The sequence below is a fragment of the Eptesicus fuscus genome, chromosome 13, assembly GCF_027574615.1.
Source record: "Eptesicus fuscus isolate TK198812 chromosome 13, DD_ASM_mEF_20220401, whole genome shotgun sequence".
NCBI lineage: Eukaryota > Metazoa > Chordata > Mammalia > Chiroptera > Vespertilionidae > Eptesicus > Eptesicus fuscus.
Genome location: NC_072485.1, coordinates 23258827 through 23329986, shown reverse-complemented (window position 1 = coordinate 23329986; position 71160 = coordinate 23258827). Strand labels below are relative to the sequence as shown.

General features: G+C 47.2%; 2 protein-coding genes and 1 pseudogene across 3 annotated transcripts; 2 read left to right on the top strand and 1 right to left on the bottom strand.

The window, feature by feature from the left end:
* Positions 1-19562: 19562 nt before the first annotated feature.
* IZUMO1R (IZUMO1 receptor, JUNO) lies at positions 19563-21666 on the top strand. The gene is made up of 4 exons (XM_008149175.3): positions 19563-19700; positions 20482-20686; positions 21092-21232; positions 21398-21666. Exons 1-4 carry the CDS (start codon positions 19563-19565, stop codon positions 21664-21666), a joined length of 753 nt encoding a protein of 250 aa, XP_008147397.2.
* Positions 21667-42106: 20440 nt separating this feature from the next.
* LOC129151212 (Golgi-associated plant pathogenesis-related protein 1-like) lies at positions 42107-42484 on the top strand (annotated as a pseudogene).
* A 13887-nt stretch (positions 42485-56371) lies between these two features.
* GPR83 (G protein-coupled receptor 83) lies at positions 56372-69784 on the bottom strand. Of its 2 annotated transcripts, XM_008149176.3 has the most exons (4): positions 69401-69784; positions 64511-64636; positions 62011-62144; positions 56372-56996 (listed from the first exon to the last, which is right to left on the bottom strand). In XM_008149176.3, exons 1-4 carry the CDS (start codon positions 69782-69784, stop codon positions 56372-56374), a joined length of 1269 nt encoding a protein of 422 aa, XP_008147398.1. The 2 variants fall into 2 exon arrangements, with proteins under 2 accessions (XP_008147398.1, XP_054581265.1); XM_054725290.1 differs by lacking the exon at positions 64511-64636.
* Positions 69785-71160: the final 1376 nt, after the last annotated feature.

Below are 71160 nucleotides of genomic sequence, written 5' to 3'. Positions count from 1 at the left end.
CTAGGAAGAAGTAAAGAAAAATAATCCTGACATGAAGATGGGTGGGCCCTTGTTTCTCTTCACCTTGTTCCTGATGCAGAGATTACAAAATGGAGAGGGACTTTCCTTAGAGGTTGGCAAGAGGAAGAAACCAATTCACTGAGTGTTAAAAGTTCCAGGCATTTAATAAGCGTTGATTTATATAATCCTTAAGTAATTCTTCAAGGCTAGCATAACTAAATGTGAGAAAAACTGAGGCTCATGGAGGCCTAACAATTTGCCCAGTATTTCAAGTGGTGAAAGTGGGATTCAGATTAGGTGTATCTGACCCCAAGCCAGCTCTCCGAATTGCTATACTCTATTGCATCCTTGTTAGAGTTGATGGTTTGGATCTGTAGGACTTCACATTGACCTCTCTTACATTTTGTTTTGTTGGATTCAATGCATCAAGGTTATGTTTGATGAGGCTTGTCAGTCACATGGGTAGCTCTACATCCTACCTTTGTGCCATCTGCAAATTTTATAAATAAAAATAAGTGCCATTAAATTGATGTGGTGGTGAAGCATTTGACTGTTGACATAGTGTCTTGATAAAGTTGTTGACAACTTCTCCTTCACCCCTTGTGCTTGGTTGCCTCTGCCTCCTGCATGATTGAAAGAAATAAAGAAAGGTATAGTGGCCTGGCTGGTATTGCTCAATGGTTAGAGCATCGGCCTGTTCATGGAAGGGTAGCCGGTTTGATTCCTAGTCAAGAGCATGTATCTCAGTTGTGGGTTGGATCCCTGGCCCTGGGGGGCATGCAGGAGGCAACTTATCAATATCTCTCTCTCTCTTCTCTCTCTCTCTCTCTCTCTCTCTCTCTCTCTCTCTCTCTCTCTCTCTCTCTCTCTCTCTCTCTCTCTGTGTGTGTGTGTGTGTGTTGTCTCTCTCTCTCCCTCCTTCTTCCCTTTTCCCCTCCATCCTCAGGTGAGGATTAAAACCAAAATTAAAGAGAAAATGTATAGCAATAGATTGTCACAATTACTATAACCCACATTCACTGTGTTCTATGCTCAGCTGAATTGTTACTACCTACTTGGTCCAACCAAATTGCAAGCATGGCCTCCTTCTACCTCCAGTGCTTTAGGAAAACTTAAAGGAAGCCCCTGTGCCAGGTCAACCCTGAGAGAGTTCTGAAAGTACACCTTGCATGCTGCCGCAGCCCATTGTACTTATGTCACTGTATTTAATACCGTGTCCAAAAAACAGGGCTTATCTTAGAGTCAGGACCGAACAGAAACACCCAGCAGGTAGTCTAACCTAGAGCCTCACAAGGAAATTTTCTCCATCATGAAAATTGAGTACAAGGGCTGCTTGCAAGAAAGTTCAGTCCTATTCCTTGTGTATGTTCCAGTCTTTCTGGAAAGCAGAGTCACATGGCACCATCTTTGTTTCTTGCAGGACCTGCTGATAACATCAGCTTTCCCTAGGACAGATGGGTGCCTGCTGTTTCTTCCTGGAAAAAGGAAGTGAAGGGGCCAAGCTATGGATCACAAAGTACTTTGGACAGAATCACCAAGTCCAGAAAGCACAGCCAAAGTGAAAATCCTCTTTTTGGTGTGTGTGGGAGGAAGTTGGGGGTGGTGTACAGTGACCAACAATCTTCTTAATTTGAGAGGGACCAGACCTATGGGTTTGGGTGAAGTACGTGTCAAAGGCTGTGGAAAGGGACATAGCTGTTTGGTCCATTCCATTACCGAGGATTCACTTATTTGTTTATTCACTGCTCATCCATGCATTCATTCACTCAGTTCTCCATCAATTCACTTATTCACTCATTCTACAATCATGATTGTGTATCTACCATATCTCTAGACAGAGAGCAGGGAAAGACCCACGGATGAAATATAATCCCTCTGCTTCATGGTAGGGCGAAAGCAACCCATGAAGGGTTTACCTCCAGGTGCCTCTTCTGCTTTTTCTCTTTTGCACACACCTTTCTTAAATCTACAAATAAAAATTGTACATATTTAAGATGTACAACATGATGTTTTGACATTCATACTTATGAAATGATTACCACAGTCAAAGTATCACCTCTCATAGTTACTTGTGCGCGCATGCGTTTGTGTTTGTGTGTGTGTGTGTGTGTGTGTGTGTGTGTGTGTGTGTGGTGAGAACATGAGATTTACTCTCTTAGCACATTTCAAGTATGAAATACATTATTAGTAATTAAGTAAATCTTCACTTGACACTGACAATAGGTTCTTAGAAACTGTGACTTTAAGCAAACTGACATATAATGAACCCAGTTTACCCTACGCTAATTAATATAAACAAGAGTTAAGTTCCTACAGCATATTTCTGGCCACAAAAACATCACCAAACTTCTACGTAAAGACACCAAACACTTCTCATATTAAACACTGAAATAAATGTGAGCTAGACATACATTTAAGAAAGATTTTTTAAAAACAAGTAGGATCATTATTTTTCAACCTGCTTCTTCCAGGGTCAAGGTGGCCGGAGCCTATCCCGGCAGCTCAGGGTGCAAGGTGGCCACCCCCCTGAAGAGAATACCCTTTCATCACAGGGCGCTCTCACACACTCACTCACACTGGGACAATTTAGACATGCCAATTCACCGAATATGCACATTTTAGGGATGTGGGAGGAAACAGGAGTCCCTGGAGAAAACCCACATAGACATGAAGAGAATGTGCAAACTCCACACAAACTGTCTTGGCTGGAAATTGATTTTTTTCCTCTCATCAATGTTATAACAAAGTGTTGAATGAAGCAATATTATTCAAGGACCTGATATATAGTCATTGGGTCTCCAGAATTGATTCATCCTATAACTAAAACTTTGTTTCCTTTGATCAATATGTCACCTTTTTCCCCACCCCAGCCTCTGATAACCACCATTCTACTCTCTCTGTTACTGTAAGTTTGACTCTTTTTTTTTAGATTCCTCACATAAGTGAGATCATACGATATTTGTCTTTCCATTAACGGTTTATTTCACTCAGCATAATGTCCTTCAGGTTTCACAGTGGCTTCTAAATACACAGTAAGAAATATCCATTAATTAAGGCAATACTATCTGCTGAAATGGGTAACCCCCCAAATCCTAATAGTGTAACATATCAGAAGCTGATTTCTCATTCTCATAGTGACCCAGTAGTAACTGGGGATGGGGATTCTAAAGGGTGATTTAGGGATTCATATTGATGAGGATTGCTATCTTCAAATAGAGTTTCCATGGCTCTCCTGGACTCAGTATTTGGACTCTAGGTGGTATATAGGAAGAGAGAGAGAGGAGAGGACTATGTGGTGGGTTTTTATGAACCAGCCCTAAAAGGGCTTTCATCACTTCCACCAACATGCCATTGCACGGTGGGCCCTGCAGTGGTAGGGAGCAAATGGCATGCATGTTATGTAGCAGCAAATTCTTCAGGCCAGAGAGAAAAACCCAACATCATTTCTATTCAGAAAGTCCTAGCTGAGCAGGGGAACAGACTCAAAGGTCTGTGCAGCTATGACAACTTACTCTCTTCAAGCAGCTTTGCCTGACTCAGTATGGGGAGTTCAGTTTATAAAGCTGATGAAAGAGTTTTGTTAAAAAGTGCCATGGTCTGGGTTTACCTATATGGCAGGAAAGCCTGTTCTCAACAGACATGAATTCAAATCGAGGCCTGGGTCAGAGTTAGGTCACAGGGCCAGGGATGCAGACAGAGCATCAGTGACTGAGTGTCTACCACCTCTCCACACTCCACCCACTGGGGGCAGTTCTCTTTTGCTGGTTGGCTCCTGGGACATTTTTATTCGGATCAGAATGGTGGATAATGAGAATAACCAGAATAGCTGAATGGGCCTAACATCTTTACCTCTGAACCGACAGAGAGTTATAGGAAAGAGACAATGTTACAGGATGGAAAGAAGAAAGATAAAACAAGCATAGAATGAGTTCACGAGTTTGTGAGACTTCAGAATGATGGAGGACTTTAGTTTGAGAGGAATTGCCACACAGGAAGATACCAAGTGATAGGCAAGAAGGAAGAGACAAAAGGAAAGTTTAATTTTTTTCTGAACATTTTGTTTCATGAAGACACTGAATAAAGTTTGAACTATTTTAATTAATTTTGGGACTAAAGACTTCTGTTATCTTAGGTGTGACTCCACGCCAAGGGGAGGCAGTTCAGCTACAAAAATGCTACATCATGAGAGGAAACCAAGATGGCGGCATAGGTTAAACACCTAACCTACAGCCGGGCACAACAATTTCAAAAATACAACTAAAAGTCAAACGGACATCATCCAGAACCACAGGAAAGCTGGCGGACTGAAATGCCCACAACTAGAAGGAAAGATAAAACCACAGGGAAAATCAGAGGAGCCGTAAAAGCCTGTGGTATGGAGACACGGGCGGAGACACGAGCATGCGCGCGTGCGGGGAGGACGGAGCCGGAGAGGAAGGGGCTGCTGACGGCCTGGCCGGCGTTCACTAGCAGGAAGAAGATAAAAGCTCCAGATTGCACTGAACACCAGCTCCGACTGCACTGAACCCCAGTTCCGGGCGAAACCCTGGGAAGCCAGGCGCACGCTGGGGGAATGAATCTGGGCTGTGGGGCGCAGGCACAGAGGAGCGGCGGAAGGCAGAGCTCCAGAGGCGTGCACGGGAAGGTGCGCAGAGAAGGGACTGATGCCTGTGCCGCGGAAGTGCCAGACTGCGCTGAGACCCAGTTCCAACTACACTGAAACCCAGTTCCAGGCGAGAATCTGGGAATCCAGATTCATTAGGGGAGAGACTAGACTGTTTGGCAGCGGGTGAAACTCCAGGGCGCGTTTCTCTCAGAGGTGTTTGCAAGGAGTACAGAGGGACACAGACACAGGAACCTCATAGGGCGGGGCTGACAGGAAGCCAAGGTTGTAGGCTCCACCCTGTAACCCCGCCCCATCCAAGCTGAGCACAGAAGCTTTTCCCTGCTGAGTGCCTCAGGCAGTAGCTGACCTACACTACATTGGAGACCCAGAAACAAGGGCATCTAGTGGTCGGTGTGAGATGACACCAGATTTCAACCACGCGCACAAGGGTCACATTTAGGAGGCAGACTCAGTGAGCGCCAAAGCATTGCTGCACCAAGACCCGGCCCATAAACATGTCTCCTGCACAGCAACTCTTCCTATATAGACAAAGAGGGTCCTCACGGCCAATTGGCCTGGAGGACAATTCCTCCCAGTGACACCAACAACAATCAAGACTTAACTATACAAAGGAGGACCAAGATGGAGGCATAGGGCGGAAGCCTGATCGTTGCCTACCACAACAATTTTGAGACTACGACGGGAGAGCAGAGCAGACACCATCCAGAATCACCGGAGGGCTGGCTGAGCAGATGCTCTACAACTAGAATAAAAGAGAGGGGTACGCGGGATGATGCTGATGCTGGTGACCCAAAGTCCACACTTTAAGAACTACGGCTCAGGCGACACAATGGCGGCCTGGAACGTGCACGGCGCAGTTCCCCCGGCAGTCTCCGGCTGAGGGGACGTCTCCACTCGCTGCCGAGCACGGACAGACGAGCCCCTGGGAGACATGGGGTGGGAGACTCCGCGCTTGCTGACCTCCGAGTCCTTCAAGAATCTCAACGCCCCGGAAGCAGCAAGGTGCACACGCTCGGCGACCGGCCACCGCTGCAGACCCAAGGGCCGACGCAGCGACACCGGACCAGCCCGCCGCTGCACACCGAGCACGCCGGAGCTTCGCCGAGCCCACCGCCCAACAAGTTCTGTGGCAGCCACCCTGGAGCTCTGAGAAAATGACCGAAGGAATTGCTGAGAGGGAACTGACCAACAGGAATTGGGATCAAGAAGACGAAACCCCGCTGAGACCCGAGTCCAGGCGAGGCTGCGAGCCTCTGGGCTCAGGTGTGGTCACACGCCCTTGGGTCTAGGTGAGGCCTCACGCCCCTGGGTCTGGGTGAGGCCACGCGCCCCTGGGTCCAGGTGAAGCCGGATTCCAGGTTCGGGTGAGGCCGTGTGCCCCTGGATCCGGGTAAGGCTGGGTCCCGGGTCCGGGTGAGGCCATGCGCCCCTGGGTCCGGGTGAGGCCATGTGTCTCTGGATCCGGGTGAGGCCTCGCACACCTAGGTCCGGGTGAGGCCACGCACCCCTGGGTCTGGGAGAGGCCACGCACCCCTGGGTCCGGGTGAGGCCATGTGTCCCTGGACCCAGGTGAGGCCTCGCGCACCTAGGTCCGGGTGAGGCCACGCGCCCCTGGGTCCGGGTGAGGCCACATGCCCCTGGGTCTAGGTGAAGCTAGATCCTGGGTCCGAGTGAGGCTGTGTGCCCCTAGATCCGGGTGAGGCTGGGTCCCGGGCCCGGGTGAGGCCATGTGTCCCTGGACCCGGGTGAGGCTGGGTCCCGGGTCCGGGTGAGGCCACGCGCCCCTGGATCTGGGAGAGGCCACGCACCCCCAGGTCCGGGTGAAGCCATGTGTCCCCGGGTCCGGGTGAGGCCTCGCACACCTAACTCCGGGTGAGGCCACGAGCCCCTGGGTCTGGGAGAGGCCACACGTCCCCGGGTCCAGGTGAGGCCATGTGTCCCTGGATCCGGGTGAGGCTGGGTCCCGGGTCCGGGTGAGGCCACGCGCCCCTGGGTCTGGGAGTGGCCACGCGTCCCCGGGTCCAGGTGAGGCCATGTGTCCCTGGGTCTGGGAGAGGCCACACGCCCCTGGGTCCGGGTGAGGCCATGTGTCCCTGGATCCGGGTGAGGCCTCGCGCACCTAGGTCCGGGTGAGGCCATGCGCCCCTGGGTCTGGGAGAGGCCATGTGTCCCTGGATCCGGGTGAGGCTGGGTCCCGGGTCCGGGTGAGGCCACGCGCCCCTGGGTCTGGGAGTGGCCACGCGCCCCCGGGTCCAGGTGAGGCCATGTGTCCCTGGATCCGGGTCAGGCTGGGTCCCAGGTCCGGGTGAGGCCACGCGCCCCTGGGTCTGGGAGAGGCCACGCGCCCCTGGGTCTGGGTGAGGCCATGTGTCTCTGGATCCGGGTGAGGTCTCGTGCACCTAGGTCCGGGTGAGGCCACGCACCCCTGGGTCTGGGAGAGGCCACGCACCCCTGGGTCCGGGTGAGGCCATGTGTCCCTGGACCCAGGTGAGGCCTCGCGCACCTAGGTCCGGGTGAGGCCACGCGCCCCTGGGTTTGGGAGAGGCCACGCGCCCCTGGGTCCGGGTGAGGCCATGTGTCCCTCGATCCGGGTGAGGCCTCGCGCACCTAGGTCCGGGTGAGGCCACGCGCCCCTGGGTCTGGGAGAGGCCACGCGCCCCCGGGTCCAGGTGAGGCCATGTGTCCCTGGATCCGGGTGAGGCTGGGTCCCGGGTCTGGGTGAGGCCTCGCGCACCTAGCTCCGGGTGAGGCCACGCGCCCCCGGGTCCGGGTGAGGCCATGTGTCCCTGGATCCGGGTGAGGCCTCGCGCACCTAGGTCAGGGTGAGGCCACGCGCCCCTGGGTCTGGGAGAGGCCACGCGCCCCTGGGTCTGGGTGAGGCCACGTGCCCCTGAGTCCAGGTGAAGCCGTGCCCCTGGGTCCGGCCGAGACCAAACCAGAGGGAATCGGACCTACGTTACCACCATTTGTCCACCATCCAGAGCTGAGGGGTCAGTGCTGACATGTACACATAAGGAACTGGTGGACATTGAAATTGGGTCTCTAAAGAACTGTTGGTCCAGAAAGAAACTCACTACAGACTGATTCATTTGCCTGTCAGCATAACTATTATTGCTCATCTCACATTCAGTTCTTATAAGTATATCTCTAGGGACACATGATCTCGCTCATCTAGGGGAAATGATGAACAACATAGACTGATGAACAAGAACAGAACCAGAAATAAGGAGGCATCGATCGGACTATCGGGCCTCAGAGGGGGGATAGGGGAAGTTGGGGGGAGGGGGGAGAGATCAACCAAAGGACTTGTGTGTATGCATATGAGCCTATCCAACGGATAAGTTCAACAGGGGGTTGGGGCATCCTTGGGGAGGGGTTTGGGATGGGAATTGGGGGATGAGGACAAATATGTGACACCTTAATCAATAAAGAAATTAAAAAAAAAAGAAGTACCCACCAAAAATAAATAAATAAATAAACACTCAAAACCACTACTCTCTCAGTGAGAATTGCAAAGGATTCACAGCTTATCCATGTCCCATTCGCTGACAGGTGAAACACTTTTATCAATGTTCTGTGTTATTTTCGTTACCTGTGAAAGGGCTCATTCAGTTGGTAAGTGGTAAGTCCCCGACTTAAAAAATAAATCTCTTCATATAATTCTAATGTAAAAAAAAAAAAAATGCTACATCATGAGAAGGATGGGAATTTAGTCTAGGATGGAGGACATGGTACTGTCGTCAATAAATAATCATTAAATGAAATCTTCCTATAGCAAGAAATATTTTTAGTACAGATGACACCCATTTCTTTCTCTTCATCTCAAGCTTCCTGATGCTGTAGCTCTACAGAAAAATAAAAGCTTTAGCCGACAGCAATCTTACCTCTCTGAGATCAATGCAAGTGACCCTCAAATTGGGCCACTTATGCTACCACTTAAGTCAATCTCTTGTTCTTCTCTCACCAGCGGTAGCTTGTACTCCAAGTCTTATGAGAGGAGGCAATCACAATACCATGGAGAGGCAATCACAATACTATGGAGAGAAAAAGAAAATCTGTATGCTAGGAATCCTTTTCATGCAAATGGCAGAAATCCAACTTGAATGAAAGAGTTAGAACATGGGTGTGCTGCAGGGTCTTGGTGATATCATTGTAATTAGCTAGTTATTCATAATAGAAAAGGAGCAAGAGGGAGGCCACAATTATAGGCATTGACATTTTGGCAGCTTCACCAGGAAGCTGCAATTTCACACTCCCCAGGGAATCCCTAGCCCATTCCTTGCAGACCATTAAGGGAAGGAAGATAGACCTATGCACAGTGAAGTTGGGGTGTCTAGGGAAGGTGCCTGTCAGTCATACTTGGGAATCAATATAATTGGCCAGAATGGGCATGGCCAATGAAAGCCCATGAAAATTTGGGGATACATAAGCCCCAAAACAAAGGAATTCTCTTTTTTGGTTCTTGGCTCATGGGGCTCTCTTGTTCTTGCTTTCATGCATTCCCCCATGATGCCTCCTTAGCCATGTGGCCTTGTGGACCCCACATGCAATGGGCTGATGGACTGCAACAGGGAGCACAAGCTAAGCCAGCCTGATGCTGAACTGGACTGTCCCAACATGGAATGGAAACTCTAGACACTGACTGATTCTAGCCCTATTGAAGCCACAGCTACACTTCTTCCTTGGTGGGACGAGGGGAAATGCGACCTTGGAAACTCAGGGGTGTAATTCCACAGAAATTTTTTAAAAATCACTTATTCTCTCATGCAAGTCTCAGAACATTCTTTTTCTCAGGATATCACAAGAATTCCACTCCCATGAGCAACAGGTAGTGATGAGGGCCTCTCCCTGCCAATAACATTGGGAATAACTAAAGCCAGGAAACAAAATGCTGTCAGGACCTTTTCTTCCCACCTGATAACAGTGCTTTGCTCTACTCTTCCCCATTGAAAATTAAATTTCTCTACCTGGCTGACAATGTGAACTTTTAAAAATTAGTTTATTTTATTAGTTTCATGCTATGGCAGAGATTAACCTGATAAATTTGATCTCATGTCCAAAAACTTAGAGAAGGATCTCATTTGCCTAGTTTAGGTCAGGTCCCATCCCTATAAAACAAAAAACTATGGCAATGAGCGGGTCCCAAAAGAACAAGGCAGCTTCTCCACATGTATGGAGAGAAGGTAGGAGCAGTCTCCTGAAGAAGGGGATGACCAAATCCAACCAGAAGCAGCCTGTATGTAAGTAGGCAGAGTGACAGGTGCTCATCACCAGGTGAGGACAGAAAGAGACAAGGAAAGGGAAACAGGGTCTAGTTGCTAGTCCCGTCCCTTGCTTCACCGACTGAGAAACCAAGGCCCATGGAGGTAGATTCGAAGAGAGAAAACTTCTGGATTTTCACCAGGGAAGCATGTGTAGTAATAAAATGATATCAAAATATTAAAGAATTTCATTCAAACACTCACCAATAATAACAGCATTCACTGGGAAGGAGAAGATAAGAGGACCATGAAGTGAGGAGAATGTAAACCTTCACTAATTCACATCCTTCATCAGGATGGTTCTCTAAACTTTCATGAGCCTAAGAATCAACTGGGGGAGCTTATTTTAAAAATGAACTTTTCTGGGCCTTGTGCCAGGCTGACTGAATCAGAATCTGAGGGGTAGAGTCAGGAGCCTTCATTTTAACAACTGTCTGAGGTTATTCTGATGCAGGGGTTCTTTATACAAACTCTAGAGAAACACTGCCCCAGAAAGAGCTCTCCTCTCCAGAGAGTTGGCTGGCTTCTTTAATTTAGTGACAGAATTTGAGAAACAGATAGCTTTATGACCAAGAGGCATTAAAATGTAATAAAGTTTCCAAGAATGGAAAAATAGATTGATGATAGATGATAGATAGATAATAAATAGGCAAAAGAAAACATCTTGTGTGAAGAGATAGTCATCAAGTTAAACTCTAGTCTTATAAACTGGAGTCATCAAATATTCATAACCATTGAGATTTTCCAGATAATCAAGTCTTATGTAAACATAAAACATTCAAGAGCTTTGCATAATATTATGTCTTATCCTATATAATAAAAGAGTAATATGCAAATTGACCATACCTCCACTATACCCACCAGCCAATCAGGAGCAAGTATGCAAATTAACCCAACCAAGATGGCTGCAGCCACGGAGCAAGCAGGAGGCTTGGGTTTCCCTGGCAATAGAGGAAGCCAAGCTTCCTGCACACCCTGGCCAGCCATGGACTCCACTCAAGGCTACAAAGTTTCAATTATAGAAGATAAATAAATCCCAGATACCAGGGCCTCCGCTTGGGTCGCCGGGGGGCGTGGCCAGCCTGCAAACCACCACTGGCCCCTGGCCCAGGCCACCCCATGCCCCAAGGGAACCCCCACCTTGATCTGGGACACCCTTCAGGGCAAACCAGCCGTCCCCCACCCCTGCACCAGGCATCTATCCTATCTAATAAAAGAGTAATATGCAAATTGACCATCACTCAAACACACAAGATGGCTGCCCCTATGTGGTCAAAGATCCTGCCCCCATGTGGACACAAGATGGCCACCACAAGATGGCCAGCAGGGGAGGCACCAGGTCTGCAAGGGAGGGCAGTTGTGGGCGATCATGCCAGCAGGGGAAGGCAGTTGGGAGGGACCATACCTGCAAGGGAGGGCAGTTGGGGGGGACCAGACCTGCAGGGGAGAGCAGTTAGGGGTGACCATGCCTGCAGGGGAGGACAGTTAGGGGCAAATAGGCTGGCAGGGGAGCAGTTAGGCATCAATCAGGCTGGCAGGGGAGTGGTTAGGGTGTGATCAGGCTGGCTGGCAGAAGTGGTTAGGGGCAATCAGGAAGGCAGGCAGGCGAGTAGTTGGGAGCCAACAGTCCTGGATTGGAGAGGGTGCAGGCTGGGCTGAGAGACACACACCCCCGACCCCCCCCCCCCCATGCACGAATTTCATGCACCGGGCCTCTAGTTGATTTATAATAGAGGTCACTGAAAAAAATCACAAAAATTCACTTTTCTAGAAATGGCAGCTACTTAATCATTGCATTACCAGAAGGTAATTTATCCATTGATTCTTAAAAAATTTATTTCCCCCTCTCTATCTTTTTTTTTAATTTTAATTTTATTTTATTGTTTAAGGTATTACAAATAGTAGTACATATGTCCCCCATTGCCCTCCCCACTGCCCCAGTGTCTTGTGTCTATTGGTTGTGCTTATATGCATGAATACAAGTCCTTCAGTTGATCTCTTACCCATCCCGCCCTCCAACACTCCCCTGCCTTCCCTGTGTAGTTTGACAGTCTGTTCGATGCTTCTTTGCCTCTATTTTTGTTCAACAGTTTATAATATTCTTTATATTCCACAAATGAGTGAGATTATCTCCAACATTTACAGGAAACTCATACAACTTAACACAAGGAAGATAAACAATCCAATCAAAAAATGGGCAAAGGACCTAAATAGACACTTTCAAAAGAGGACATTCAGAAAGCCAAGAGACATATGAAATCATGCTCAAAGTCACTAATTATCCGAGAGATGCAAATCAAAACGACAATGCGGTACCATCTCACACCTGTCAGAATGGCTATCATCAACAAATCAACAAACAACAAGTGCTGGCGAGGATGCGGAGAAAAAGGAACACTCGTGCACTGCTGGTGGGAATGCAGACTGGTGCAGCCACTGTGGAGAACAGTATGGAGTTTCCTCAAAAAACTGAAAATGGAACTGCCATTTGACCCAGTAATCCCATTTCTAGGACTATATCCCAAGAAAACAGAAACACCAATCAGAAATGATATATGCACCCCTATGTTCATAGCAGCACAATTTACAATAGCTAAGATTTGGAAACAGCCTAAATGCCCATCAGCAGATGAGTGGATTAGAAAACTGTGGTACATCTACACAATGGAATACTATGCTGCTGTAAAAAAGAAGGAATTCTTACCATTTGCAACAGCATGGGTGGAATTGGAGAGCATTATGCTAAGTGAAATAAACCCCCTTTCTATCTCTTTATTTGTGGACATAAGGGCATAAGGAGTCAGATATTTGCCACCTCAAAACTATTTACTTTCCACCATTTTTTATAAACTACAAAACGTTCTGAACCTTCCAATCCCTCTGTGCGTTTTCTGACATTTCCAATGCAAGACAAAGACATAAAGACTGAAACAAATCTAGGAAGAGGTATATTTATTTTCTTCAGTGTATGAAATATGAACTGGCCCAATGCCATTCTTTAAACTTGAAATTGTCTACATGCCTAAGAAACAATTCACCAACCACATTTGACAAACTCATGGCTAATAGAGCTGTGGGGCGTCAGTTAGATGGGCAAACCAAGGCCCTCCAGGCATAGGTCATATAGTAATAAATAAGAGGCAAATGAAGAACAATTCTTTTAAAAAGGTGAAAACCCATGAACCTGTATATCACACACACATTAACTCTTATGACTGACTACACAAAAACTCTGGGGGTTCCCAGAATTTCTCCTGATTTGCTTCTTGGTAAAAATGCATCACAGGAGAGAATCTTTCTTATCAAAAATAAACCGCTAGTTCACTTAAGTACCCGCGGGGAGCCTACCGTGTACCAGGCACTGCAATGACGACTGTGAAACTGGCAGGCATGGTCTCTACTGGTCCAGGAGCTTTCAGTCAGCAGGCAATTCCAGGGTAGTGATGGGGGTAACCAAGGGCTGTGAGAGCACCAGGAGGGACACCCAACCTAGACTTCATCCTCCTTGAATGTGGACTGCTCCAAATTGAGACCTAAAAAATAAGGCATCAGCTAAGGGAAGGCACTAAGAGTGCTGAGAGTAGGAGAGAGGTCTCAGTTGAAAGGGAAAAGCATGTGCTAAGGTCTGGAGCAAGAGCGATCCCAGAATGATGAAAGTACTAAAGACAGTTCAGGTTAGCTGGAGTTTGGGACCCTGTCTCTTTCTCTCACGAAGGATAGCATTGTGGTTACAATTCTAAGGCAGGTGTGAGCCCGTAGGCAGGTGTGAGCCCGTAGGCAGGTGTGAGCCCGTAGGCAGGTGTGAGCCCGTAGGCAGGCGTGAGCCTGTAGGCAGGTATTCACAGCGACAGGTGGTAAGACCCAGGACAGAAGCGTGGAAGACCCCAAGAGAACATCTCACTAATCCTTGGGGACAAGGAAAGCTTCCCTGAGAAGCCCTTCATTCTTTGAGCTGAGGGACAAGTAGGAATTCCCAGTCACAAAGGGTGAGCTTTGAGAAAACATCCCCACGAAGGAGCTAATTAAGACAGCAGGACAATAACTGATGTCAGGTAAGGAGTGCCTGCTGCGTAGTTGAAAGGATGACAGGTGGGCGTAGAAAAATACATAAGGACCAGATTAAACAGGGTCTGTGTGCCATGTTAAGGATTTGGGATTTATCTTAAGCCCAGAAGCGTCTTTTTTCTAATTTTTTTTTTTCAGAGAGGAAAGGAGAGAGAGAGAGAGAGAGAGAGAGAGAGAGAGAGAGAGAGAGAGAGAGATCAAGGATGAGAGAGAATCATTGATTGGCTGTCTCCTGCCTGCAATCCAGGCATGTGCCCTGACTAGGAATCGAACCATGACCTCCTGGTTCATAGGTCGATCCTCAACCACTGAGCCACACTGGCAGGGCATAGAAGGGTCTTAAACATGGGAGTATCATAACCATCTCTGCCTTTTAAAAAGATCCTTCTGAAAGAAAAAATCCTACAAATGCTGACTCTAGTTAATGATACGCATGCTTAGGAGGAAGCATGCGGATGTATGCAATCTCCTGTGAAATGCTTGAAAAATAAGAAGATTGATGCATGGCCTGAGGTGTGACAAAGAAAACAAAGTAAAATGGTAATGGTAACATCTAAGTCAGGGGTCCTCAAACTTTTTAAACAGGGGGCCAGTTCACTGTCCCTCAGACCGTTGGAGGGCCGGACTATAGTTTAAAAAAAAACTATGAACAAATTCCTATGCACACTGCACATATCTTATTTTGAAGTAAAAAAACAAAACAGCAAAAATACCCACATGTGGCCCAAAGGCCGTAGTTTGAGGACGCCTGATCTAAGTTGTGGGTCCACTGTAAATTTCTGTCAACTTCCCTTATGTTTGAAAATTTTCATGATCAAATACTCTGAAATAAAATAGTTCTGGCTGCTGTTTGGATAAAGCATTAGAAGGGGGCAAGGCAGGCAGTTAGGAGGTTGTTGCCTAATTAAGACAAGAGATGATTATGGTCCAGACAGTATGGGGAGAAACGGGGATAAAAGAATTTGAACTCGAGGTATTTAGGAGTGTAAACCGCTTTGGTGATGGGATAGATATGGAGGGAAGGACCAGGTGGGGATAAACAATACTCCTGTTTCACCTGCTCTCAATACCAACCAATTACAAGTTGAGCTATGGATGATCAATAGATTTGGGGACGAGAAGGACTCATGTGGCCCACTAAGAACTCTGAATCAGCACTCTGGCCAGTGTTGCTCAGCGGTTAGAGTGTCAAGGCCCATACATCAAAGGGTGGAGGGTTTCATTCCCGGTCAAGGGCACGTGCCTGGGTCGCGGGTTTGATCCCTAGCCCCAGTCCAGTCAGGTACGGGAGGCAACCAATCAATGTGTTTCTCTCTCGTGGATGTTTCTCGCTTGCTCTCTCTGCCTTCCCCTCTTTCCCTTCTACTCTGTCTAAAAATCAATGGAAAAAAAATATATCCTCGGGTGAGAATTAATAAAAAACAAAAACTCTGAATCACTAGGTCCCCTCCAGCTGGGCTCTGACTTCAGACTCTTACCAGGAGACTGCTGGCACTCCTTTTCCACTCTTCCAATCTTTTCTCAAGCTCAGTGGGCGGCAGCACTGCGGGCAACCTCCTGTGCAGGGAACAGAGGGAGAGTCCTGTGCTGTGGTCTCAAACCTGGGAGGCTGCCCTGCTTCTGTTGCTGCTCCGCCTGCCTCCCCCTCCCCCTCCCCCAGGACCCTCTGGATGCAGCTGTAGCTCTGCTCCTGACAATTCGGTGTTTTGTTTTGTTTTGTTTTGGTGGGGGTTTTTTTTGGTTGTTTTTGGTTTGGCAAAAGTAAAGCTTTATTACACAAAAGCTCCCTGCTGCAGGAGGAAAGGGACCCAAGCGGGTTGCCCTGTGGGTTCATTTTTATAACAAAATTGTTTGGGGATCAGCAGCTTCATCCACAGCCAGCCTTGTTCTATCAGCTTTCAGTCAGAAAACTGATTTCTCTGCAAGACTCAATCACAATAAGGCACAAATGAGTTTTCCTCAAGTGCTGCACCCAGCCTCTGTGGGGGGGGGGGGGGGGATGTCACCCTGATGACATCGGAGAGGCAGGCTCCATAATTTTAGTTCATTTCCTACAGCCTTGTTCTAGAGACCGTTAGCAAATCCCTCCCGTCCTTCTCCCTTCCATGTGAGGGATGTTTACCAGAGGACCTGTTTCCCATTCCAGCAATTGCTTCCATGCACATCCACAGCCATCTGACACTTAACGTTCAACCCAAACCCTCTTTCCTCGTCAAGCCTTAGAGTTTCCTGAGTATAGATGACCCTTAGACGACACAGGTTTGGACTGCCCAGGTCCACTTATACACAGATTTTATTCTATAAATACAGTTAGCCCTTCCTATCCTGGATTCAACCAAACACAGATCAGTTGGGAGTAATTTCACACTCCCAACTGCAGATTCCCAAACACACGGAAAAGCTGTTTTCCATTCGTGGTTGGTTATACCTGAGGATGTGAAGAGCTGACTGTAGTTAAATTGTGGGGGAGTCAAAGTTATATGTGGATTTTTGACTGGGGGGTGTGGTGTCAGCTCCTTTAATCACCCCCATGTTGTCCAAAGGTTACCTATATTTGTGAGGACTTGAACAGGGTGTGCACACCTGATTTCCCCTGCAGAGTGGGTGCTCCTGGGAAGAAAGCCACGCTGCAGGAGAGCCATTACCACCTGATATCAGACCCTACAATGGAGACTCCTAACTCAGTTTAAGGCAAGGACATGGGAGCCTGGCTGGTAATTGTAAAGACAGGAGGGAAAAAAGGCCTTTCTTTTTCTTTGCTGTGGTCTTTCACAATTTATGAGAAGCACCTGGTAATTAAACCCCAAGATTGTTAGCTCCTCTGGTTCAAACAGCCCCTCTGTTCAAACTGAGGGACAAGATAAGCTACTTTCAAGGCTACATTCTTGCATACCCCTCCTCCCTGCTATTTTTACAACTCAAAGATAATTAGTAGACAGTTCTCTTCCCTTTCCCTTCAAACAAGTCTCTTTTGAATTCTTCATAACTTTTGCTCTAAGAATGTTTTAGTGGTTTTGGAAAAATACTAAGACACCTCTCTAGGACAGTGGTCAGCAAACTGCAGCTCGAGAGCCTCAGTTTGCCGCTCTGTTGACTAATGAGTTTGCCGACCACTGCTCTAGGACATCTGCCCCTGCCCAGACTCTCTCCTGAAGAATTAACAAAGCAACCCGCCCCCCCCCCCCCAAGTCTGTTCAATTTCAGCTCCCAAATCCTCCTCCTTTCCTTGTCACCTATCAGCAGCAGCCAAGGCTTTAAAAGGGGGAGCCACTACTGTTCTTTGTCCTTCTATTGATTAGCAATGCACCAGCCCTTTCCCTTTGGGGAAAGTAAAACAAACTTCCTCTATCTCTCTTTTCAGTTGTGACTTCTTTTACAGCCCACATCGCTGGCCCAAAACCCTAACAATAGCCATCACTGTTCCCAAAATAAAGCCAACACATGCTTCCCAACATACAATCTGATTAAATATTTTTTATTGATTTTTAGAGAGAGAGGAAGTGAGAGAGAGAGAACCACTGATGTGAGAGCCAAACATCAATTGGCTGCCTCTTGCATGCTCCCTACCTGGGATCAAGCCTGCAACCCTGGGCAGCTGGCCTGACTGGCCATCAAACTGGCAACCTTTTGGGGCAAGGGATGATGCCCAAACAACTGAGCCACATGAGCCAGGGCCTCTCTTTAAAAACAGACTTCACCTGAGACCCAGACAGCATCTACCCTTCCAGAGCTAGAGATCTCCCCCTCACCTGGTTCTTGCACATCAAATATGGAGCCGTGTTTACCTGAGTTCAGATTCTAGCTCTGCCACTACTCGGCGGAGCTTGCTTCCCCCCCCCCCCCTCCCGGTTAAAACAGGAAGAGCATTCACTTTAGGGGTGGTTGTAAGGAGTAAGCCAGACCATACACAATCACATTATCGATAGGCCCTTGGAAACTGCAACGTACGCAAAACGACGGATAAAGAAACCAATTACGACAGGCTAATTGATATAAACCAGAGTTAAGCTCCTACAGCAACTCATCAACGTTATAATAAAAATGTTTAATGAAGCATTATTTGATGACCTGCTATACTTCACAGGATGACAGTCACTGCCCGCTATGGGAGACCATTACATGGGTTGTGGAGGGACTTTTTGGGTTTTGTTTGTTTTGGCTTTGGTCATACATTTAAATTCCCAAAGCCTCACTTTACTCTGTGTCTCTGTGCTGCTGGGTCTGCTCTCCAACAGGAACCTTAGCTCCTGAGGGCTGAGAGAGGTCACCGTTACTGTTACAACCCCGGTGGTCCATCCCAGGTAACTACGCAGATGAAGGGGCAGGTGGAACAGGGCAGAGAAAGAAAGGCTTCTGAGGAAAACAAGATAGGAATAAAAATCATTAAGACTTACTCTTGTCGGGCATGATGCCAAGTCATTTTCATGAACTTTCTTTTTCACTTCTTTTTCCCAACAATCCCATTATAACAGCCTCCTTTATAGGCATGAAAACTGACACCTGGAGAGTTGAACTCATTTTCTCAATGGCGTCCGGCTAGCAAGTAGCAGAGCTGAGAGCAGAATCCAGCGGCTGACTACAGAGCCCAGAATCTCACTCTGTGGGGCCTCTGTTTCTCTGAGAAAGCAAAGCTCTTTCTCAGAAACCCCGGGGCTCCAGCCACAGGAGGGCCCTACCCTAGGTAAGACCATGCTGATGCTGCTTAACTGGAGCCACCTGGAGTTCCGCATCTGCACCTGGACAGTAGGAACTGGAGTGGGTAATAAATGGGCGGGCCGTAGAGTCTCCTTGGCCTCACAATCTCTGGAGGTGGGAGGGAGCGGCTCCTGCTGTGAAAGTAAGTATGAAAAAAAAAAAAAAAAAACAACTACAAGGGCAGTATCTTTCCTCTTTTTACCTGGTTCTTTAAAAATACTCCATGCTTGAAACTGGTGCTGAGGAGAGAGAGCAGCCTTAGGTTCGGGCCTGGAAGGTGGGGTTGGGTTCTCTACCAGGAATATTTGAGATCCTAAACTCGGGCTAGGCCCGTGGTCGGCAAACTGCGGCTCGCGAGCCACATGCGGCTCTTTGGCCCCTTGAGTGTGGCTCTTCCACAAAATACCACGGCCTGGGCGAGTCTATTTCAAAGAAGTGGTGTTAGAAGAAGTTTAAGCTTAAAAAATTTGGCTCTCAAAAGAAATTTCAATCGTGTACTGTTGATATTTGGCTCTGTTGGCTAATGAGTTTGCCGACCACTGGGCTAGGCCAAAGCTTTTCAAGTTCACCGTGATGGGTCCACTGCCAGTTCCCGCCAGTTCCTCGGGCTGGGCTCTTCCCCTCTCCAAGCTTTAGCTTCCGTGTGTGTGTGTGTGTGTGTGTGTGTGTGTGTGTGTGTGTGTGCGCGCGCGCGCAGTTGATGGGGGTGGGTGTCAGACCTCTAATTCCACCTGCTTATTCCACCTGCCTGACATGTTACGATGCTGCCTCCGATAGAGGTCCTAGGAGCAGCCAGAGCATCATGGTCTCTTGAGAGAGCCTTGAAGCTCACCCTCACGCCTGGGATAGGGGAGAAAATGGAGCAGATGCCTTCTCTGTCACATGAGCGGGTGGGTCCTCTCTCCGCAGTGGCCATGGAGTGGTGGTGGCAGCTCTTGTTAGGGCTGTGGATAGTCACGCCCATCTGGGCTGGGGACAAGCGGCTCAGTGTCTGCATGAAGACCAAGCACCACAAGCCGGAGCCGGGGCCGGAGGACCAGCTCTATGATGAGGTATAGAGGCCAGACCTGGTCCAGGGGTCAGGGAGGGCTGCTTCCGCCAATCAGGGAAGGGGCACAAATGCCAAGATGGTTTCTGAGCCCTCATCGGCCCTGACTTGTTTGGTTTCTTAGGTTGGAATTTGGGCAAAGCCCACTGGAGGGACACTATGACCTGTTGAGACCATAACTGCTGAGTGATTGAAAGTTCCTGTCTCTGAGCTGCCTGGCCACTCGGGGAGCAGGGGCAGATGGGGATTCCAGAGGCCCATCATTGGCTCAGCATAGATTCAAACAGACATGGTCCTCCTTCTCTAGCCTTCCTACCAACAGGCCCCGGGGAAACATTTGACTTAAGTGTCTCCTCCCCAAGCTCCTAATGGCAATTGACAGGGATGTGGGAGGAGAAGCAGAGCTGGCATCTACATGGCATTTACAGAGCTACAGTGCCCTTCTCAGCTACAGTGCCCTCCCACTCAGTGCAACCCCACATTCCCCCGGGTCTCATGGGGTTCCTCTGCTGCCCCTCAGGAGCTGAGAACCTGGAAGTCATGCTTCTAGGGGAGTGTGGCAGCCGCCCTGTGGCAGGGAGGTCAGTGTGCAGGTGTCCTTGGGAATCAGTATTGACAGATTGTTAGCATTCCTTCTTTACAGGGGGTGCTGGCCTAAAGGCATTGGACCTGCCAAGGTCCTCCTCTAGGGGACACATTTTCCTTTCTACCTTAGATACTCATCAACCCCCTGCCTTTACCCTCCATCACCCCAAAATTCCCTTTGCTGCTTCTTCCACCTTCAGTGCAGCCCCTGGAAGGACAAGGCCTGCTGCACGACCAACACAAGCTGGGAAGCCCACCTGGAGGAGGCCCTGCTCTACAACTTCAGCATTATTCACTGTGGACTGATGCGGCCCGACTGTCTGAAGCACTTCATCCAGGCCAAGTGCTTCCACCAGTGCTCCCCAAACCTGGGGCCTTGGATCCAGCAGGTGGGAAGACTGGGCTGAGGAGGCGGGAGGCACATCTGCGCAATGCCCTGCTCCTGCGAGTCCCAGGACACTAACAGGAACCGCTAATGCTGTCCCCTGTGGACAAGAGCAGAGTCAGAGGCCGCTGTTGGGAAAGGGATGGAAGGAAGCTGCCTCGGGAGAATGGCCCTGTCAGGAGACGGGTCAGAGGAGAACAGTAGGATGAGGGACTATTTGAGTCCCATCTTCTGTCTGTAGGAACAGAAGCTGTGTAGCCTGGGACAAACTGTTTAATCTCTTAGCCTTGTTGTTCTCATTGGTAAAATACTCCTTCAAGGCTTCACAGGAGGGTATGTTCAGATAGTATCTGGCACAAGAGTACCATTGTAGCCACTGACAGTCTTCAGATTTCGACTGTTCATTTCTTGTCTCTGGCTACTCATCCAGGTGGCCCCATGTGAGCAGGAAGAGCGAATTTTGGACGTACCACTCTGCCAGGAGGACTGCGTGCAGTGGTGGGCAGACTGCCGCACATCCTTCACTTGCAAATCCAACTGGCTTAGCGGCTGGGACTGGAGTCGGGGTGAGTGGTGCTTGACAGAGCCTGGGGAGGTGGGGGGCAGAGCCCTGGAGGCCCCTGACCTGGGGGTGGGGCAGGTGCCAGCCTTCTATGCTCCCCCAAGGCAAGGATGGGGATGTGAGGTTGGGCATAGTGGGAGGTAAGCTGTCCCTGCCTGAATCCCTACAGGGAGGAGCCGCTGTCCTGCAGGGGCCCGCTGCCGACCTTTCCCCTATTACTTCCCCACCCCGGCTGACTTGTGTGAGAAGATTTGGAGCAACTCCTTCAAGGCCAGCCCTGAGCGTAGGAACAGTGGGCGGTGTCTGCAGAAGTGGTTCGAGCCCTCTCAGTGCAACCCCAACGTGGCCGTGGCCCAGTTCTTTGCTAGCCCTGCCCCAGCCTGGGAACTCTCCTATACTCTCATGGCCTTCTCTCTGTCCCTGCTGTTTCTTTCCTGAGAGCCCTACTTCTCCCTCCCACACTCCCCTGGCTATGGCCAGGCCAGGCCCTGGCAGCCTCCTTCCTCAGTGCTGTCCTGACACAGAGCAGCACAGCCTGGAGGACCGGGGGGCACAGAGGCTGCAGGAGCCGGTGCCTGAGCCTTGCACATTAGTTCTAGACCCCTCCACTGCTCTGCTCTGCCTTCCCCTGCCTGGAAGGCAGCCAGGGGTGGGGACTGACAAGGTCACTCACCCCATTCTGCCTTAGGCTGGTGGTGGGCCCTTCACATCCAGTGAACACCAACCACCCTTTCCCTGGCAGAGCCAGTGGGGACAGCCTGGGCTTCCCTCCCACGATGGTGCCTCCACTAGCACAGCAGCTGAGCTTTCCTCTCTGTGACCCGCCCTGTCCGAGCTCTATGCTCGGGGAGTCAACTGCACCAAGCTGGGGGCCGGCTTGCCTGTTGTGCTGAGGTCGGAGTTGGCTGTTACTTACCTAGAATGATGACCTACTTCTTTAACGCATACCGGGCCCTCTCATTATACCCTTACACTGCCCGGTGGGAGTGCTTTCAATGCTCCCTTTTTTCAATAAATGAGGCACTGTACAAAAGGCCTAAAACCAGGGCGAGGATGGGGCCCCCCTGACCACCGGCTCTATTTTGGACACCAGGATTGAAGCAGCTGCCTCAACTGCTTTCAGCTTTTCCCTCAGCACAGCCTGGACCCTTGGAAACCTGAGTTCTGATCCAGCTTTCCTTTCTGACTTTTGGCAAGTCCTCTCATCTTCATTTAAGACTGGGCTCCCCTCCCTGCTGAGAGGAATGAGGTAGTTGGACCACATGCTTTTCACTTCTAAAAAGGAAATGGAAAAGCCAGTGCCATTGTCTGTGGGGATATAGTCTGTGCTTCTCAGGCAGTTCCATGTCCCAAAGAACAAGACCACAGAGTCAGAACTGGGCTAGAGCAGGTGCCCCGGGGCAGCCTTCACGTCCCCTTTGTAAGTGGAATGACAGCCGACTGCCCGCTCAGAACCTTCTGGAGCCTGAAGCCCAGTAGCTTCCCAGCATAGGTGTTGTCTACCCCTCAACCTTCTCTTTGATGAAGAGAGGCTTCTAATGCTTCTGCACCTGAGTTGGTTGGCTTTTCTAACAATGACTCATTCTTGCCAGGCACCAGCAAGCCCTGCTCATCAGTTAAACTCCCACCTCCATTCCTCCCACACTCACCTTGCACATGCTCCTCCATGGAGCAAGCCTTGGGGCAGAGGGCACTGGGGTCCTAAAACCAGCAAGAGAGCGCCCTTTCCAAGTGAGTGCTCAGTCTGGAGGAGGGGACAGACAGCAGTGGTGGTGGCAAAGCACTTCTCCAGAAGTCTGCAAGAATGATGGGTGGGGTCCTGGGAAGGCCTCACAAGGGGGTGATGCTTAAGCCCCACTGAAGAAGGGTCACTTCATTGAGAGCAGAAAGATGTTAGACAAGACCACCTGCGTCCCCAAGGCATGAATTAGATGAAGCAGAACCTTTAGCTGCTCTTAATAAATTGTGGCCTCTAAAACATATGTAAGTAAAATTTCTTAAGCACTGTATGAAGTGTCTGAGGTTGTATGCTTGGTAAGAAAGCTGAGCGTTTAATCACTTTCTTTAGTATTCTTAGGTATAAATATAAAAAAATAGCCTGGCTGGTGTGGGTCAGTGGTTGAGCACTGACCTATGAACCAGGAGGTCACTGTTCAATTCCCGGTCAGGGCAAACTCTGGATTGCAGGCTCGATCCCCAGTGTGGGGCATGCAGGAGGCAGCTGATCAATGATTCTCTCATCATCGATGTTTCTATCTCTCTTTCTCTCTTCATCTCTGAAATCAGTAAAAATATATTTTAAAAAATAGTCAAAGGATGGTTAAAATTGAGACAAAAACCAGAGTAGTTCTGGGAGCCCTAATAACTGTTCCTATTTATTGATCACTTACTCTGAGCCTGGGCTCTGCTATGCTCCTACCATGCATTATTAGCTCGCTGGGGCCTCACAAAAGCCTTGAGATACACTCCTGCACGCCCATTTTCCAAATTAGGACAGAAGCCTATGTAGGTTTGAAACCAAGTAAGCCTGACCCCACGCTCCCAGCTCATAAGGCTTACACCAGACATCCTGGTAAGTTGCTGAATGGGGCTGACGTCGAGTGGGGCGAAGGGAAAGGAGGCTGGCTCAAGGCCGGTCATGGTCAGGAAAGAGCTTGCTCCCCATCTGTGGTTGGAAGGGGTGATGGATTTTAAGCAGTGGAATTAAACTTTCAAATTTGCAGTTAAATTATTTTTTTCATCAGAGTGACCCAGGCACATGACTAAAATACTTATGTCAAAGGATCTCTAACACAGAGCAACAGAGCCTCAGCCAGCCAGCCCCTTGGGCCCAGGGCCCCTGCCCAGAGGCACCCACTCTTAACCATATCTGGACTTAGCTTTGCAAAAGTTGCAAAAGGGGGCTTGATTTTCTCTCTCTCTCTCTCTCTCTCTCTCTCTCTCTCTCTCTCTCTCTCTGTTCTGTTAGAGTTTCTCAACTTAATCTTCCTATCTTTTTAATTTGGGCAATCCACTTTTAATTTCCAGGAGCCTTTTTATTTTTCATTCCCTTATTGTTTTCAGTTTTATGAATATCTTCTAAAATCTCACTGAAGATCTAATTAGATTTTTTTGTTTAAAGCTTGTTTCTAGTCTCTGAATGACCTGTCTCCTCCAAGGTCAATCTGTTCTGTTTATCTTGATCTTCTCCTGAGGGCTGCTGGTTTTCTCTGTGTCTGGTGACCTTGGCCATGAGTCCATATTTATGAGTGAGGACTGGGTTGATTTTCCTATTTAGCTGCTATAGGAGTCCTCCATGGTTATATATGTGGGTTCTCTCCCCTGACTAGCAAAGCTGATGAGTTCTGTAGGGCTTGTTGGCTAGAAGACTTTGCTTCGGATTATGGAAATAAATGAAGACCAGCCAAATGAGAACAAGCAAAAGCTGTTTACTCAGAGCTTCCCTAACAAGAGAGTCAGCTACCATTATGTGTGTGTTGGCAGAGACTCAAGCAGAGTCAGGGGGAAAGCCTTTTTTGTGAGGCTGTTGGCATGGGGAAGCTGTAGACAGGTTAACCAGAAGCGGACATCCTATGTGATTGATTAGAGGTGCATTTTTGGCTTTCTCTAGTTGGTCCTCAGTTGGAAGCCAAGATTAAAAATTAGGGCAGCTGTCAGTTATTAATCACATCTTGGCTGTTTGGGGCTAATTGTTAGTAGGGTTATTGTTTTGTTTCTAGGGCTGGTTGCTAGAGATACTGGCCTAACTTCCTATAAGTCTGACCTTTAAATAGCAGGCTGGCTTTCTGGGCTGATTACTGCAGATAATGGGTTAGAATTACATATATATCAGGCCACTGTGCACTGTATACATAGTCTCTCAAGACTGAGTTGGCAGGAGCTACATTGGAGTGCAGAGCCCTCAAATGCTGGAATATGATTCCCTCTGAGGTGCCAGCACCATGCATTTAACCACATGTGAAACTCCAGCACTATCCAGAATTTAATGTTTTTAGAGAAGACTTCTTCCGAGTTCCCCCTACCTAGGGGTTCAAGTTGGGTTGCCTGAGCTGTAGACGTGGGCAGAGGACACAGGGGCGGGCACCTGTACACATTCTCTTTCTGTCCTCCATGCCTGCTAACTCTGAGCCTTCTTCCGCTGCAGCTGCCTCCTCCACTTCCTCTGGCCACCTCTGTTCCCTTCGGTGTGTTTTTATACACTTTCCATCTTCAAAATATTTATTGAACTCTCTTGCTCACTGGTGTTTTCCTTCACACTCTTTTAGTAAAGGAACACTTAGAGAAATAAATATTTAGTGGGATCCCAGGTATTCATTCTACCTACTCTAACCAGCAGCTGCAGATTTTTAAAAAGATGTCATTGTTATCTGAAGAGCAGATTAAAAGAGGGCCAAACTGGAGACACAATGGCTGAGGACAATGTGTAGGATGAATTTGCAGGAGGGAAATGAAATAGAAACGCAGGTGATAGAAACCTAATTGTGAGAAATGCTCTAGGAGGAAGTCGGACTGCAGGGGAGACAGACCAGAAAGGGACAGATTCAGAAACTGTTAGGAAGACAGAGCCCATAGAAATTCGAACCATAACTTTGAATATAGAGCCACAAAATACAGTAAGTCCTCATTTAATGTCACTGTTGGCTTCTTAGAAACTGTGACGTTAAGCAAAAAGGTTTACAGCAAAAGGAATTTTACCCTAGGCTAATTGATAGAAGAGTTAAGTTCCTGCAACATACGTCTGGTTACAAAAACATTACTAAAATTCTCAAAGACCCAGTACACTTCTAACATTAAACATTGAAATAAATGTGAACTATATATACATTAAAGAAAGATTTATAAGAACAAGTAAGATCATTGTTTTCCAAGTCTGCTGATTTCACTCCAGGGTCCGGGATGACTAGAGTCTATGTGGCAGATCAGGGCGCCAGCGGGAATCCACCCTGGATAGGCTGCCCTACCATCCCAGGGCACACCCACACGCACACACTCAGGCTGGGATGATGAGGCATGCTGATTCACCTAATGGGTTCATGTGTGGGATGGGGAGGAAACCAGAGTCCTCAGAGAATGCCCACAGACAGTGGCCCTGATGTGAATTGTTTTCTTTGTCTGTGTCATCAACATTATAACAAAACCGGAGGCCTGGTGCACGAAAGTCATGCACGGGTAGGGGTCCCTAGGCCTGGCCGGCTATCAGGGCCGATCTGTGGGGCAACCAGCAGGGCAATCGGGGCTGGGGGGGGGAGGGGAAGGGGGAGGCGGGTGCTGGCACCCGCCTTGGCTGGCCTGGGGCCTGAGGGCTGGGGGCAGCTCCTGCATTGAGCGTCTGCCCTCTGGTGGTCAGTGCATGTCATAGCGACCGGTCGTTCCACCGTTCGTTTGATTCGCATATTAGGCTTTTATTATGTAGGATGTTGAAGAAGATAACATTATTTGAAGACCTGTTGTAAGTATAAGATAAAATGGGGAGAGAGAGAACTAGCACAAGGACACAACAACCTTGGACACCTCAACTCCAAAGCTCCCATTTGGAAGAGGTCCTTTCTCCAGTCTACATTGTACCAGGTCTTGGTTGGGGGCAGGGGGCAGTGGTTAGGGGGTGAAGGGCATTCCTTCTACTGGATGCAACCCAGGCACTTTCCCACTATGGGAACATCAAACCCTGTTCCTGTTCTGCCTCAGAGAATGCTGGGAAGTGTGGAGTAGCAGGTGAAAAAGAAAAACAAAATGGCCCTCTTTTGTATGCATCACTTGCTTTACGACCCCTTTCTGAGTCACTTTCTTCAGTAAGACCCCTTACCTGAGGGCAGAAGCTGCTACAGCCCTCATGCACTGGAATCTTGTTCCCAGACCATCTCTGCTGAGCACCCCTCCCGCTCCTCCTTCACCATGTTCCTGCCCACTCCTTTCCCTAACCCCCCAACTTACTCCCGCCACAAAAATGAATGCTTCCTTTGGTACTACTGCCCACTGTCCCATCGCTTCTGCTATGGGGGACCCAGTTTTGGAGATTATTTTGGTGTCCAGGGCTGCTGTCTTTTGGATTGGATCACATTCCCCAACTCCAGCTCTGGTGACAGCTTGACTGTCCAGTCTCATCTCGCATCTCAAGGGGGCAGTATTCCTGCCAACAAAACCAATCACCTGTTTTTCATTTTCAATCCTTCCCTCTGTTCTGCTCACATCCATCCTCAGATTTACCTTTCTACAGAATCAGAAATCACTTTTAGTAGTACTTTTGCTACAAATTAACCAGACAGAAAAATCTGGAGGAAGAGAGAGGACCTCCTGGGAGGAGAGGCTGCTGATGGGCGTGGAGATGCTGGTGGGATGTCAGCATGGAGATTTCCATCAAACAACTGACTTGGGGGGTGTGAGAGAGGTCAGGGCTAGAGATAAGAACTTTGGAATCATTTTCTGGAAGTGTTATTTGGACTTGTGGAAGTAGAAGAGTTTTCTAAGAAAAATTACAGAGGGAAATGGAAAGATTATGAAGAGTCTCTAACTTACTTACAATTAGGAGGTGACCGGGGAAATGGAGCTGATGAAGAGACAGAGAAGCAGAAGCTAGGGTAGAATAGAAATAAAAAGAACTGTATCCCAGATGAACAATGTCAAATTCTGAGTTGCCATCCATATATTAATCCATAAATAACTACGGAGTTCTTACTCTGTCCTAGACATTGTGCTGGTCCTTGGAACTGACAAACTGAATGAAAAAAAAAAATGAAAAATGTCTAGACTGTGTATAAAAATAAGGCTCTGTCCCATAATCTGTAGGAACCCAACCTACTATCTACAATAACAAGACCAAGAAGTCAACTACTTATCTATAGCAACCAGTCCACAAAGCAAATAATTCCTCTAATAATCAGCCCCAAATGGCCAGGACTTGATTAAGAACGGCCAGCTTCTCCATTGTTGGCCCCTGTTTCCAACTTAGGACCAACTGGAGAAAGGCAAATATTCATTTCTAACCAATCTCATGCAATACCTCATTTCTAGTTAGTCCACCTACAGCTTCCTCATGCTGACAGCCTGTGATGGGTGCACACCGGAAGCTTTCTCTTTCTTCCATTCATCTGCCTGCCCCAAGGCTGCCAACATTCAAGTGACAATGGATGACTCCGTTGCAAGTTCTGAATAGCCTTTGCATGTTCTCATTTGGTTGGTCTTTATTTCCACAGATATAATAATGAGTGAGATAAACATGGTTCCTGGCCTCAGAGAGCTTAATAGAGTAAAAGGGAACACAATGGAAATATAAGTAAATAATTAAAATTAAAATAGCTTCAAATATGACAATTGTTAAGAGGGAGAAATATAAGGGCCTCAGAGAGGGGTGGGGGAAGTGGCTAATTTAGATGAGATAGATACTTCAAAGAAGTAGGCAGCGTGAAGGACCACTTTGAGGATCAGGGGCCATGTTTGTAGGGTAAATGGAAAGTGCTAGTGGAGGTAAAGTTAAAAGAGAAAAGAAGGGCTGACAGGATGAGTTCAAGGTGGGTGGCTGATCAAGTGTAGGAACACAAAGATTGACCTTGGCAATGAGGAAAGATAAGAGGAGAAGAGGTGGGGGGGAAGCACTCTCAAAATTAAAATGCTTCAAATAGAAACCACTGAATGAACATTAGGGCTTTGCCACCTGCAGGGAGTTTGGGAGCTGAAACAACTGGGCTGGTGGGAGCATTCTGGCCCAAGTGTGTGGCCTGGGCAGCTGCTCCCCACCTTTGGCTTTCCAAATGCACAGCCCAGGCAGCTTGTCTATCCTGAGTTAAATGGTTAGTGTAAACTTTCCAAAGATCAAAATCGACCCAAGGGTGAGATTAAAAAAAAAAAAAAAACAAACACACACACAGAGACAAGATTATTTTCAGGGCCAGTAGAGTTTAGGAAGAGAGAGAGGTTAAGACTTGGCACCAGCAATGAAAAAGCAAACATTTTAAATTCATCTCGGCCTTTTCTGAGCTCTGCATCTGACTAAAGAGAGAGGCTTCCAATCGCAGAGCAGCCACTGAAGGTGAAGCTGCTGAGGTCGCGCTCTCTGACTCCAGCTTCAGAGAGGAAGAACCTAGACTTTATTGGGCTGTGCTTCCTTTAATTCAAAGGTGAGCTTTGGAAGGAAAGAGCAATTTTCCCTGGGGTGGATACTGGCACCTCAGCAGACAGCTCCAGCAAGGCAGATCACAGATGGGAACAAAGAGAGGCAGCCAGAAGGGGCCCATTTCTAACCTTCCATTAAATTTAGAGATTGCCCTCTGTAGACATAAATGTGTTTTTTTCCTTTTCCCTCCAGGAGCATCAAAGTACACAAAGACACTAAAAACTATATGTTGCTAAATTTTCATTTTAAGCAAGAGGTTCTTAACCCATTTTCTAAAACTAAGATAAGGATATTTGTCCTACACATGATTTAATTTTTTTCAAGAACTGAAAAATTAATGATTTGTGAGAGTAATGAGTGAGATGAAAATGTGGCTGAATAGTTTCATGATTTTGGTAAGAACTTTTTATTTATCTTTTAAAATACATTTTATTGATTTTCTTACAGAGAGGAAGGGAGCGGGATAGCGAGTTTGAAACATTGATGAGAGAGAAACATCAATCAGATGCCTCCTGCACACCCCCTCCTGGGGATGTGCCCGCAACCAAGGTACATGCCCTTGACCAGAATCGAACCTGGGACCCTTGAGTCCGCAGGCCGGCGCTCTATCCACTGAGCCAAACCAGTTAGGGTGGTAAGAATGTTTTAAAGTCAGTATTTTTATAAAGTAAAAAACAAAACAAAAAACATTTAGCAGTATTTTTTTTAAGCAAGAAATAAAACCAAGGAAAGGGGATTTTAAAAAATACTACAAACAAAGTTAAAAGACTTTAAAATAGGGGGAAATATCTCCAATACATACATATAGATGTTAATATTCTTAACACAAGATTTAAAAAAAATCAATAGTAAAAATATGACTGCCCCAATTGAAGTATGAGCAAAGGATTTATTTACATAGGTAATAAAATCTAAACTCCTTACCATGGCCTTATAGATTCCATTTATGTCACTGCCACTCTTCCGACCTCAGCTCCGAAGACTTTCCTTTCCTGCTTACCACTCTCCAGACATATGGGATTTCTTCTAGTTCTCAAATAAACTAAGCTCATTCCTGCCTTAGAACATTAGCATTTGCTGTTTCCTATGCCTGTGATGTTTTTGCCCCACATTTTTACACAACTAGCTCTTTCTCATAATGTGGATGTTAATTCAAATATCACATCTTCAGAGTAGCCTTCTGCAATTACCCAATATAGAGAAGTTCTCATCCCAAGTTGTACTCCATGACATCATCTTGCCTTATTTTTTTATATCGTGTATTATCATCTGAAATTATGTGTGTATATGTGTATATCCTGCTCTATTTCCTCCCATTCCCATTAGAAAGCAAGTTTCAAGAAGGAAGAGACTCATATCTCTTATTTATTGCTCTATCCCCAGCACATAGAACACATCCTGATGCACAGCAGGAACTGAAATGAATAAAGAGAATTGAGAAAATATGATCAATAAATGTAAACAAAGGTTTGATTCCATGGTTAAGAAAAATGGAAATTAAAACAATGAGAAACTTTTTTAACCAATTAGATTGGCAATGATAAAAGAATATGCTGGTGGGGATGTAAATTGGTCCACAGTTTGTAAAGGTAAATTGGAAATATGTGTCAAAATTTAAAATTTTCAAATTTTTTAAACTCACAATTCTATTTCTATAAACAGACCTAAGAAAACATCACTTCTACTTCAGATCAAGATGATAAACTCAGAGATCCAAGAATCTCAATGAATTCCCAGCACAAGAAACATGAAGACAACACCAAAACAAATCATAATAAAATTACTCAAAATCTTGGATAAAGAGAAAAATGTTAAAGCAGCCAGAGGAAAAAGGATTCAGTATATTCAGAGGAACAAAATTAAGGATGACAGCATATTTCTCACAGGAAACAATGTAAGTGAGGTAAGAGTGGAACAACATCCTTAAAATACTAAAAAAAAAAAATGTCATCCTATAATTATATATATGGAAAATATATCTGTTTTGGGATAAATTGTGCCCCACCAACCACCAAATTCATATGTTGAAGCCCTAACCTCCCAGTAGTTCATAATATGAATGTATTTGGAGAAATGGCTCTGAAGAAGCCATTAAGATAAAATGTGGTCACATGGGTGGACACTAATCAAGTATGACTGATATCCTCATAAGAAGAGATTAGAACACAGGTATAGTTTGAGGAATGACTATATGGGACATAGTGAGAAGGAGGCCATCTACAAGCCAAAGAGAGAGGCCTCAGAAGAAACCTAACCTTCCAACACCTTGATCTTGGACTTCTAGCCTTATGAAATGAGGCAAAATAAATGTCTGTTGTTTAAGACATTTAGTATGTGGTACTTTGTTAAGGCAGCCCTAGAAAACTAATACAATCTCTTTTACAAATGAAGACAATGCCCAGCCAGTGTAGCTCACTGTTTGAGCATTGACCCAGGAACCAAGAGACCACCAGTTCAATTCCTGGTCAGGGCACATGCCCAGGTTACAAGCTCAACCCCCAGGTGGGGGACATGCAGGAGGCAACTGATTGATGATGTTTCTCTGTCATTGATGTTTCTATCTCTCTATCCCTCTCCCTTCTCTCTCTCTAAAAAATCAATAAAATAAAATAAAAAATTATAAATGAAGACAAAGTAAATATTTTCTTTTAGATATACAATGTGTGAAAGAATTCATAACTTGCAGACCTGCACAATAAGAAATGTTAAACAGGCCAGGGTGGGGGGGAAAGGGAAGCAGGCTGGAAGAGGTTAATGGGGAGGAAAGGAGGACCTATGTAATACTTTCAACAATAAAGGTTTAAAATAAATAAATAAATAAATAAATAAATAAATAAATAAATAAATATTAAACAGGTAGAAGGAAAATGATAGATTGAAATGTTGATCCATACAGAGTAATAAGAAAGATTGGAAAGATTAACTGCATGAGTAAATATTAAAAAAAGCTTTAAACATTATTTAAATGTCTTTTAAAAATTATTGACTATTTAAACAAAGTAATAGGTTTATAACATATGTAAAAGTAACATGTATGACAATAATAGTATAAATAGGGGGAGGGAAGGCCTATTAGAAAAGAAGGAAAGTCTCAAATCAGTGGCTTCAGCTTCTGCTTTAAGAAATTTTTTTTAGGCCTTGAAGACACCATCGCCCTGGAGCCACCTGTGTCCTGCCATAGTGAACTCTACTATATTCTTCAACATCAATGTCAGTGGCAAGCCCTTGGACCGCCTCTCCTTTGAGAATTTTTTTCAAAGCTCCAAAGACAACAGAAAACTTTTGTGCTCTGAGCACTAGGGAGAAAGAATTTGGTTATAAAGATTCCTGCTTTCGCCCTACCTGGTTTGGCTCAGTGGATAGAGCATTGGCCTGCGGGCTGAAGGGTCCTGGGTTCGATTCTGGTCAAGGGCACATGCCCAGGTTGCAGGCTCGATTCCCAGTAGGGGGCATGTAGGAGGCAGCCAATCAATGATTTTTCTCTCATCATTGATGTTTCTATCTCTCTTTCCCTCTCCCTTCCTCTCTGAAATAATAATAAATAAAATAATCCCTTGAAAGACACAAATTATCAAAATTCAAGGAGAAAAAGATAATCTGAGTAGCCCTATATCTATTAAAAAATAAATTTGTAGTTAAAAAACATTCCCACAAAGGAAACTTTAGGTCCAAATAGTTTCACTGATGAAAAGTTTAAAGAAGAAATAACATCAACTCTACACAAACTCTTTCAGAAACTTGAAGATGCAGGGACATCTAGAACAGCTTGGCCTCACAGATGTCCAGTAGTAGGCAGCAAAACACATGTCCGTGGAGCAAGAGGGTGCTATGAAAATAAATGAAGACCACCTAAATGAGAAGGAAAAACCAGAAACTATTTAGAGCTTGCTATAACAAGGGAATCAGCCACCATCACTTGCCATTTGGCAGAGATTCAAAGGCAAGCAGGGAGTAGAAAAGTTTTATAATTAAAAAAAAAAAAGTGTGGGGATAGCTTCAGGCATGCTCTGATTAGAGTTTGTTGGCTGGGGAAGCTGGAAACCAGATAATTGAAATGGAGCATATATTAGGTAATTGATTTGGGAGAGCACATTTGACTCATTGTGTTTGGTTCTGAGTTGAAAGTAGGGGCAAAAAATAAGGAAGCCGGCAGTCACTGTCCAAGTCCTGACCATTCCGGGACAATTGCTGCAGAGATTGTATTTCGATTGCTGGACTGGTTTTGAAGAGTCTCCTATAATATATGGTCTGGCCATTGTGTGTGTAGTCAGTCTCTCTGTGCTTAACCACCTTGCTTGGTCTGTCCTTCCTGCGCTATTCTGGGGCCACCCACAGGAGGCAGGATTTATGTCCCCACATCCTAGACCAGTGGTCGGCAAACTCATTAGTCAACAGAGCCAAATATCAACAGTACAACGATTGAAATTTCTTTTGAGAGCTGAAAACCGACTTCTGTGCATGGGCCACGAAGTTTCAATTGCGCTGTACGTGCATGCCCGCACGTGGTATTTTGTGGAAGAGCCACACTCAAGGGGCCAAAGAGCCGCATGTGGCTCGAGAGCCGCAGTTTGCCAACCACTGTCCTAGACCTTCATGGAGGACTCCCATGATCAACTTTGTATAGTTATTTATTGTTACATAATAAATTACCCCCAAAATTTAGTGACTTTAAGACAGCATTTAGTGTCACAGTTCCTGTGGGTTGGTCCAATTCAACATTGTCACTTCCACGCCCATCCCTTCCTGCTTCCAGCATGGGGATGCTTCCTTGGTGGCCAGCTGCCTTTGCCTTGCCTCTGTGCTCCAGTTCCTCACTCATTTTGAACTGCCTCAGGCAGGACGGAGAAGAAGAGTGGGGAGGGAAGGAGAAGGGAAAGGGGAGGGGAAGGGAGGGGAGGGGAAAAGGGAGGGGAGAAAAGGAAAGGAAAGAAAATACTTTTTGAGCACTTGTATATGTTAGGAGTGTCCTAAATGTTTTCTCCATGTTAGCTCATAAAGGTCCTCCTTAGCCTGTGTCTGCTTTATGCAATCCTCCCCACCACGTACACACACACACCAGGCCAGTAAACTCAAGTTGCCCCCACCGACTCGGGATCCACAGAGGAGGTCCTTTGGAGTCTAAGGGAGCCTGCACAGTGCACACTTTTGCTGGTACATGATTATTATTCATAAATAACTTCTAGAATGCAAGCTGATTGACCCATACACCATTGCTAGTTCCTGGGCCTTCCATTTTTTATCTGTAAAAACTGAGAGTGGAAAAGCAAACATTGTGTTGGGTTTACAGACTCTCAGATTTTCTATTTCTTAGATAGCCACAAAGCATTTGGGAATATGCTATGAAAAATCTCAGTTCCACCTTAAAGAAGGAAACTTTTACCAAAAAAAAGTGTTTATCAAACCCTTCTCATGATACAATCTTCTGCAACATACCAGCAAGCCCACACTTTCCCTGACCCAACCACAAATACAGCCCCATCCCATAGCAAACCCAAGGGGCCAGCATGGAGACTTCTGATAGTTTGGCTGCTGAAGGGTTTTTTGTCTGCTTTCCAGAGTATTCAGATGAATGCTTTGCTTCTCCAACTATCCCAACTTCCTGGCATCTACCAGAGTAAATTCAACACTGGAAACAATTTCCTACCAGGAAGGCCATAAAACACTGCCAATAAGAGGAAATACAGAATGTAACAAAGCAAGGTAATTACATAAACAACTTTAAGAGCTGTTTGGCCTTGGGGAAAATGTGACTGACTCATCCAATCTACAACATCACTTGTTATAATACAGAACACAAGCAGAGAGTATTATTGTTCTAAATCTCCCCCCCCCCCCCTTTTATTTTTTCCATTAGGACCATATAAACCTCTTGTGTTGGGAATAAGCTTTTGTAAAGATAATGTGGAATGACATCAGAGGAATAGTGGCGTGAGTGACCCCCCCTAATTTCTCCCCTTGGTGTTTCAATTATTTGAACAGCTATAATTTTAAAAAAAGGGATTCCCTGCTGAACGAATTGAAACATCTAAAGGTGGGCAAATGGTAACAAACCAGGGAGGCGAGAAGGAAGAAGAGCTCAAAGGAGCCATAGATTCAGCCCTGCAACCTGGAGAGGGGATGAATCAGGTTGTAGATGGCACTCTCCCTTTAGCCGAGAAGAGCAAAGAGATTTAGTGAGCATTACGGCAGGAGTGAGCAGTACAAGCTGTGGCTGAGCCCAGTGACCAGGGCAGGGACAAAGCACAGAGGGGCAGCTATGGTTGTCTGGCAATCAGCATGTCAGAGAGAGACGCAAAGCCCTAGAGCCTGGCTGCCTCCCCTCAATCTCCCTGAGCTCGCCTCTCCTCACCCTTCAGATAGGGTTGCAGAACACATTATCTGCAAACCTGAGAATTGTTACAGAAACACCTTTTCCCTGAGTAAAGGGCACACTCTATGACTAATCCCAGGGTTGGGTAGAGAGGTACAGGGGGAATGCCATGGAGGTCCACCAGTCGACATTGCTGTGAGGGCAAAGCAACAAAGGAGGCGTCCAGGTTCCCTCAGCTCACCCCAACCCCACACATCAAGGCTACACTGCCAGCTGCTTGGGACAGCACTGGGATTTCACAGATTTGGAGGCCCATCACTCACCACATTGCCCTGCAGCGTTGATTTCCTCGGACCAGAATGACTGGATCACAGGGGAGGTGCCCACCTTCCCAGGGAAGACAGGGCATTCACCACCTGCGGAAATCTGAAAAGCCAGAGAAGTCAAGAGAGCTAAAACCCTTATAATTTAGTGCCACCTTCTGGAAAACAATCAAAAGACTTCTTATCACTCTATTAGAGAAGTACCTCTCATACATAGATGCCTAGACAGACAAAGAATCCATCAAATAGCATGAATAACCAAGGTAACGAGGCAGCTCAGGAAAAAAAAAGAAAAATATCCATAAAATGAACTTAAAGACATGGAAATATGTGACTTAAATCACAGAAAATTAAAGATTGCAGTTCCAAAAAAAAAACTCAATGAGATGCAAGAAAACATATAGACCATTTAATGAACTCAGAAACCAAATCAATGAACAAAACGAGTACTTTACCAAAGAGATTGGAATGTTTAAAAAGAACCAAATAGAAATTCTGGAGATAAAGAACCAATAAAAGGAATCAATAATAAACTAATGAGCATAGGAAATAGAGCTAACCAGATGGAGGAACGAATTAGTTGTATTGAAGATAGAAATATGAAAATGATGCAGAGGGGAGAAGAGAGCATAAGAGAGAGAGAGAGAGAGAGAGAGAGAGAGAGAGAGAGAGAGAGAGAGAGAACTGTCTGATTCCATCAGAAAGATCAGTATAAGAATAATAGGCAGGAACCAAGATGGCGCCATAGGTTAAACACCTAACCTGCAGCCGGGCACAACAATTTCAAAAATACAACTAGAGGTCAGAACGGACATCGTCCAGAACCACAGGAAAGTTGGTGGACTGAAATGCCCACAGCTGGGGGGAAGGAGAAGGCCACGGGGACAGTCTGGGAAGCCGTAAAAGCCTAAGGTATGGAGAAACGGGCGGAGACACGAGCACACGCGCCTGCGGGGAGGATGGAACCGGAGAGGAAGGGGCGGCTGATGACCTGGCCGGCGTTCACTGGCAGGAAGGAGATAAAGGCTCCGGAGTGCGCTGAGCGCCGGCTCCGATTGCACTGAACCCCATTCCAGGCGAAACCCTGGGAAACTCACTCACTTTCGCAACTCCGCCGCCCCCGCAGGCCGCCCGGCCCGGGACACTGGGGACGCCGACACAGCGGCGGCGCCCGCAGCCCGGCGGCCTCCCAGCACCCGTCCCCGCCGCTCAGCCCCCGCGCCTGGTGCCGCGGGCCGCGCGCCCCGCACACCGGACGGAGGCCCGGGCGCCCTCTCCGTGCACCTCCCAGCGGCGCTAGACTTCAGTAGAGTTGACTGAATTCAAGGGATTAAGAAGTACAAATTGGGGGGACGCCGCGGCGGTGACGCCCGGAACGCGGCGATGGCGGCGCCTGGAGCTCTGAGGCCGCCCAGCGCCCGTCCCCGCCGCGCGGCCCTCGCGCGCCTGGTTCCGCGGGACGCGCGCACCACGCACCGGACAGAGGCCCGGGCGCCCTTTCCGTGCACCTCCCGGCGGCGCTAGACCTCAGTAGAGTTGACTGAAATGAAGGGATTAAGAAGTACAAATTGGGAAGTTTGAAAAAGATGGCGGCGGAGGTTAAAGGCTGTTCTGTTGCCTCGCACCCAGCGAAATCGGAGGGGATGAGGTGTGGAGGCGCGTGGGTCTGGCTGGTGGCGGGGGAAAGGGGCTTTTGTTCTAAACCTAGGGGAGATTAGCTCTCCATCACCCTGAAATCCATCTTCTGGTGAACCGCGGGAGACCCAGATGCCTGCGGGGAGAGGCGGGACTCTTGCGGAGGTGCGCCCAGCAATCAGTGTTTGCTGCGCTGGAGTGCGGAACGAGGGGACTTAGATACGTGGAAGGCAGAAGGACCAGACTCACAGCCATCGCGGCTCGCCGCACCATGGCCTGTTGGCGCCCTGAGACCCCGCCCCGCCCTGGGACCCGCCCCGCACGTATTGAAGACCTGCCCCGCAAGTCTTGCAGGCACACCTGCGCCCCAAGCAACGGCTTATGCATGTGGGTGGCCTGCCCTCTGGCAGCGGACCAGATGAACTGCTGTTCTAGTCGGACTGCTCCAGGGCCACTCAGACAGGAGGAAGAAACTACAGTTTTTGCTGTAATCCTTGCTGAGTGCCTAAGGCAGTAGCTGATCTACACCCCATTGGAGACCCAGAAACGAGGGCATCTAGTGGTCTGTGGGAGATGACACCAGATTTCAACCACGTGCATAAGGGACACATTCAACAGGAATATTCAGTGAGCGCCAAAGCTTTGCTGCACCAAGACCCGGCCCATAAACGTGTCTCCTGCACAGCAACTCTTCCTTTATAGACAAAGAGAGCCCCCCCAGTGACACCAACAACAATCAAGACTTAACTATACAAAGGAGGACCAAGATGGAGGCATAGGGCGGAAGCCTGATTGTTGCCTACCACAACAACTTTGAGACTACGACAAGAGAGCAGAGTAGACACCATCCAAGACCACCATAGGGCTGGCTGAGTAGATGCTCTACAACTAGAATAAAAGAGGGGTATGTGGGATGATGCTGATGCCGGTGACCCAAAGACCACACTTTAAGAACTACGGCTCAGGCGACACAAAAGAACTATGTCTCAGGCGATACAACAGCAGCCTGGAACGTGCTCGGCGCAGTTCCCCCGGCGGTCTCCGGCTGAGGGGACGGCTCCACTGGCAGCCAAGCACGGACAGACGAGCCCCTATGAGACATGGGGTGGGAGACTCCGCGCTTGCTCACCTCCGAGTCCGTCAAGAATCTCAAAGCCCCGGAAGCGGCCAGGTGCGCATGCTCGGCGACCGGCCACCGATGCAGACCCAAGGGTCGACGCAGCGACGCCGGACCGGCCCGCCGCCGTGCACCGGGCGCACCGGAGCTTCGCCGAGCCGCCGCCCGACGAGTTCTGCAGCAGCCATACTGGAGCTCTGGAAGGATGGCCAGGGGAATTGCTGAGGGGGGATTGACCGGCAGGAATTGGGATCGGGAAGACGGGACCCCGCTGAGACCCAGGTGCAGGCGGGGTTGCGCGCCTCTGGGCTAGGGTGTGGTCACATGCCTCTGGGTATAAGTGAGGCCTCACGTCCCTGGGTCTAGGTGAGGCCACATGCCCCTGGGTCCAGGTGAGGCCGGACTCCGGGTCCGGGTGAGGCCATGTGCCCCTGGACCCGGATGACGCTGGATCCCGTGCCCGGGCGAGGCCAAGCGCCCCTGGGTCTGGGAGAGCCCACACACCCCTGGGTCCAGGCGAGACCATGTGTCCCTGGATCCGGGTGAGACCTCGTGCACCTAGGCCTGGGTGAGGTCACGTGCCCCGGGGTCTGAGAGGCCAAGCGTCCCTGGGTCCGGGTGAGACCATGTGTCCCTGGATCCAGGTGAGGCCGCGTGCACCTAGGCCCGGGTGAGCCCAAGTGGCCCTGGGTCTGGAAGAGGCCAAGCGTCCCTGGGTCCGGGTGAGACCATGTGTCCCTGGATCCGGGTGAGGCCTCGTGCACCTAGGCCCGGGTGAGGCCACGTGCCCCTGGGTCTGGGAGAGGCCAAGCGTCCCTGGGTCCGGGTGAGACCATGTGTCCCAGGATCCGGGTGAGGCCTCGTGCAACTAGGCCCGGGTGAGCCCAAGTGGCCCTGGGTCTGGGAGAGGCCAAGCGTCCCTGGGTCCGGGTGAGACCATGTGTCCCTGGATCCGGGTGAGGCCTCGTGCACCTAGGCCCGGGTGAGCCCAAGTGGCCCTGGGTCTGGGAGAGGCCAAGTGTCCCTGGGTCCGGGTGAGACCATGTGTCCCTGGATCCGGGTGAGGCCTCGTGCACCTAGGCCCGGGTGAGGCCACGTGCCCCTGGGTCTGGGAGAGGCCAAGCGTCCCTGGGTCCGGGTGAGACCATGTGTCCCTGGATCCGGGTGAGGCCTCGTACACCAAGGCCCGGGTGAGCCCAAGTGGCCCTGGGTCTGGGAGAGGCCAAGCGTCCCTGGGTCCGGGTGCGACCATGTGTCCCTGGATCCGGATGAGGCCTCGTGCACCTAGGCCCGGGTGAGGCCACGTGCCCCTGGGTCTGGGAGAGGCTAAGCGTCCCTGGGTCCGGGTGAGACCATGCGTCCCTGGATCCGGATGAGGCCTCGTGCACCTAGGCCCGGGTGAGCCCAAGTGGCCCTGGGTCCGGGAGAGACCATGTGTCCCTGGATCCAGGTGAGGCCTTGTGCAACTAAGCCCGGGTGAGGCCACATGCCCCTGGGTCTGGGAGAGGCCAAGCGTCCCTGGGTACGGGTGAAGCCAGATCCTGGGTCCGGGTGAGGCCGTGCGCCCCTGGATCCATCTGGGTGAGGCTGGGTCCCAGGCCTGGGTGAGACCACGCGCCCCTTGGGTATGGGTGAGGCCACGTGCCCCTTAATCCGGGTGACGCCGTGCCCCTGGGTTCGGCCGAGACCAAACCAGAGGGAGTCGGACCTCCATTACCACCATTTGTCCACCATCCAGAGCTGAGGGGTCAGTGCTGACATCTACACATAAGGAACTACTGGACATTGAAATTGGGTCTCAAAAGAATTGTTGGTCCAGGGGGAAGCTCGCTACAGATTGATTCATTTGCCTGTCAGCATAACTATTATTGCTCGTCTCACATTCAGTTCTTATTAGTATATATCTAGTGACATATGATCTCGCTCATCTAGGGGAAATGATGAACAACATAGACTGAGGAACAAGAACAGAACCAGAAGCAAGGAGGCATCGATCGGACTATCGGGCCTCAGAGGGAGGATAGGGGAGGTTCGGGGGAGGGTGGGGGGTAGGGGGAGAGTTCAACCAAAGGACCTGTATGCATGCATATAAGCCTATCCAACGGTTAAGTCCAACAGGGGATTGGGGCATGCGTGGGGAGAGGGGTGGGATGGGAATGGGGGGATGAGGACAAATATGTGACACCTTAATCAATAAAGAAATTTAAAAAAAAAAAAAAGAATAATAGGCATACCAGAAAAAGAGGAAGAAAAAGAAATGGAAAGCTTATTCAAGCAAACAGTTGATGAGAACTTCCCAAACCCATAGAAGAGCAAGATCCTCAATTCCAAGAAGCAAACTCTAAAAACACCTTATTACCTCAACCCAAAAATGCCTTCTCTAAGGCACATAGTATTCACACAGTCAAAAATTAATAACAGAATTCTCAAGGCAGCCAGGGAAAAAAAGAAAATAATCTATAAAATAAAGCCCCTAAAATAGGTTATCATCAAACTTCTCAGCAGAAACTCTACAAGCTAGAATAGAATATTCAAATTACTGAAAGAAAGAAATTATCAGCCAGGAAGACTATATCCTTTAGATATGAAGGAGGAATAAAGACTTTTCCACATATACAGAAGTTTAGGCAATTTATTGCCAGAAAATTTCCATTGCAAGAAATACTAAAGGGGGTTACTTTACCTGAAACAAAGAATAAAAGGTTACAAAACTACAAGTAAGATCATCAACAAACTTACAGCATAAACAGGGATAATTTTTGACAACAAAAACATAAAGGGGTGGGGTAAAGTTCTGAATTTGCAAATGAGGATGGAGATCAGATGCATTCAAAAGAAAAAGGACTACTGTATATATGAAACATTCTTTTTCATAAACCTAACGATAAACACACACACACACACACACACACACACACGCATAAAAACACAAAACACTGAGACACATAGCATACAAAAAAAGAAAACCAAAAAAAAGTATGGAATACCACAAAAAAAAGTATGGAATACCACCAAACAAAAACGACAGACAGAAACACAAAAGAAAAGAACCACAAAGCTACCAGAAAACAAAAAATAAAATGGCTTAAAAAAATACCTAAGCCCTAGCTGGTTTGGCTCAGTGGATAGAGCCTCGGCCTGAGGACTGAAGAGTCCTGAGTTCAATTCCATTCTAGAGCACATGCCTGGGTTGTGGGCTCGATCCCCAGTAGGGAGCGTGCAGGAGGTAGCCAATCAATGTTTCTCATTGATGTTTCTATCTCTTCTCTCCCTCTCCCTTCCTCTCTGAAATCAATATAATATATATATATTTTTTTTTTAAATCCTCATACATCAATAATTACTGTAGAGAGGCAGCGGGAGCCCAGGAGCATGCCGAGCCGGCCATGGGCAAGTCAGCTTCCAAACAGTTTAATAACAGCGCCTGATGGCCCACAATGAGTACCAGCAGCAGCACGGCGTCCCTCCACTGAAGCTCTGCAAGAAGTCCAACTGGGAGGCTCAGCAGTATTCGGAGGCGCTGGCCAGCACGAGGATCCTCAAGCACAGCCTGGAGTCCAGTCGGGGCCAGTGAGGGGAGAAGGGGAGAACCTGGCCTGGGCATCCTCCGATCAGCCAGGAAAGGAGGTGGCTGATAGATGGTACAGTGAAATTAAGAACTACAACTTCCAGCGACCTGGCTTCACCTCTGGGACTGGACACTTCATGGCCATGGTATGGAAGAATACAAAGAAGATGGGTGTGGGAAAGGCATCTGCAAGTGATGGGCCCTCCTTTGTGGTGGCTAGATACTTCCCAGCAGGGAATATTGTCATCCAGGGCTTCTTTGAAGAAAATGTCCTGCTTCCAAAGAAGTCACTTGCCAAATGTAATGGGCAGGCGGCAGACTTAAGAACATGGATCTGAAGTGCCTAGAACAGTGGTCGGCAAACTCATTAGTCAACAGAGCCAAATATCAATAGTACAACAATTAAAATTTCTTTTGAGAGCCACATTTTTTAAACTTAAACTATATAGGTAGGTACATTGTTATTAACTTAATTAGGGTACTCCTAAGCTGGCCTTTGCTAAAAACTCAAGGGGCCCAAGAGCCGCATGTGGCTCGCGAGCGGCAGTTTGCCAACCACTGGCCTAGAACAACAAAAACTCAGCTGTGTGTCTGTCTTTGTGGGTGTATGTGCTTGCGTGTGTGATGCTTGTGCATGTCTCTTGCACACACCCTGGGATATACTGTTGTGCATGAACTGAGCTGATTCTTATCAAAGGATTGAGCCAATGAAGCCTTTACTCTGATGGTTAGACCACAATTATTTGGACTTTGGGGGGAAATCAAGTTTTAAACTTTTGGGGGTTATTTTTAAAGTAAACTTCTTTTGTACCTTTCTCAATAATAATAATAATAATTACTCTAAATGTAAATGGATTGAATTCACCAGTAAACAGTCACAGATTAGCAGATTGGCAAAAAAAAACCTCAACCATATGTTGCCTCCAGACACATCTAAGCTGCGAAGACAAAGACAGACTCAAAGTGAAAGGTGGAAAAACAGGTGTAGTCATACTTATATCTGACAAAGTATATTTCAAGTTAACAAAGGTAACAAAGGAAAAAAATGGACATTTTATGATAAAGAGGACACTACATCAAGAAGACTTAACACTTCTCAATATATATGTACCCAATCAGGGAGCACTGAAATATGTAAAGCAGACTTAAGGGAGAACTGACAAAACACAGTCATAGTAGGAGACCTAAATACTCTATTGACACCTCTAAATAGATCATCCAAACAGAAAATCAATAAAGAAATATTGGCCTTAAATGACACATAGATCAAATAGACATAGTTGACAGAGTCTTCCATCCCAGAACATAAGATTATACATTCTTCTCCAGTGCACATGGAACATTCTGGACAGACCATATGTTGGATCACAAAACTAGCCTCAAATTTAAGAAGATTGAAATCATACCATACTTATGGGATGGCCCTGACCAGTTTGGCTCAGTGGATAGAGCGTCGGCCTGCGGACTGAAGGGTCCCAGGTTTGATTCCAGTCAAGGGCATGTACCTTAGTTGTGAGCAAATCCCCAGTGGGGGGTGTGCAGGAGGCAGCTGATCGATGTTTCTAACTCTCTTTCCCTCTCCCTTCCTCTCTGTAAAAAAATCAATAAAATATTTAAAAAAAACTTATGGGATGCAGCAAAAGAGAGAAGTTTATGTCATTGCAGGCCTATCTCAAGAAACAAGAAAAATCTCAGGTAAACAACCTAACATTAATCTTAAAGAATTAGAAAAAGAAGGACAAAAGCAGCCCAAGGTCAGCAGAAAAAAGGAAACAATCAAAACTAGAGCAGAACTGAATGAAATAGTGAACGAAAAGATTATACAAAAAATTAATACAATGAAGAGCTGGTTCTTTGAAAGATTAATAAAATTGACAACCTTTTGGATAGACTCACTAAGGAAAAAAGAAAAGATTCATATAAACAAAATTAGAAATCAGAGAGAAGTCACCACAGACATCACAGAAATGCAAAGGATCATATTAGAATACTATGAAAGACTATAAGCCACCAAATAACCTAGAAAAAATGGATAAGTTCTTAGAAATATATAACCTTCCCAGACTGAATCATGAAAAATTGGAAAATCTAAATAGACTGATCAACAGTGAGGATATTGAAACAAACATCAAAAACCTCCCCTTCGCCGAAACCGTTTTGGCTCAGTGGATAGAGCATCGGCCTGCGGACTGAAAGGTCCCAGATTTGATTCCGGTCAAGGGCATGTACCTTGGTTGAGGGCAATCCCTGGTAGTGGGTGTGCAGGAGGCAGCTGGTCGATGTTTCTCTCTCATTGATGTTTCTAGCTCTCTATCTCTCTCCCTTCCTCTCTGTAAAAAATCAATAAAATATATTTAAAAAATAATAATAACCTCCCCTACTCCTACCCCCCAAAAAGTTCAGGGCCATTAGTGAATTCTACCAAACATTCAAAGATTTGATACCAATTCTTCTCAAATTTCTAAAAAATTGAAGAAGAGGCAATACTTCCTAACATATTTTATGAAGCCAACATAAACTTGGTACCAAAACCTCTCAAGGATAACACAAAAAGAAAGAAAAAATTTTTATCTGATGAATACAGATGTAAAAACCTAAACAAGCCCTAACCAGTTTGGCTCAGTGGATAGAGCGTCGGCCTGCGGACTGGAAGTTCCCAGGTTTGATTCTGGTCAAGGGCATGTACCTTGGTTGCAGGCACATCTCCAGTGGGAGGTGTGCAGGAGGCAGCTGATTGATGTTTCTCTCTCATTGATGTTTCTAACTCTCTATCTCTCCCCCTTCCTCTCTGTAAAAAAAAAAAAAAAAATCAATAAAATATATTTTTTTAAAAATAAAAAAAAATAAATAAAAACCTAAACAAAATACTAGCAAATCGAATACAACAACACATTTTAAAAATAATACATTACTATCAAGTGGGGTTCATTCCAGGGGCACAATGATGGTTCAACATATGCAAATCAATCAATATAATATACCACATTAACAAAACAAAGAATAATAAATGCAGAAAAAAGCATTTGATAAGATACAACATCCATTTATGATTAAAACACTCAATAAAATAAAGGCCATGTGTGACAAACTCTGTTAATATCATACTCAATGGTGAAAAACTGAAAGCTTTTCCTCTAAAATCAGGAACAAGACAAGGATGTCCACTCTCACCACTCTAATTCAACACTAGAGGCTCAGTGCACAAATTCATGCACGGGTCCAGCTGGCCTGCCCCGATCAGGGTGGGGGCAGCCAATCGGGGTCAGGCTGGCTGGGAAGAGGGGCCACAGGCGGTTGGCGGGCCGGCCCTACCCCCTGGTCAAACTCCTAGGACCTAGTAGAACTCCCAGTCGAGGGGACAATTTGCATATTAGCCTTTTATCATATAAGATAGTACTGGAAGCCCTAGCCAGGGCAATTAAGCAAGGGAAAGAAATAAAAGGGATCCAAATTGGAAAGGAAGAAGTAAAAGTGTCACTTTTTTGCAGATGACGTGATTCTTTATATAGAAAATCCTAAAAAAAAAAACCACCAAAAATTACTAGAAACAATAAACAAATAGAGTAAAGTTGCAGGATACAAAATCAATATACAAAAACCCACTCATTCCTGTATACCAAAAATGAAATTTCAGAAAAAGGTATTTGCTTTTGTAAAAAGAACCCTTGAGCTGGAGGCATAATTACTAACATGAGACCCTATGAAGTTCTAATGTTTCCAACGCATAATAGCACGTATAAACATGCCCATGAGTGAGACAAAAAGAGCTCCATTCCTTTCTCCTGTGGTCAACCAGGCGGAGTTGACTGCTCAGGAGAGGGTCATACAATAGAGGAGAGATGGTTTTTCTCCTGATGTGGGAGCAAGTTTATTAAAAAGAAAAAAGAAAAAAGGATAATAGCTCCTAAGTGCTAAGAGCTAGTTTTAAGAGCTAAGATAATATAAGGAGGGCAGTGTCCATCCATATCCAAGGCAGCCTCAGAATGGAATTTAAGCCCCCTGGGACCCACAGTGTGCTCCAAGGCAATGACTTTCAAATGTGTGATCAGTTTGTTTGAACCACACACCAAAACAAAAGCCTCAAGATGAGAGTAAAGAATGCAAAGAATCAAGTCTCAAGGGAAGTTGTGGAAATTACTAGTGAGTGAGTGCATGAAAGGAGAGAGCCTTGGTCCACTGATATGAATCCATTTCATCCTTCCTTTCTGAGCGAGGTGGGGAATCTCACAGGAAATAAGAGCTGCCATTTACAGAACAATTACCAACGTGTAGGCACATTACATGCATTCATTATTTAATCCTTACAACCGCCTCATTTTACAGATAATGAAATGGAGGCTCAGAGTTCATCTAGTTGCCCAAGAACACTCATGGCCGAAATGGACTTGCACCCCAGTCTGTCCAGTCCTCACAGAGCTAACATTAACCACTGCACCCTCCTGCCCCACCTGGCTTCAAAGTCTCAGGATGAGACAAATACCCAGCAAAAGACTCCTCACTGAGCCTCACTCCCCAGATGAGCACCTCCAGGAAGAGCCATCTCTCAGCCTTCCTGAGGAAATAGTCCCTGTTTTAAAGCCTCACACTGGGACTGCTCTGAGAGCTTCTCCCTTCTTTCAAAAGCTAATTGCTTCTTATTATGATTTAAACTCATTGCTTCTTATGTGGTTTATTCAGAAAGACGTAGAATAATTTGAAATTAAAGTGTTATTCATCAAAAACAGCTCCGCGATCCTTTGGACTCATCATCGGCAGCAGTGATTCATTCTGACTTCCAAGCTCATGCTCCAGCTAGTAAAAATAAAACGGGAGTGGGTAGCAAGATAAAAATTATTCCTTGCCAAGGCACTGGGGCTCAAAAATCGTTTTTCCTTGAATAGAATAGAAAGAAAAAAAATCTAGCATGCTTTCTAAGCTACCAGTTCACTCTTCGTATTATTTTAAACTGCTGTACTTTTTTTCCCCTCATGCTGCAGTTTGAGGGCAACCTTCAATCCTACACATCCCCAGATCTATTTCTAGCACCATGTGGTTCCAATGACAAATATTCACCAAACAATATATCCTGAATTTTCAGAATTTTACCTTCAAAAGAAGAAAAGGACAAGCTGTTCAGGTCTCACTGACACAGGACAGCGGATCCTTGACATTTTCAAGGGTATTCCCAGGACTTTGACAAGCCCTTCAGAATGACAGATGCTTATACTGGCACCTAATTGCCCTCCAAATCACATTTTAGTCAAAAGTCATGTGTTTCCTATAGACAGCCTCGCAATCTAAGTTAATTAAGTTTCCATTTTTCCACTCAAGTTTTATCTTCTACTTAATAAACAAATTAGGGCCGACTGGATACTCATTGCAATAAGTGCCTAAAATTCCCTTTACCATTTTTTTTTTCTGTATGAATTGGTCTTGTTCACATTAAAATCTTGAGTCCTTGTTAATATGCCCCTCTTTAATATAACCTGAGCTTCTAATCTCTGAGCAATCATAGCTACTTCCCTTTAGAAGTAAGTGTAGAAAGCTACTTTGATCATTTTCATAAGGAGTAGTTAAAATAAGTGGTATAAATGTAACAGAACAAGAAAAGAAAGTTTGAGCAAATTATTTATGATACCTGTTATGGATTGAATTGTGTCCCCCCCAAATTCATATGTTGAAGCTCCAACCCCAAATGGGACTGTATTTGGAGATAGAGCCCTTAGGAAGACAATTAGGTCAAATGAAGTTGTAAGGGTTGGGTGCTAATCCATAAGGGTTGGTGTCCATATAAGCAGAGGAAGAGACATCAGAGAACTCCTTTCTTTCTCTTTCTCTCTCTCTCCACCCTCCACCCTCCACCTCTACCTCATGTATACAGAAGAATGATCATGTGCCAGAAAGGGGGGCTGCATTAGAAACTAACCCTGATAGCACCTTGATCTTGGACTTGTAGCCTCCAGAACTATCTATACTAATAAAAGGGTAATATGCTAATTAGACCAGACATCTTCCGGATGACCTTCCAGACTTCCTTCTGGACAAAGCCATGATGGTGGGGCCAAGGCAGAGGCAGTTAAGGGTGATCAGGATGGCAGGGGAGGCAGTTAGGGGGATCAGGCCAGCAGGGGAGAGCAGTTAGGAGGATCGGGCAGGCAGGCAGAGGCAGTTAGGGGCAATCAGGCAGGCAGGCAGGTCAGCAGTTAGGAGCCAGCGGTCCAAGATTGTGAGAGGGATGTCCGACTGCTGGTTTAGGCCCGATCCCCAACTGGCAGTCAGACATCCCCTGAGGAGTCCTGGATTGGAGAGGGTGCAGGCCGGGCTAAAGGACACCGCCCCCGCCCCCCCCCCACCCCACCGTGCATGAATTTTATGCACCAGGCCTCCAGTCAGAAAATAAATGTCTGTTGTTTAATCCACCCTGCCTGTGGTATTTTTTTGTGGCAGCCCTAGCAGACTAATACTGTACCACTATAGATGGATTTTAAATGATTATGTAAACAACAAATGTAGGGTTTCCTGGTACAGTGCAAGGAGGCTCCAAATTCATTTAGCACCCCCAAGAGTACCATAGCTAGGTATTAAACCATTCTGTAAGTCTGCCTCCTCCTTGAGCCATTACTTTAGGCCTTAAAGATGGCTGCTAGCAAATTCTTGGCAAGACTCAGAGCTACATAGAATAGTGGTCAAAAGCATGACCATTGGGACTAGGAAGACTTGGGTTTGACATCCAGTACAGACTGTTTACCAATTGTGTAAACTTGGAAAGGTCATGTCAGCCACACTTTGAGTCTGTTTCCTCATTTATAAAAGAGATAGTAACACTTCATAGTTCAGTCTTTGCAGTGAGAATTCATTACTATATTTCTAGCACTTAGAATGCCTGGATCAATAAATATTTATTCAACATTTTCTGAATGTTTTCATTTGTCCATAATATTACAATTTTCTTTGGAGTATTAATAATGTCTGAAACGAATACATCATTTTTGGTGTATGGTGACTCTTAAGTAAGCTTTTAATTTTAAATTGACTAAATTGCATACCATTCTCAGGTAGTTAATGCATAATAGAAGCTAAACTTTCTCTTAAAGATATTTTTATTGATTTCAGATAAGAAGGGAGAGGGAAAGAGAGATAGCAACATCAATGATAAGAGAGAATCATCGATCGGCAGCCTCCTGCACGCCCCCTACTGGGGATCGAACCCGCAACCGGTCATGTGTCCTTGACCAGAATCAAACCAGGGACCTTTCAGTCCACAGGCCAACGCTCTAGCCACTGAGTTGAACCGGCTAGCTGGGACAAAGCTAAACTTTAAAAAATATTTTAAGAAATCCTTATGCAAAATGAATTACTGGACTTTTGTTCAGAATGCACGACTGGGCTGATGCAGGGTGCTCCATGACTACAAACATAGAAATGCTTAATACTAAGAAGTGGAAAAATCTAAATTCCATAAACAAGGAGTAAACTAACAGCTAATCTGGTAAGTAGGAGTCCATATCAGAATTGCCGGTGGGGATATCAGGATTGAATATCCATTTCTGATGCTAAGAGTATACTGCCTCTGGGAATAGGAAGCCCATTCATAGGGGGAGGGAGTCAAGGCTGGAACTGCCTGCCTAAAGCTGGAAGTCTGAAAGAGACGATGCTATCAGCATGAATGGTGGAAGTGGAACTAGAAGACTAACGGGACAGGGGAAGTGATATAGACGCCTCCCACTCATCCTGGACCATGGGTGGACCCACAAGAAACTGGAACTCTAAGCCAGCCCTCTATCTGAATGTGGGGGCAAATTTACACTACTAACGGGATATGGAACGCTTAAGCTGAGAAACTACCTTAAAACTCATCCAGAGTGGTAATAGCAGAATAATCTCTCTGTACTAACAACTAAAAATCTGGAAAAATATCTTACAGCAACTATATGAAGGCTCTGGAAAGGGACAAAAAAGTGTGTGGAAACTAGGTAAGAGTCCATTCTTAAAATACATTACAAGAAGAGGTCAATGGAGTGGGGAGGGGTGTCATATGTAATACTTTCAACAATAAAGATTTTAAAAACAACAACTTTACAATTTGTGTGATTTGAGAGCTGGAGGTTTTTTGTCTGCAGACATTCCTCAACGTACACGAAGCTCAAAGGGGCTAAAAGCCAGGGCTTGTGAAGTGATTGGAAAGTTAGGGGAGAAATTGTGGGGAAGACAAAGCTGCAGAAGCGGTGAACCCCAAAGCCTTAGTATAAACTATATCCTTGCCTGACCACTGAGCTACGCATGTGCTCTGAAGGCCCCAGAGGGCCCAGCTAATGAATAGCAAGTGAAGTTGGGGAAATCGAGAAGAGATTTCAGCTGCCCACCACAGGGATAGCAAGGTTAACTGCCTCCTAGGCCAAAACAAAGAAAAACCTTTCTCTGATGACAGAGAAACATAAAATCCAGAGTCTCTTCAACATACCATCATAATATCCATATAAAATCAATGGAAAAATCACTAAACAGGCAAAGAAACTGAAAAATATGAATCATACTCTAGAGAAAAATAAAGCAATAGAAACCAATTCTAAAATGACCTAGATGTTGCAAATAGGCATATAAGGAACTTTAAAGCAGCTACTAATATAACTGTTAAAATATTTTACAGGAAAATATGCTTATAGTGAACGAACAGGTTGATAATCTCAGTAAAGAAATAGATATTATAATAAATAATTAGGGGAAGGATGGGATGTGGCAAAGAAATTTCAGGCAATTGCTCCTAAAGATAAAAATTATAAAAATGGGACAAAATTATTTAAAACAACTTTTGCTCTATGAAAGATAATGTCCAGAGAATGAAAAGATAAACCACAAGCTGGGAGAAAATATTTGTCAAAGACACATCTTAATGAAGGATTATTAGAAATCACTCCTAAAACTCAACACTAAGAAAACAAACATCCTGATTAAAAAATGGGCCAAAGACCTTAACAAACACCTCACCAAAGAAGATACACAGATGGCAAATAGATATATGAAAAGATGCTCCATATCATTTGTCACCATACAAATGCAAATTCAAACAAGTTACCACTACCCACTTATTAGAATGCCCAAACTCTGAAACCAATAGAGAATTTTAAAACTAAATAATACAACCTCTAAAATCCATGCTCACCACTTCTCTTCACTTTTGTACAGGAAAATCTAGTCAGTACAATAAGACAAGGAAAAGATATGTAAGTCATATATATCAGAAAGAAGAAAATTTGTATTTATTTGCAGATGACATGATATGTGCATAGAAAATCCTAACAAATCTACCAAAAAATATCTACTAGAATGAAGTACTGATTTATTATGACTGCATGATAAGATATATATTGGATCTACATGAAGGAATGAGAAGTCCCACAGTGACAGCCTAACAAATGCCCTTAGGATCTGACAGAGGTAAGGAACTTTAATAAAACAGAAATTTAGGTGAGCAAAAGCACCTCAGCACAACTTCACATAATAAGAAAGAGCAGAGATTCCAGCTTCCCCCAGAGGAAAAGAAAGCCTCTGGCTGACAAAACTGCTTTCTGAAGCCAGCTAGGCAGCCCTTCCTTAGAAGTGACCGTGCCTGGATTGACTACCTGTACTCTGTCAAGGATGGAAGCCTCAGCTCCCCAGAGTCTAGGAACGTTACGTAAGACATCAGGGTTGGACTCTTCTGGTTTCAGTTTCACTGAGAAGCTAATTCTTTGGCTAGCAGGTGAACACCACAGAGAATGTAAAATGGACCCCAAACCATACCTTCTTTTCTTGAATCCCCAGCTAAAGGAAGGATATAGAAAGGGCTTGGATTTGGAGGAGAGAAATGTATGGAAAAAATTCTTTGAAGGGAGCTGTTGCCTATTTATACTTCTTCCCCCACATAGATGGAAGGTGTAAGGTTCTATATTCTCCATCTCAAACCTAAGCAAGGACCCTGGGGCCTGGGGACACTGTGAACAGGTCCGGTTGGGTCTAGAGGAGCCTGCGAAGACACAATGACGACATATAATGTTGTATCCTGGATAGGATTCTGTTACCATCAAGCACTTTGCCTCCATGAAACAGCAGGTAGCTTGTTCTCAGCAAGAGAGGCTACAAAACCTCAGAAAGAAGACTGAACCCCAGGGCTTTCTCACGTTAAACACCACTGTGGTTTGGTTTTCCCAAACGCATCCAGCATTGGTTCCTTCCCTCACCCCTCCTTGAAATGAGAGAGAATGGGGGTCGGGGGCAGGGGTTAGGGAGGCAGGTCCACAGAGATGCCAAAGCAAGATGTTGACAACCTGATCCCACAGAAGTAGAAGCATCTTCGACCATCTTTAAGCAACGCTCTAAGACAGACATGATGCTCAAGACCCAGTGTTCCCGATTCTCCCCCTTGCACACACTGGCCCTTCTCCCATTACCCTAGAACCTATAGCTTGCAACAGCTCAGAGGTCACAGCCAGTCTGAAGCACCAAGGGTTTCGCTTTCTACCTGTGCTATCTGAGGGCTCCGAGGCCTGGGCTGGCTGAGACTGCTGTTTTGTTTGCCTTGGCAACCTGCCATGGGCAGTCAAGCAGGGCCCCAGCATCTGGGCATCGCTTAGGGCTTGTTGGAAGTCCTCCCCAGAACTGAACTCACAAAGCAGCATGAGGTCCTGCCCATACTAGAAACAAGGTCTCATTAACCACGGAGCTGCAAAGGCACTTGGGAGCTAGTCAAGCATTTCCCAAAGCATGTAACTCAAGCACTGGTTTTTAGGACAGTGAACAGGTTTTACCCAAAAAGTGTCTCAAAATCAAAGAAATTTGTAAAATAATGGATTCAAAACATATTAAGATTCTTTTCTCAGAACCTACTCTCCAAGAAGGTAGGTTTCTCCAATTCCTCTGTATGATTCTTAGCTGAGCCTCAGTTTCCTCATCTGCAATGTGGAAATAACAATGCCCTTCCTGGAGAACTGCTATAAATGTGAATGAGATCATGAGCTCACCAAGGTTCAGTACTGCATCTCACATAGCAGGTGTTCGCAAATCTTAGTTCCCTTCTCCTTCTCCTCTGCCTCCCATTTTTCTTTCAAAATTTCTCTTAGGCTCGGTAAATGACCCTCTGTACAACCTTCTGTGAAATTACTTGTTTTTTTTTTATTTTTTTTTATTGATTTCAGAGAGGAAGGGAGAGGAAGAGATAGAAACATCAATGATGAGGGAGAATCATTGATTGGCTGCCTCCTGCACACCCCTCACTGGGGATCAAGCCCACATGCACCCTGACTGAAAATTGAACCGTGACCTCCTGGTTCATAGGTCGATGCTCAACCACTGAGCCATTCCGGTTGCGCCTGTGAAATTATTTGAAACTGATTTCCTGGGCTCTGGATGACATCGGGGTAATTATGCATGCACTGAGAGCTCCTACCCAGCTCACCTGGTAGGAATACAGTACCCACGACACACTGCAAGTGGGAGTCCCGCTCTCGGGTCTTGAGTGGCAGCTTCACCTCCTCCTGAATCACCAAGGAACAGACGGAGCCCCAAGTTAAAAAAACACAGCACAGCCCTGACTGGTTTGGCTCAGTGGATAGAGCGTCAGCCTGTGGACTAAAGGGTCCCAGGTTCGATTCCGGTCAGGGGCATGTACCTTGGTTGCAGGTATATCCCCAGTAGAGGGTGTGCAGGAGGCAGCTGATCGATGTTTCTCATCGGTGTTTCAAACTCTCTATCCCTCTCCCTTCCTCTCTGTAAAAAAAATCAATAAAATATATTTTAAAAACAAACACAGCATAGATTCATAATCACAGGAGAGGGAACTTGGCAGCCAGCTCAGTGGAAGAAGCACTAGGCTAAAAGTCAGAGGTTTTCAACTGGCTACTCACCACCTCAGGGTCTGCACTTCCTTGGCTGTTAGACACGGGGGTGTGGCAGGTGATGTCCACACACTCTTCACCTAATCCATGTGGATCCCCATTTTAAAGGTGGCCTAATCACAAGTCCGAGAAGCACAGTCCACACACCCAAAATTATTTTATTGAGAATGGAGCAATTTACACTAACATACACATTACAGCACATTAGAAAGACTCAAGTTTTACAAATTTCACATTCACAATACAATCCACTTTTTGCTCTGAGGCATGTAGGGGACATAGGGAGGCGGACAGACAAGGTACAGTCAGGAGACACAGACCTAATGGGCTAACAGTGAGTCCTTCCCCCAAAAAGAGCTTCTCTGTGACTCGACCGTATTTCTAGATGCTCTGGGAGAGAGAGAGGGGCAAAGTTCAGGGACACGGTGGCCCTGCTGCCCGTTCTCTCTCTGGTTCATAGAATTTCCATGGCAACATTAAGCTACTTCTCAATGCTACAGATACAGCAGGCACAGACATGGGAGCCATTTGGCCAGAAAAACCCAGCTGGGGATCCCTATGGGTTCAGACAGCTCTCTCTGCTCCATGAAAGTCACTTTTTTACCCACTGTTCAAAAAGATGAATTTTCCAAAACTTTACATCCTGAAAAGTTTCAAACTTCCTCATAAATAGAATAGTATAACCAAGTCCCATGGTTCATTATAGGGAAGCAAGTGATAGGACCAAGTTCAGTTTCCGTTAACAGCCACGAGATCTAAGTGAACCTTGGATAAACCCCTTCTCCCCACACCTGAGTTTTCCACTCTGCTCCCTAACCATGCTTTGCTTTCTGGTGCTAGAAAGAAAGCCAAAACCGGTGAGAGTGGCAACCCAGGACCCAGATGTCAGGCTGGTGAATTAAGCTCTTTTCTGCCTGAGGCGTCTTTTAGATAGAAGGTGATGAAACACTCAGTCTCTGGAATGAGGTTTCTCTGGCAAGTTGAGTCCTTAAGGACCCTCAGGATGCACAGATTTCTGTAAGTGATGCATAAACTGCCAGGGTGATGCTGACAATGAAGAAAATAAAGAAGCTTTATTATTTAGGCAACACAGAGAAATGGCCTCTCTAGATAGGTTGGGGGGTGAGGTGTCTAACAATGATTTCCAGCATGTTGGAAAGTCTGCTCCCTTATCTCCTGTGAAAGCAGTGTGAGGCTTTCCACCTCCCGTTCTGTGTGATTCCAGGAGAGAAGGAATTATGGCTCTTGGATGAGCTTTGTTCCCAGCTCATCACAATGGCCACCATCTGAAGAGTTACTTCAGCCAGGCCCCTCTCACCACTGACAGGAAGGCAGTCTGTCTTCTCTGTGACAGCCTTCTCCTTGAGTTCCTCTCCCACCTTGTCTTCCAACTCTTCTGTTAGTGGTGGACACTATTCCTGGGAGAGAGATTCAAGAGTTCTCTGCTGCGCCCATTTCCTTCTTATCTCTGCATGGAAAAGTGCAGTTCATAATGAAATGAATCGCACACAGGCACAAAAGAAAAAGTTGCAAATAAATCCACAGCTAACAGCTTATCACACGTGGGGAGAAGGGGTGATTTTTATCTTTGTGCTTTCCTGAATTTTCCAAAGTTTTAATAATCATTTTTGTTGTTTTAAGAAACCAAATGGGTCCTTTCTTATCAAATATCAGGCCAGGCCACCACGGAATTGTGATCCATCCTGGTCCCATGACTTCAGAAAGCAAGGCAGCTATATGAAAACGTCCATGCCAACTCTGGTTCGCTAACCTTGCACTGTGCAATGAGCTTCTTCAAGCACAGCTCTGTGCATCTGGGTCAGCCACACCCAAATATGACTCAGGTGTCCTTAAGGATGCTTAGTGGCAGGGAGGGCGGTAAGACAGCTGCCTGACAGTCGGAGGCAGTTGACTGACTCAGCCTCCATCTGGGCTGAAGTTGTCTTGTTCTCTGGCTCAGGAACCAGGGTGATATTCCTCACAGCATTTCTTAGACAGAAATTCACAAACATATGTCTAGTTGGTAGGTGCCTTTTAGTCTTCACATCAAATGTGGCCAGGAAGCTAAGCAGTTTCCTAGGAACTCAAGAGACCTACAGCTTCTGCAGGAACTTGTTTCCAGCATGGTGAAGGTCATGTATGAGAGGACAGGCTCTTTTCCAGGCTCTGTCCTCAGGCCCTCTCCCAATCTCAGCTTAGACAGAGCCCTCCCCTCTGCCTCTTCCCACCCTCCTCTAACTCATCGCCACAATGGGCTCCACAGACAATAGGTCTGTCTTCCCAGACTGGAGCTGGGGGGAGGGCAGGAGGTTGTTGGCTAGTGTAGCCCTCCGCCCCTTGCCTTTCTCTGTCCAAGCCATCCTGAAGGAAGGGACTGGAGAGGGTGGCCTCTCCTCCTGAGGCTTGGGTGGCCTCTGGCACATGCTTAGTAATGCCTTCAGCTCCACCCTGAAGTTCTCGTTAAGCCAGCAGTAGATGAAGGGGTTGTAGCAGGTGCTGCTCATGGCAAACCAATGGAAGGCGAAGTAGAGGGCATTGTTGGTATGGATGACCTTGCTGGACAGGAGGAGGACGTAGCAGTTGAGGGGGAACCAGCAGAGGGCAAAGAGGACCACCACCAGCATCAGCATCTTGATGGTCTTCTTCTTCTTGCGCCGCAGGGCCAGGTACTGCTCCGTGGTCACGTCGCCGATTGTGTTGCCCAACCACAGCTTCTTGGCCACACGGGCATAGGCTACAGAGATGATGAGGAGGGGTAGGATATAAAGCAGGATGAAGGTGGCCAAGTCCAGGTACTTCCAGAAGAGGTCAGCTGGCTCAGGAAAGTCTGGCAGGCATAGGGAGCGAACAATGTCCTCACTGGGGGTAAGAGGAGAGACAGACAGAGACACAGAGAGACAGAGAGAAGGAAAGTGTGCAATTAGTCTGGAAAGGCCTCGGCCCGAGAAGCACTAGCCTGCTGGTACATCCATCTGTTATAGCACTTTTAATGCTCTAGCCTAATTATCTGATTACATTTCTGACTTTCCCACTAGGCTGGGAGTTCTATAAAGATAAGGAATATACCTGGATCTCTCTGTGTCCTCTTAACTTTGCATTTTTCCTAGCTCATAATAGAGACCCAATAAATATCTATTCAATGAATGAATGCAACACTGGTGTTCCTCATCTTAGACCTAACTCATCCTGGGAACACAGTGTATTCAGGAATTCTCCATTGTACTACCTATTGCCATTCCAGAAGGGAACTAAGGAATGGGCCAAAGCCATGATGGGTCTTAATACTATGAGTGGAAATCCCAGAGTCACATACTTATTTTCTATGTAATATACCCAGTCTTCTTCAAACTTTTTAGGGATATCCATGTGTATTGAAAAATCCAGAGCTACTGTGTTAAAGATGATGACCTGCTGAATAAGGAGGCATAAGCCACTCACACGGGGGCAGCAGACAGCTCTCTAGGTATCCAAGCTCCCACTTTGGGGAAGTGAAAACCATAGGGCCATTTTGAAGGCATTATTGCAATATAGTCACACAAAGGAAGTCAAGTCACAAGATTTATTGCTTACAAATCTCAGAACAGAGGTGCAATGAGCTGGAGAAAGGGCAGTCCTCCATCCCAAGTCATCAGTGAGCAGGAGACAGAGAGCAGAGTAGCAAGCATCTATTACTTATTATAAGGTGGCTGAGGCAGTGGTCACTAATTTTTTGCAGGCTCAACTCTGAGGGGTCATGTGAAAAGGTGCCCCGAATTTCTGGTCAAGATGGTGGCGTAGTTAAACACGGTACTTGCCTCCTCCCAAAACCACATCAAAAGTACAACTAAACTACAGAACAATCATCATTCAGAACTGCCTGAAAGCAAACTAAAAAGAACTCCCTACAACTACAAAATTAAAGAAGCCACATCAAGTCTGGAAGGAGGGGCAGAGGTGTGGAAGGGCTGGTCCCACACCCATGTGTGTCAGATAAAAATCAGGAGGGGTATCTGGGCTGAGGAGGTCCTCCTTGAGAAGCAAGGGGTCCCAGGCCCACACCAGGTCCCCCAGCTCAAGGTTCTAGTGCCAGGAAGAGAAGTACCCATAACTTCTGGCTATAAACACCAATGTGCATTGAGGAGGGAGACTGAGGCTACTGGAGTCCCACACAGTTCCTCTTAAGAAGCCTGTGCATGAACTTATTCAGACTCACTCCACCCAACTTTTGGGCCCACCCAAGCTGTTTCCAGGGCTTTATCATGGAATGGCCTGTCTTGGTTCAGGCTTCAGATTTTCCTAAAATCTGTCAAACAAGCAGCATCTGGCCTCAGCAAGTCCCATACCTCTCACTAAATGGCAGCAGCTTGGCCTTGCCTGGGCACCTCCAATCCCATCACAAGAAGCAGCCATCTGCAGATTGTTTTGTAGCTTATGCCTAGTGGCCTCGGGCAGAACACAGGCAGTGGCTGACCTTGGCCTGCACCTCCCAGGAGGCCCAGATCCAGCACACCCAGTAACAGCTTCAGACCACGTCAAAGCACCATCACCCAACCACTTTCACAAGTGACATACTCAAGGGGTAGACTCAGTGAATAGCAGAGCCCCGCTGAAGTAAGTCTTGCTCTATGTGGTGTGCCCCTGCACAGATGATCCTCCAAGGTGGTTGGAGGTCAGTGGTCACACCCAGTCCTTGCAGCTAATCAGCCTGAGTAATTCCCTCCCATTGACATGCCAACAGCAATCAAGACTCAATTACAACAGAAGGGTTACAGCCCATGGGGGGGCACTTCAAGTGCCCAGCTGGGGTGAGCAGAGAGGTTGTGCCACTGGACCCTACAGGACACCTACTACATTAGGCCATACTACCAAGCCTAGCAGACACAGCAGCTCAACCTAATGCATAGAAAGAAACACAGAGAGACGACCAAAATGAGGAGACAAAGAAACATGTCCCAAATGAAAGAGTGGAACAAAACTCCATTAGAAAAAGAACTAAACAAAATGGAGATAAGCAATCACTAGATGCAGAGTTCAAAACACTGGTTATAAGAATGCTCAACGAACTTAGTGAGAACCTTAGCAGCATAAATAAAGAACTAATCAGAATGCACTAACTGAAATAAAGAATAACATAAAGGGAATTGACAATAGAGTAAGGGAAACCAAGAATCAAAACATCAATTTGGAATATGAGGAAGCAAAAAAAACACCCAATCAGAACAGCAAAAAGAAAAAAAGAGTGAAAAAATAAAAAATTACGATAGTGTAAGGATCCCCTCAGACGGGGTGCTGAAAGGAGAAGAGACAGAGCAAGAAATTGAAAACCTATTTGAAAAAATAGTGACAGAAAACTTCCCTAACTTGGTGAAGGAAACAGATATATAAGTCCAGGAAGCACAGAGAGTCCCAAACAAGATGAACCCAAAGAGGCCCACATCAAGACACATCATAATTAAAATGCAAAAGGTTAAAGACAAAGAGAAAATCTTAAAAGCAGCAAGAGAAAAGCAGTTAGTTACCCATAAGGGAGCTCCCATAAGACTGTCAGTTGATTTCTCAAAAGAAACTTTGCAGACCAGAAAGGAATGGCAAGAAATATTCAAACTGATGAAAAGCAAGTATCTACAACCAAGATTACTCTATCCTGCAAAGCTATCATTTAGATTTGATGGGCATATAGAGCTTTCCAGACAAGAAAAAGCTAAATAAGTTCATTACCACCAAACCAGTATTAAATGAAATATTGAAGGGTCTTCTCAAAGAATAAGATTAAAAATATGAACAATAAAATGGCAATAACTATATATCTATCAACAATTGAATCTACAAACAAAATGAACAAGCAGAACAGAAAAAGACTCATAAATACAGAGAACTTTTTGTTGGTTGATAGATGGGAGAGGGGAAGGGAAGAGGGGGCAGGAAGAGGTTAACCAAAGAACTTATATGCATACTAGAGGCCTGGTGCACAAAATTCTTGCATGGGTAGGGTCCCTGGGCCTGGCCGGCAATCAGGGTGGATCAGAGCCTTCCCGCTGCCAGTCGGGGCCTTCCTTTGTTCTGCGCCACCCCCTGGTGGTCAGTGCACATCATAGTGAGTGATCGAACTCCCAGTCTCCCAGCGCACATCATAGTGAGTGATCGAACTCCCAGTCTCCTGGTCAAACTCCCAAGGGGACAATTTGAATATTAGGCTTTTATAGAGAGAGATATGCATAACCCATGAATGCAGACATTAGTGGGGTAAAGGCCTGGGGGATGAGGGGTGGAGGAGGTCGGTGGGGGGAAAAGGGGGACATCTGTAATACTTTCAACAATAAATTTTTTAAATAAAATATAAAAATAAATAAAAAGGTGCCCTGGGAAAAGCAAGGCAGGAACTTGTGGTGGGATTCTAAGCTCAGGTCCATATCTAAATGTCCAGACTCAGTGTGAGTAGGGTTGTCAGACTGTAAAATATCTAGGCAGCCACTCAAAATGGCTTATTTTCTCATCACACTTTGTGGCTTGTTGCTCTTGTTATATATGCCGGTGGTCATCACTAGTGAAAGAGAGAACTCTCTTTGCTTTTGTTAGAAGAAGTAAAAAACGAAACAAAAAACAGCCCTCCATGTGTGAAGGCAGATGGGGAGTCTGAGTGTTGGGGGTCTGGGCATGTGACTCACTCTAATATCCTAGCATTCGGGAGGGAGCCTTTTAAGTTGGTTGAAATCGGCCTTCAGAGTTTGCTCTCTTGACTCTGCTTATGTCACCGGAGTGTGACAGCACATGGGGCAGCACATGGCTACTCTAGGACATGCCAGCACTGCACCCCCTGGATCCTCTTTTTTTTTTTTTTTTTTTTTTACAGAGAGGAAGGGAAAGGGATAGAGAGTTAGAAACATCTATGAGAGAGAATCATCGATCAGCTGCCTCCTGCACACCCCCTATTGGGGATGTGCCCACAACCAAGGTACACGCCCTTGACTGGAATCGAACCTGGGACCCTTCAGTCCACAGGCCGATGCTCTATCCACTGAGCCAAACCGGTCAGGGCCTCCTGGATCCTCTTAGATCCCCTTTACCTGTCTAGAGTGCCAGACCCCCCCTAGCTCCTGCCTGCCCCCTAAGAAACAGCTGGCACCTGTGACCTTCCTAGGTGTCTAGGACTACCCAGGACTGCTGAAGACACTTCCTACAGCTCCATTAAGATCCAGATGTGGCTAGGAGTTTCTGTTTTTCCAAGGGAGGTCTAGAATAAGAAAGTCCAGCTCCAGTTGCCTCAAGGTTGGCAAACTCTGTTACCAGAAGTCCCTGTGGAGCAGGCTACAGCTTCCCCTCAAATCTCACCCTTCCTCAAGCTCTCCCATTTGCTACCCTGCCTAACGGGGTCTGTTTCTGAGGAACCTCATGTTAAACAATTATGAACTGACAAAAATCACTCCAAGCCCATTCATTCATTCACTCATTCAGTAAATAGCTATTGAGTGCTTTGAAAGGAATTCTCATTCCGTGAGAGCATATGGCAAAGAAACCTGAATGGGTTTGTAGGTTGTGCAAGAGAATTTAAACAACACCGTTTAAACAAGGCCTGGGTGACTTAAAGCTCAGTCTCTGAGAGTACATGCTCCCAGGGACAGAAGGCAATCAATATTGCCTTGGCCTTGTAAACTGGACAGAGAATAAGGAGGAAGCTGAAGGAAAGATGAGAAATAGCAAAAATAAATAGATAGATAGATAGATAGATAGATTTTTTAAAAATGCAGAGGATAGGCACAGGTCTGGAAGCAACCGGATGATAGAGAGGCAGAGAGCATGGCTCTGGCTCCCTCTGGGTGGCCGATACTGGTACTGGTAATTCCCCTATGTCAAAGTCCTCTGAGTCCCCAGGCTGCTCCTTACTGGTTAATCTCACCTGTACTTGAAGGTAAATAATTTCTGGCAGATAGCATGTGGGAGTGAAAAGAAGGTAGCCATGGTCCAGATGACTGCGATGTAGATGATACCTTTTGTGATGGAGATCCGGGGTTTCAATGGATGCATAATGACCTGGAAAACAAGCAAACTGCATCACTGGCTGAAGAAGTTTAGAAACAAATGAGAAATCCAGATGACAAGGCTCACTAGTCACAATAAAGCTCACAGGTCCTATTTATAAAGTAAAGCACCCACTGATTCATTACTGAGCCCCTGAGCTACACCAACCCACAGCCCACCTCCAGGGGTAGGAAGAGGGTGTCACCTGGACTCAGAGTGTCCAGGCAGTAATGAAAGTCTTCTGTGGCAGGACCAGGGTGCAGTGAGAAGATGGGGAGGGTGAGAGACGGGTCTGCATTCAGGACACCCACAGGCCCACAGCAAGGCTGGCAGAGGAACAAGCCAGGCCAGCCTCCACCTCAGGTTCTGACCTCATCGCCCCATGATTCCAAGCCCCTTGGGCTACCAAGGGCTCTGAGGGTGACAGTTGTGGAGAGGAGACTCCCACCACCTATCATGCGAAGCTGTACTGACATTGATTTGGGGGTTCATAGCACTGTTTACAGAAGTCATTACTAAATGTCTTTCTCAGGCCTATAATAAAGCCAGTATTATAGGCTTCAGGCTGAAAAGCATCTTGAAATTGCTACTGTATGCCAACTGGTTCTCCTAAAAGGTTTAAATAAACTCTTAGGTACTTAGCAGCATCCTCATTTTAAGATTAGAATCATTATGTCTTGAAAAAGGCAGTTTGGGGTAAGTGAGTCCAGGATCAAGGGGATAAGTCATGAAGAGCTGCCACCACCTCAGGAACCCATCCTAAGATACGCTGGACATTCTGGCTGGGTCCTCCCAAATTTTTCTCCCAACGTTTTCAAGGTTTTATAGGAGACAGTGACTAGGCTTTAGAAGCGGCCCAGCACATCTCCACTCTGGACTTGGCCACCTTTGCCCCTCACACTCCGTTGTTCGGGTTGCTGAAGGGACTGAAAGCCTAGGCCAGATGCCCCAGACACTGCTCAAAGACTCCGCTGGCTTTGGGACAGGGCCCCCTGTCTGGGTATATGTCACAGCAATGTGGTCAATGTGGGCAAGACTCCCACCCTGTTCCTCAGACCCACCTATACCCAAGGGGCAACTCTCAGTTAGCTGTGTTAAATGGGATAAGCATAGCCCAGGCAAAGGGAATCCAGAGTCCTTCTTGTTGAATTAGGGGAGAAGGTAAAGAAAAGGCAGGAAACATTTGTGTGCAACCTTTTCACGCTTTGCACCAAAGCATCTGCAACATAAATGTCAAAATGATGGCATCGCAGGGATAAAGAGATCTCAAAGTCTGCCAAGTCCAATTCCCTATCAGATGCATGAATCTCCTCTGAACATCCCTATCAGACTTTCCTTAAATATGGCTGGTACATGACACTCATACTTCCCCAGGCAGCTGTGTGCATCTTCGAACACTTCCATTAGCCACTTCTTCATCATATTAAGCTGAATCTTTGCATCTGCATCTTGAAGGCTCCCGTCTCTTAGTCCTATGGCACCTCTTGGAGCTATTCAGCATAAATTCTACCTCTCTTTGTCCTGGTGGCCCTATGACAGTGGTTGGCAAACTGCGGCTCGCAAGCCACATGCGGCTCGCGAGCCGTGGTTTGCCGTTTCGTTGACTGAGTTTGCCGACCACTGCCCTATGACATTGGCCTTGCAGGTGGCCTTGAGTCTTCTAGAGCAGGGTGGATGATGATCAGAGAATGGGCTTGGAGCCAGAAAGACTTCAATCTAATCCTAGCTTCATTTTTCGCCAGGCATGTGATCTTGGAAAAGTTATGTAAGCACTTTCTGAGCACATTCCTTGATTCAGCAAAGACCCAAGTATACAACATGAGTTCTCTGAGTTAGTGTAAGATGCCTGCCATGGAACCATCCTCCCCCAGGATGGACACCCAGATCCTCTTCAGTTCCCTTCACCACATCCACCCATGTGTGTCTGCTGAAGCAGGGCAGCGAACAGGACCTTCCTGTCCCACCCCAATGCCTGCTCTGGCCACCTGGACACCCTAGTTTGTTTTCCTCGTCAACAGCTTGGGCAAGCGAATGTCCATCTCCCAGCCAGGAGCCTTATCTCTGACCTATAATTATTTGTCACTCTCTTTCCATCTGTGATTTCCCAGGTTTGCTTTTCTACCTATAAAGCAAATTCATTAATTTCTGAGACACAAAACACTAGCAATGAGTCTTCACTGGAACAACAGATGGGGAAGAACTTTCCGCAGCACCTAGTACAAAGGGATTAATCTACCTAATCTAAGCGTTCATATTACTCAGTAAGACAAATGCATTCATTGAAAAATGGGCTCAAGTACTGTTTAAGGGTCTCACGTCCCCTCTGGAAAACAAAGGCAGAGAGGGGAGGTCAGGGTGCTGGGGGCAGGTGCCCTCACCTGGTGGCGGTTCACGGCAATGGCTGTCAGCGTCAGGACAGAGACGTGCAGGGAGCAGTACTGGGCGAAGCGGCTGACGTGGCACATGCCTTTCCCGAACACCCATGTGCTGTTCACGAAGCGGACCTGGAGACAAGCCCGAAGAGGTCAGGAGACAGATAGGCCTTGACCCTGACACCCCCCACCCTGGCCCTGTGATCTCTAAGGAGCATCCCCTGGAAGGCCTCTTCCTGCTCCTCCGCCTTCCACGCTTCACAGCAGAACTGTGGGTCACACGTGATTTTCTCTAGTGTGACTCACTGCCGATCATTCAGTTAAACAGCCTCTGATCATGCTGCTGGGGCCAGGCCCTGTTAGGTGTCAGCAGAGTATAGGAAGGACATGACCTTTGGGCTTCAGTTCCAAGGTCATGGCCCTGCTGAAGTCTGCTATTATCTTGCACCTGGATCAGTACAGCCTCATCCCAGCTTTCCTTGTCCTCCAGTCTTATCCCCTTGTGACGCAGCCTTCCCGCCTCTGCTAGTTTCTGGTTGTGTGACCTTGAGCAAGGTATGGAATCTCTGAACCTCAGTTTGCTCATTTGTAAAAAAAAAATAAAGGCTTAAAAATCTCTACTTTGCAGACTTATGTAAGGATTAAGTGTTTTAAAAATTTACAAAGGGTGTGACACAATGTCTAGCACATTGCTAGAAATACATTATTAGAAATGAATAATAGCTATTTTTACAATAATAATAAAATTAATTCCTGGCCCATCTGAGTTCAGAATAATAAGGAAGACACAACTGAAAAGTCACAACATCGTGTGTGGGCTGTGCTCTCCAATGTTGGCTAAGCAGGCCTTGCAATCCATCATTTGGGAAGGAGAGCCAGGGACCTGAAGAGGTGTGGGCAGGGGCAGGGAGGGATGTGGGGAGAAAGGGAAGAAGAGAAGCTTCCAGGGCAATGGAGTCTTTAGGAGCCGGCCTAGGCCCCATCCCACACCATCCAGTCAGTGCTGGAGCAACTCCTGTGAGTACTGTCCCATGCCCGAGAGAGGTCAAGCATTGATTCTGATAAAGGAGCCTCCAGCCTGGGCAAAGAGGGACTCAGGAACCTCAGATGAAAAACAGAAAGTTTTTAACACCCTGCAGAAGGCTCAAGCAAAGGGCACTGGGGCCACCAGGCAGGGTAGGAGTGGGGGAAATAGAGCAGGTCAGCCCAACAGAAAGAATAGTGTGTAGTGGTTTACAGCAGGGTATTTGCCACTTACAGCTGTCACCTTAGGCAATGCACTTAGGTCCTATGAGTCTCACTTTCATCATCGATAAAATGGGGCTAACCCTTTTCACATGGTTGCTATGAAAGCCAAACAAGAGATACTACATATAAAGTGGGTACAACAGCGCTTAGTCCATAGCAAGTACTTAACACTGCTGTCATTATTATGACACTAGAGGTCCAGTGCACGAATTCGTGCATGGGGGGGGTGTCCCTCAGCCTGGCCAGCGATCAGGGCCTATCGGGGCTGGCCAGCCGGGGGGAGGGGACATGGGAGGTTGGCTATAGGAGCGCACTGACCACCAAGGGGAAGCTCCTGCATTGAGCGTCTGCCCCCTGGTGGTCAGTGAGCATCATAGCTACTGGCCGGTCATCCAGTCATCTGGTTGTAATGGTCGCTTAGGCTTTTATATATATATATATATATGACATTTGAGATGAACTTTAAATAATAGGTAGGGCCAGCATCAATCTATGAACTGAGGGTTCGATTCCCGGTCAGGGCACATGCTAGGGTTGTGGGCTTGTGGGGCGTACAGGAGGCAGACAATCAATAATTCTCTTATCATTGATGTTTCTAATCTCTCTCCCTCTCCCTTCTTCTCTGAAATCAATGTGTGTGTGTGTGTGTGTGTACATATATATATATTTTTTTTTCTCTCTTTTAAAGGAACAGGTAGAATTTGCACATGTGGAGATAAGAACAAAGAATCTGGCACTGGATTAGAAATCTCAGGACCTGTTTGGGGAATAAGGAATGGAATAGTATTGGCTGGAGAGTGTGGAAGAGTCATGAGGAACAAGTCTGGCCAGATCACAAAGCTGGGCCAGCAGATCATGAACTTGACTATCTTTGGAATGGGCAGGGAGAAGCGACATGAGGCCTTAAAAAGTCCAATAACATTACAAAGCTAGAAATCTTTAGCTAGGCCTACGTCTCACCTGCCATATTCAATGCATTGCTAAAGCCAACCAGTGCTACCTCTAAAGAGTTTTCAATCCATTTCCTCCTCTTCAGTCCAAAGACTATGGCTCTAGTGCTGTCCCGCATCATCTCTCACCTGCACTATTACGGCCTCCTGACAGCTTTCCTTGTCCTCCGGTCTTGACCCCTGGTACCTCAACCGTCATGCTGCTGATAGTATTTTTCTTAAACCATACTGTTACCTTCCTGCTTAGAATCATCATGGCCCTGAGGACAGTGCCAGATGCCTTATCCAGGCCCATTAACAGCCCGGGCCCAGCCTTCCTTTCTGGCCCTGCTTCTCTCCTGCCCCGCTGGCTCCTTCCCTGGGCTTCCTGCCTCCGCTGCTCCAGCTACACTGAGCCACACAATGGTCCCTCAACACAACATGAACTTTGATGCCTCTTGTCTTTGTTCCTCCAGGTCCCTCTGACCGCACTGAGCATTCATCCTGACCTGGGAAATTCCAACACATTCTGGCCCCTTTGAAATGTCATGTTCTTTGTAAGATATCCTTGGACCTTCTCATGGGACTCTGGCAGGTCAGAATGAATGACTCCCTCCTCAGGGCTCCACCATACCCTGTATCTCTACCATGGGAACGTAAGTGATGGTTCTCCCAATGACCAGAGCTACACTTGATGCTGATATCGGATGCAAAGAGGATAGAAAGAGAGACCGCAGAAGAAGGCAATTGTCAGCAACCAGCCTGCAGACAGGACATCTTACCCAGTGGAGGAGCCTGGCTGAAGACTTAGAAGACCCTCCCTTTACCTTTTCACTCTCCCTGGTTGCCAGCACCTTGGACGCTGTGACAGGAGTTTGGACTGGGACAGGTACATGGGTCAGGTTGAAGGCACACTGCTTTAAATCAACCTGGAAGTGGTGCTGGGTTCTCATGACCTTGTGATCTCCTCTCTCACAGGACATCCTCCAGGGCAGGGGTTGCCAGCTATAGGCTGCAGCCTGGCCTGGGTTCTGTGGCCTCCCTCCCCACCCACCTCATGTCTGTTGCAGATCTCGCCATGCATTCTACTCTGGGCAGCAGCACAAAGCCGTGCCCTGGGACCCTCCAGTTCCCATCCTGGGTGGCCCAGCCTAAGCCCAACATTGCAGATTGTCAGGTCAGAAACCAAGGGGGGAGTCAAGGGAGACAGAGATGCACTCTCTTGTGCTTCAAGGCAGCAGAGGGGAGTATGGTGGGAGGGGGCAGGGGTATTTGTTAGCCCCCTTGTCCTTGGTTAGTGCCTTCCATAAGCTGGAAGGAGAACAGGAAAAGCCCACGGTTTGGAGTAGTGTAGCCTAACATGGCCCAAGAGTGCCCCCTTTTCCCCACTCCTGGGTGGGTGGCTTAGTGGACAGACCTCTGGGCTTTCATCGGGGAAGGAATTCTCATCTTGGCTCTGCCATTTACTAGCGAAGTGACCTTGGACAGGGGATTGAATATCTCAGTGCCTTCGTTTCCTCATCTGTAAAACGTGAGTAATGTTCTCATAAGTGAGGACAAAGAATGTAGTTTTAATGTTGACAAAGAGAAACAACGAGATACAGAGAGATATGAACAGACACTGCTTTGGTAACAGCTCAGTTTCTACAATTTGTTATTCTACAAGTTAGGGGGAAATGTTAACTGGTGCTACAAAAACGTAAGATGTAGCTGTCATTAGGATCGCTCAGTCAAAGCCCTCCTAGTCTTAAATCTTCTGTGAGCACCAGACTCCCAAGTCCCAGAGGGACAGAAACGACGCCACTAACACGGAGCAGCCAAGGCTTGGGGAGGAGGCTCACCTGCCTCCGTGCAGATGCCCCAGCCTGCCCCAGCCCTGGGCCCAATCTCTTCCCCAACACAGACTTCATGCGCTGCCTCACTGTCAAAGCACAGGAGGGAAATGCAATTTAAATAGTGATCTAGGTAAAGGTGCACTGAAGGTTCCATTAACAATGAGCAATTGTTTGACATTTCCCCTGTGGCACAACGCAGTATCCCAAGAGGGGTGTATTTAATCGGCTTCACTTTGGGGGGGCGGAGGGGGGGAGTGAGGGGTAGGGATGGTGGTGGTGGTGGGTAGTAGTAGGGGTGGGAGGGTAACGGAACAATCTTTGCTCCTATTTCAAGGGACTTTGATTTACTGCTCAATTATCAAACACGCTCATGCTCAGTGACATTACAATTAAATAGAAGACGCTCATTCATTCAAAACTGACTGCAAGACACTAAAATCATTATCCCAAGACCACCACCATCCGCAGAAGCTCTGGGTTAGAAGGTGTGGGGGGGTGGGGGGGAGAACACAGCCCAACCAGAAGAGTCGGAGAGAAAGGTAAAGGGGGGGGGGGGGGGTTGCAAACAGGAGCACAGAAAGAGTCACAACGAGGAGAAATGATGAAGACTCAGAGAGACGGTCAAAGAGAGACAGAAGGCTTCAAGGGAGACACAGACAGAAAGACAGGGACTGACGAAAAGACGAAGAGGTGGGAAAACAGGAGAGGCGAGAAATTAGAGAGAAAAGAGACGAAGAGATGAAGACGGGAAGGCAGGCGGGAGAGGGAGGGAAGGTGGAGGAGGGAAGGAGGGAGAGAGAGAAAGGAGGAGAGACACAGTGGGGGTGGCGGGGGGGCCAGAGGACGGGGAGGAGAGGACCCGGCGGGCGGCCCGGCGGCCTTACCAAGGTGAAGGGCGTGTTCAGGAGCGTGATCATTAGGTCGGCGACGGCCAGGTTGACGATGAAGAGGCTGGTGGCCGAGTGCATCCGCTGGTTCTTGAAGATGACATGACAGACCAGGACGTTGCCGAAGAGCGAGAAGACGATGATGAAGGAGTAAGCCGCGATGAGCAGCGCTTTCACCGTGGGGTTCTGGGACTCGGCCCCGTAGCGCCGCCCGCCCACAAAGTTTTGCCAGTCGGAGAAGGTGTAGTTGTTCCAGAAGAAGTGCGAGGTGTTGGGCGCGGCCAGGGTCGCCGCCAGGCCCGCCCCGTCCTCCGGGCCTCCGGGGCGCTCCGTGGCTCCCGCCAAGGGGAGGAGCAGGAGCAGCGCCCAGTGCGGGACCATCTCGCTGGAGCCCCCGCGCCCGGGGACCGCGCCGTCCGGGTGTCCCCGCGGGGCTGCTGGCAGGCGGGGCGCGGGGAGGCGCGCGCGGGGCGGACCGGGGAGGGACCCCTGAGGCTCTCCGTGCCCGGGGGGGCGCCCGCTCGCCCTGACCTCCAGCCCTCGATCCGCGCGCGCGCGCGGAGCTGGAGCCGCACTTTTATGTCCCCGCGCCCCGGGCTGCGCCCCGGCGCCGCCGCCGATTGGGCAGCGCGGCGCGTCTGGCGGCGGCGGCGGGGACGCGCTCCGGCTCCGGCAGCTCCGCGGCGGCTCCCCCGCCCCGCGCGCGCCCACTCGAGACGGAAACTGCGACGACAGGGCGTCCAAGCCTGGCTCCCCAAAGCGCACTCGCCTGCTCGGGTTCTGCCTAAGCCTCGTTCTTACAAAGCGAGCAGCCGGGCGCCTGGGCGAGTTGGGGTTGTGTCGGGCACCCCGCAGGGATCCGGTCTGTGCTCCGGGGCCTCCCTGTTCAGCGACAAGGATAAAGCCCAATGGTTTGCGTGGGAGCTCCCAACACTGAGGCGGACCCCTGAGCCCTGGTGGGTCCGGGATCCAGGTTAACCATGAAATAGATGGTAGGGGTTCTCCAAGACCCTTCAGGGACCAGGCTGCAGCCGAGCTGAGGGGCTTGTTTTGTTTCCTTCCACTTACTCAGACCTCACCTGGGAGGCTTTGTTTCCCAAGGAAACTCTTCAAAGCAGGAATTCTTCTGACAGGATCAAAGAATCCGAAGAGATAAGTAGCCACGTGCCCACTTCTCAGCTAACAGTGAGTTTTCTGCCATGGAAGTTTTGAAGCTGTAGTTAGGGATATTATGCATGTAGGTTGTTTTTGTTGTTGTTGTTGTTGTTGTTGTTTTCTCCACACTCACTTTTTCAGGAAATCTTGATATCTTGATCACCTGTGTTCATGCCCAGTTGAGGTCTCTCCCGCACACCCTTGCCCCGCCACGCACCCACCTGATCCTGTGGGATCAGGTGCAAATCTCAGCTGCGTCACTTCTGAGCTGTACCATCCTGGGAAAGTTACTTCACTTTTCTGGGCTGGGTGACAAGCTTTCCTTTTCCCATATGTGGGATTTACAGGGACCCCTGTATGGATCTCCCGCTACACTGCACTCTGGTGCTGGGATGCAACAATTGGTTGACTATTTGTAAACGCCCCTCCACCCTTACTCTAATGGCAAATTCCAGGGAGACTCTTTCTATTGTCTTGTCACCCGGCTGAGCAGTGCCTTTGGGCTGGGACTCCATCAAGCCTAGGTGTCCCCAGGCGAAAGCCTGCACCTTTGTCTCATTTAAACCCAGAGAACAGGCCCCTCCCACCAAAATCCTCTTTTC

Excerpts from the sequence above, each read along its gene's own strand:
- IZUMO1R (XM_008149175.3), top strand. The coding sequence starts at position 19,563 with ATGGAGTGGTGGTGGCAGCTCTTGTTAGGGCTGTGGATAGTCACGCCC. Across the intron at positions 19,701-20,481 it reads AGGACCAGCTCTATGATGAG|TGCAGCCCCTGGAAGGACAA; the intron begins GTATAGAGGCCA and ends TTCCACCTTCAG. Across the intron at positions 21,233-21,397 it reads CGGCTGGGACTGGAGTCGGG|GGAGGAGCCGCTGTCCTGCA; the intron begins GTGAGTGGTGCT and ends GAATCCCTACAG.
- GPR83 (XM_008149176.3), bottom strand. The coding sequence starts at position 69,784 with ATGGTCCCGCACTGGGCGCTGCTCCTGCTCCTCCCCTTGGCGGGAGCC. Across the intron at positions 64,637-69,400 it reads TGAACACGCCCTTCACCTTG|GTCCGCTTCGTGAACAGCAC; the intron begins GTAAGGCCGCCG and ends GCTTGTCTCCAG. Across the intron at positions 56,997-62,010 it reads TTATTTACCTTCAAGTACAG|TGAGGACATTGTTCGCTCCC; the intron begins GTGAGATTAACC and ends TCTTACCCCCAG.